This window comes from Apteryx rowi, unplaced genomic scaffold (assembly GCF_003343035.1).
Source record: "Apteryx rowi isolate R43461 unplaced genomic scaffold, aptRow1 scaffold_619, whole genome shotgun sequence".
NCBI classification, from domain to species: domain Eukaryota; kingdom Metazoa; phylum Chordata; class Aves; order Apterygiformes; family Apterygidae; genus Apteryx; species Apteryx rowi.
The window spans coordinates 324,172-395,969 of record NW_020450893.1 but is presented as its reverse complement, the minus strand read 5'-3'; the positions used below and the strand labels follow the sequence as shown (position 1 = coordinate 395,969).

The 71,798-nt window shown below is 40.8% G+C and overlaps 2 protein-coding genes across 4 annotated transcripts in view; one reads left to right on the top strand and one right to left on the bottom strand.

Moving 5' to 3' along the window:
* AHCY (adenosylhomocysteinase) overlaps nt 1-13,131 on the top strand; it is a 28,832-nt gene extending 15,701 nt beyond the window's left edge. For both annotated transcript variants that reach the window (XM_026083851.1, XM_026083853.1), the window contains 5 exons: nt 1,107-1,314; nt 2,176-2,263; nt 3,207-3,324; nt 8,895-9,089; nt 12,135-13,131. In XM_026083851.1, coding sequence (XP_025939636.1) covers nt 1,107-1,314; nt 2,176-2,263; nt 3,207-3,324; nt 8,895-9,089; nt 12,135-12,266 — 741 coding nt within the window. In that variant the 3' untranslated portion in view covers nt 12,267-13,131. The remainder of the gene's footprint in view (nt 1-1,106; nt 1,315-2,175; nt 2,264-3,206; nt 3,325-8,894; nt 9,090-12,134) is intronic.
* A 14,886-nt stretch (nt 13,132-28,017) lies between these two features.
* Nucleotides 28,018-64,728, bottom strand: ASIP (agouti signaling protein). 2 transcript variants are annotated; one of them, XM_026083850.1, is made up of 4 exons: nt 64,643-64,728; nt 34,761-34,964; nt 29,637-29,698; nt 28,018-28,213 (listed from the first exon to the last, which is right to left on the bottom strand). In XM_026083850.1, exons 2-4 carry the CDS (start codon nt 34,912-34,914, stop codon nt 28,037-28,039), a joined length of 393 nt encoding a protein of 130 aa, XP_025939635.1. In that variant the 5' UTR covers nt 34,915-34,964; nt 64,643-64,728; the 3' UTR covers nt 28,018-28,036. The 2 variants fall into 2 exon arrangements, with proteins under 2 accessions (XP_025939635.1, XP_025939634.1); XM_026083849.1 differs by lacking the exon at nt 64,643-64,728 and having other exon boundaries at nt 28,023-28,213; nt 34,761-34,966.
* Between the last annotated feature and the right edge of the window lie 7,070 nt (nt 64,729-71,798).

Genomic DNA, 71,798 nt, shown 5'->3' with positions numbered 1-71,798 from the left:
AATGGCAAGAGCGACTGGTGATTTAAGGCTGCAGAAAGCACAGCTGCAGGCTTTGAGACCAGAGTTTCCCTGTGGATGGCAAGTTCTTCACCCCTGCCTTGCAGAGCATAACATGACTTTGGTAGCCAGGTTTCTTCAATTCCTGGCTTCTGTAACATTTCAGGTAATCAAATCTGTTTATTCAGCCCATCCTTCTGGCCAAAACAAAGGGCTCAAGGAGAAAATGGTGAAGAGTGTCAAAAATCAACACAGCAAGATGTGTTTCTAAGTCTAGGAAGATGTTCAGGTGGAATACTGTTTGACCTCTGACTTAGCAGAAGAGTTTTGATTTGGAGGTCTGGCTGCTGGTAAGCTGATAAGTTAGTATTGCATTAGGAAGATGTTGAGGGATGGTGCATTAGGAGATGAAGTCCAGGGGTTCTTGGTTACAGTTTCTGGTATCATGAAGTGTTACTTAACTGACTTTTTCTAGGACTGGGCAGTGGTGAGGTGGGGCAGCATTAGTGTAACTGTTCCTAGGGGAAGAAACAACTTTGATCTTCATGGGCAGCAGTGTGCCTTGCTCCCAGTCTCTGACTGGTGTGGGCAGCTTGCTGCTTGTTGCTTCTGCGGGGTGTGTGTGTGTCTCGAAGATGTGAACCTGTGCTAACTGGCCAGATGTTCTTCTGGTGCTTTTTGACTACCTGTGGCACTTGATTCAGTTTGAGGAACATAAGCAGATGTTCACCAATTCTACTGGGGGAACTCAGACCTACCTCTGTATGCAACAATTGTTTGTGCTTTAAGTTGATAAATTCAGGTTACCTCTAGCAAGCATTTAACAAGTCCAAGCCCTGGCCAGTGGACACAACACACTTGTGAAATGCCTCTCACCAGGGGTGCACCGAAGCCTGTATCTGGTATAACTATATAGATTAAAAACAGATAAATAAAAACATCAAACCTGGTTCTCTTCTTCGCATCCCTCATTGTAATTATTTAGCTGACTGTCAGTCTCTTGGTTCATAGTACAAATCGTATAAGTATAAATCCATTTTGGTTCTCTAAGGGACTTCTGTTTATGAATGACTTTTGTCTGTTCTAAGTTGCTGCTTTTTCTTCCTCAGAGCAAATTTGATAACCTTTATGGTTGCCGAGAGTCCCTCATTGATGGCATCAAACGTGCCACAGATGTCATGATTGCTGGAAAAGTGGCAGTGGTGGCAGGTTATGGTGATGTGGGCAAAGGCTGTGCCCAGGCCCTGCGGAGCTTTGGAGCCAGAGTCATCATCACTGAAATTGATCCCATCAATGCACTGCAGGCAGCTATGGAAGGTGAGAACTAAAGGAGATGTGGAACTCTGTGCATCTCATGTGGGGGTCTCTGTGCAGAGCACTGAATGATACTCGGTCAAGACAGTTTCAATGCATTTTAGCCCTGTTCCTCTTGTGGAGCTAAAAGTGACTTTTCCAGTTCAACTCAGCTTGTGAGGAACTCTTGCCTTACAACTGTGCATTCCAGGAAGGAGTTTAGTTATAGTCCTTGAAGATATATTCCGAGTCAAGGATATAGAAACTATACAGTGGGAGAAGTACCTCATTTCATGATGCTGTAAACTTGGTTTTGAAGGGTTTGATTGCTTTCAAGTTGGGCAACTCTAACCTCTAGTTTGGGTTAAGACTTCACTAGAATATCTCCACAGTACAACACCTTCAGTAGATGTGTGTGGAGAGCGATGCCATGATTTCTGCCTTTTCAATGTGAAGCTGTGCTCAAGCCATGCTCTGGAAGCTGTGTTCCCACTCTTCTGTGGATCCCTCCTGTAGCAGTGCTTGTCAGTACCAGTTTATCACATTTCTATTCATACATAATGAGAACCTGCAAGTATTGTTGGTACATTTTTGTTTGCAAACTTGACCCCTTGAATCCAAGCTAAAAGCTGTGCCATATATTATACATATGAACATACAAACATTAAATGTATGGATCTTACTATTGGAAATAGGTGATGGATTGATACTTTGGGGCTGCCTTGGCATTTAGTGAGACGAGAGTATGCCCAGTACCCTGCTACCCTCCCTAAATCAAACAGTGGCACAGATTTTTTTGACTTTTCTATTCATAATACTGTAGTCCGTTTTTGAACAAGTGTTGGTGGTTGGACAGGGAAATACTTTTTTCCCTCTCTTTTTCAGGTTATGAAGTTACAACCATGGAGGAGGCCTGCAAAGAAGGCAATATTTTTGTTACCACCACCGGATGCACTGACATTGTTCAGGGCAGGTATGGCTTAGCCGCTTGCTTTAGTGAAAAAATTCCTGTGCAGTTAGATTTTTATACAGTCATAACCTGTCAGCAATATGGTGAGGGTTAACACATAGGTCTCATTTCTGGACATCTGCATTTAGCATTAACTTAATGAGAAATCAGGACTTTGGTCTTTCAGTTCTGTTGGATATTGCTGAGTTGCAATTGTTCCTGTCTTACAGCATCTAATGCTGGAGGAACAATAAAAGGTGTAGAGGGACAGGTAATTTTGGAGGATGGGAGCATTTGAACTGAATTCGATGTTAGGACAAATAAATGCGAGCAGAAGGTGGGGGAGGTAAGTAGAGGTTGAAAGTGATTCCATCTGTGAGTATATATAGCAGATGGAAACTAGCCTGCTCTCAATAAACTACCCTGCAGTTTTTTGTTATCACTTCTTAGATCTCAATTTATAGCCCCTCCACTCTACACACTCATTCCTGTTTTTGTCATTGTGATTGTACATGTTGAGTAGAAGGTTGAGTGGGAAGAGATAAGGCCATTAGACTCCAGAGATGTAAAACTGCTGGAAACTTTAAAAACATGGGGTAAGCTGTCCCTTCTGTGTAGGAAAGAACAGAATAACTGCAGATACTCCAGTTCTGACCAATTCAAAAAATTAATTTTACTTTCCATAATGAAAAAATATTTTCCCTCACACACTTATATCCTTAGGAAGAGCCCCTTCCTAGAAGCTTGAGTATTTTTTTTTTTTCACTGGGCTTTGCATCCACACACATCTCATGGTTGTGAGGCTAAAATGCAGTCAGTGAGCCCAAAGACTCTTCATTTCTCCTTGAGCAGAGCTATGGACCAGCACATCTCCTGGTGCTGAAAGAGTTGTGTGTGTGGGCGTTTTGTGCTTTTTTTTTTTCTCCATATGTGCATTAACTGTTAATATAACTTTTTTTTTTTGCAGGCACTTTGAGCAGATGAAGGATGATGCCATAGTGTGTAATATTGGCCATTTTGATGTGGAAGTTGATGCAAAGTGGCTGAATGAAAATGCAGTAGAGTCAGTGAATGTTAAGCCCCAGGTGAGACAGCACTTGCACGGGCTCTCCTGCTGGAAAGAAGAGAGCTAGTCAGCGTCTTGCCCCAGAAAGGGGGGGGGCCTTTCTCTTCAGATACTTATCTCTGTTTCTAGCTTGTTTGGAAGCTGGTCTTGCTCTAGGCTGATCAGAATGCAGATTGTGATCTGCTCTTCCCTGATTAAGCTAGAACAGTTGCACATAATTTTATTGCATTGATATTAAAGCAATCAGTTCCGGACAGTGCCCCTGAGTATAGCATGGTCTCTGGCAAGAGGTGCCTGGAGGGATACATCTCTTTGTCCATGTGTTCCTGCTTCCTTGACAAACATGAGTCTGCCTTCTTGGTGGTGGTCATGTAGACGATTAATTGCATAATGCTCATTCCTTACAGGAAGTGAGCTTTGATGTTTGGGGTGTGGGAGGAAAGGTATGGAAATGTGCTTTCTTTGATAGCCACCAGCTGAAAACAATGCCAAACTTATTTTTATAAAGCAAGCTAGATGGTGGATACAGAACAGGCCATTAGAGACTGTATAAAACTTCTTAAGAACAGAGACTGTAGGTTGCCATGATCTAAAAACTTCCTTGCAGGAAGCTGCTTGCTAATGTAGCTGTCTTACACTAAAAGAATCTCAGTCCTAACACAGAGTGCCAGTATTAGAATGAATCTGAAGATAATGTCTTCTGAGACTCTATCAAGGTTTGAAAAAAAATTCACGCCTCTTCAAAGCATTTTTTATTTGGAGATGGAAGCCTCAGTAAAGCTCAGATGAGCTCCGCCAAATTTGGAGTTCTCTTCCAGACTCGGTGGTTTCATTTTAGAAACCTGTGGAGACCATAAGTCTGTCAGTGGGCAGACAAGGAGGGATGTTTTATGCTTGCTTCTCTTGCATTCCCACCGTGTGCCTACTTCAAGCTACAGCTGTGGCCAGGCAGGAAAGTAGGGATCTAAAAATTTCAGCTTTTCAGCTGTGTTCTTAAACAGAGATACAGAACTAAACTAGACCAAAACTGTTTTGTAACACCAGCATTGAGAGAAAACATTGCTTAAGGCAAACAAGGCTCTGTCTGACTTGGCATAGAACAACTTCTAGTTAGCTTTTGAAGAGGGAGTGTGCTTGCTGATAGCATGATTCTGGGACAGGTGTGTGGCATTTTGTTTAGCACATCCAAGCATCTTTCTTAGATCTCAGTCTGCCCTTCCAATTTTCATAACTCCCCTCTGGCTTATTGGCCACCCACATCGAACTCTTAGTAAGCAGTTGTGAGAGTCTTTTCAATATCCTGTTTGCTTTTGGGGCACTGAACTTGAGTGTATAGCTTCGTATTTAATTGAGCCCAAATTCTAACTACGTTCAAGTCTGTTCTTGCCTGTGACCTTAGTGCAGAGCTGACTTTGCAGCTCTCATCTTAGGGGATGCTGCAGCTAGTTGCTTGTTTGGGGGTAGCTCAGGTTTCAAAACTGAATAGAATAGCACTTTACCCTTGGGCTGTTCTTGTACTCTTCCATACCCACCTACTGGCTACTGCTGGAGACAGGATGTACCTAGATGGAAATCTTATATGGCCATTCCTGTGACATTTGGAGGCTTCATTAAGGTGAGGGTGGCCTGTAGACTTGTATACTGCCAAACCTGATGAACTGGTCCCTGACTCAACGTTAGTACTTGGCTTTTGTTGACTTCTACAGAATCAGAAGAACTTTCAACTAGTTTGAATCTCAAGTTGGACTCAGTTTTGGGGGGGTTTTAATACTATATGTAGCTACACTGTGCTAATAATATGGCTTGAGTCCCCATTTTGTGTCTGTTTAGATTTCTTGTCCCTAAAGACTTCAGACTTTACCTTTTATGACAAGGTAATTAGTTGAGCAGGTGTTACATGAACAGGTACAGCAGTAAAAGCTTTATTTTCATTCTCTGTGCACCTTTACCAAGCCCAGTTCCTGTGGTGGCTGGATAGTTGAGCGGGACCAGTCTCATGCTCACTCTCAAAGCTTTCGGGGCAGGGGAGGAGGAGAAGCAGGATTGGGAGGCAAAACTTGAGTTCCTGAATAGAGAGTTGCAGCAGTTCCTTACATCTTCCAGGACATGGGTTAACTTTAGGTTTAGAAACAAGCTCCCCAAAAGTACTCTGCAGCTTCTTTGCCTTCACTGTGTGAGACAGTGTCCAACACTAATTTTTAGCACCATGTGCTCCCCACTTGCAAGTGGTGAGATGGCATAAGGATCATCCAATACCTGGGAAAGGCAGATGCCTCTGTGTGCCATGCTGACTCATCTGTTCCTTTCAAAGTACAGCTGAGTAGCAAGTAGGCTTATTCCTGAAAAGCTGGCAGTTTGTTTTGAATACAGGTCTGCATTGGATAAAGTCCCACTCAGCTGCATTCTGATATTAGAAAATGACTTGCAACACAAGCACAGCTGCAGAGGGGAAGGAAAGGTCAGAGTGGGATCTGTGAGCTCTGGCTCTCTTAAATGTATGATTTATTCTCGGGTGTGGAGGGGTGACACAAAGGAAGTGCAGAACAGACAAAGTCTGGAGTAAGTTAAATGCAAATAAGGAAAGGGAGGAGGCATTTGCAGAAGTCTGGAAATAAACTTAGCACTTGGATGACTTGAATTCTACTTCTCTAGCAATATCCTGAGTTTATAAATCAGCCTGATTATCCACCTGTGAATGAGGCTTGTTTTCCCAGTACTGACTTATGCCTCTGCTATTACTACTATTTTGCATTTCTCTCTATGGAAAAACATTTTGTGTTTCTCTGCATTACCCTGGGCGTTGAATCTGAGTCAGGCCAGCAAATTGTCAAAGCTCTGTGATTCCATGCACAAGCCAGTAGCTGTCCAGGTGTAAGTTGCATCAGTATATGCATATAATATTTTGACACCTAAGACACCCAATTCAGACCAATTAAGTGTGATACCTTGTAGCCATATTAATTGGTAAATATAATGTTTACTATTAAAAATGTATAAGAAACTTGGAATTGTATATTCTTCTGCCCATCTAGAAAGAGGTATATTTATGCAAGAAAATTAAGTGATTTGAGTGCTTTTTGCTTTAACATGACAAATTCCCAGTGTTCTAATAACTTGAAATTTCCTGGCTTTTTCCAAGAGTATCCTGCACTAAGTTAAAAGAACTTAGACTTGCTTTTATTGATACTGGCAAATATTCTGCCATTCATCATGGAATGCTATTGTAACAATTTTGCTGAGTCTGAATAAAATTGTGTTTTTTAGCCTGAATTGAAGATGCACAAGGTATAACATGATGAGTAGGAACTTGCAGGCCTCTCCCTGCTACTGCTACAGTTTCTTGAGACTGACTTGTGAACACTGCCATTTGCTGTAGGGTGCTGGCCAGCCAGTCCAGGTGCTGTCCCTCTTTCTTACTGTAATCCCACCTGAGCATATAGCCTGGCCGTCGGAGATGCTAATGTGTTCTTAATAAGGTAACTTGAATGTGCTTGGGGACAGATTCTTCTTTACAACAAAACTGTCTCTTCAGTTGCATAGGCATTGGCACCCCAGAGGAAACAATCTTAAATGGGAGTTGAGGCTTAAAAAAAGAAGTTCATCTGTGTGGCTGGCAGCCACATAACCATTTGGGAGGACTGTCTAGTTGGTTTAGAGTATTGTGGCTGCATCCAGTTCTGTTGAACTTGGCAGCTTCCCTACAGCTTGTGCTAGTAGCTTTCTCAAGTGTTCTGCTTATGGCTCCTTCCTTCTTGGTTTCATTACTTCTTCCCATAGTCCTCTGATACTGCATGTTATATTCTTTGGGAGGACTCAGCTCAGTCAGTGGTGGTCCATACTGAAGAGTCACCATCTGTAAGAAATGCTACAGCTGTGCAACAAAAAACATTCTTACTAATCCTCTCTGGCTGTCCTACTCTTGGAAAGGAGAAATTAAGAATTTTATTTAGGGCTTCTGTTTGAGGTGGCTGCTTTCTGTATAAGTCATGCTGGGGATGGGGGGAGCAATCTCTGGCATACAAATCCCAGAAATAGCTCTGGGATTGAAGCATAGCTGGGGAAGGCAGGTAGGGAAGGCATGCAATGGCACACCTTCTCTGAAGGTTTAATACCCATTGAACTGCTTTCTAAAAAAAATGGTTGCTCTTGGTTTCCTTACTGCATGTCTACTAAGAACCTGAATAGAGATGTTTTTGCAGAAGGTAGTACTGTTTGCAATTAAGACTGCAGATTCCATGTGGCTTTTAAACTAACCTACAGGCCAAAGCTTTAAGAACAAAGTCGAAAGTGATATGTTTTCTTTTGCTCCATTTGAATAAAATTTTGAGACTAAAAGTATAAATACAGTGTGGGGAGGAAGCCTCTTAAGTCTTTCACAGTACCTGTGCTGTGAAAACACAAGATAGATGAATTTGTCTAAAATATGATTAACCTTGTCAAAGTTGATCTTTGATCTTTTCAGAGGTTTAATCTATTAACTGCTTGGTATGACAGATGAGCAATGAATACCAGTGAATACTGAATATTCATGTAATTTATGGGCAATATTGGCATTTAGTTCTAAGCTTTAATATTCTAACCTCCTACAGATGTGAAGGCAGTGAAGAGAAGAACTAGGGAGAAGAGACTCTCCCTAGTCCCTGGCCCAGACAGCTGAGGCACATGTTAAGTGAAACAGTCTCCTGAATTGTTTGGGACTTGCTTGTATAGCTGAACACCAGTCATCTTGTCCTGTGTGCAGAATCCTGTTGTCCCTCGCATAGCTTGGAAATTGTTCTGAATGGAGGATTGATGTGTTCGGCTCTGGGAGTGAAGGAAGTTCACCAGAATCTAGGACAGTGGTGTTATACTGGTTCTTTACAGCTACAGATGTAACCTGACTTGCTCACTGGACAGGTGGAGGGAGCCTGCTTAGTTTTTTAGTCTGTTTAATCTTTGGACTTGTCTTGCCCTCAGCTGGACCTGGGCTCATCCAAGGTGGTGAGCTGTCAAACTGTAAGACTCCTCAGGATCAGGTTTCTAGAACAGTGCCAGAGAGCTTGCAGACGTATTGCCCAGGCACAGGCTGCTGTAGATAAGAGCTGAACTGTGCATGCTTTGACTGTAAATCAATGGCCTTACTGTAGCAGCAAGAGTTACAGGGGAGCAATTTCAGTAAGCTGAGGACTCTGGCTGTGGCCCCTATATTAGATGCAAATGCTGTTTCATGTAGATGTGTTCTGTTTTTTCTCCTCTCTCTCTGCACCAGTTCTTATAACTGCACGTATATGAATTACATGTTACTTTTGGCAGCATGTTCTCCACCACAACCATCTGAGATGACATGTATGCAGAAAAACTAGAAGAACTGGATAAGTGGTTGAACGAGAAGCATATGCTAAGATACATGTTGTATGAATTCTAGAACAGTTACAGATTTGATAGACACTGACTGGGAACTGAGTGAGGTATCTCTCAATTACAATCTAAGTCTATATTGCAAGCCTACTGCTGGATTGTTGGTGTGGAAAGGTTCTTTACCAAGTTTTGCATGAGTTAATGTTGTCTGTAACCTCACCTCTGACTGGTTTTGTCTTGTTTTCCACCCAGGTGGATCGGTATACACTGAGGAATGGCCGTCATATTATACTGTTAGCAGAAGGCAGACTTGTCAACTTGGGCTGTGCCATGGGTCACCCTAGCTTCGTTATGAGTAATTCCTTCACCAACCAGGTGTTGGCACAGATCGAGCTGTGGACCAATAGTGACAAATACTCTGTTGGAGTCCATTTCCTTCCAAAGAAGGTGAGTTAAGTAAGCCAAATTCAGATGGGATAAGGTAATTCAGTTTTGTTTGTGCTTGAATTCAGTGTTGTATTCATTGAGGGACAGAAGCTCCCTGAGACTTCAGTCACGCTGAACCTTTTGAGTCTGAAGTGGGCTGGTTCTTGTGGCTAGCATGTTGTGCAGAATTGGGACTTGCCTGTCACATGCAGTAGGAATGTTCAGTCCACTTTTTGGCTTGACTTGGGGGCTCCACCCTGAGGTGCTGGGAAGCCCTGTGCTGCCTCAGGATGGTCAGGGAGCTCCATTTGATGACTTCCCTTCTGCTGAAAGTCAGCATTCACAACAAGCTTTCACTTGCCCATCCAGCAGCAGTCTGGTGAGGCAGGGTTAAAGCTGGAGTGAAACTAGAAATCTTTCCCTCTTACTGTGGTTGAGAGAGTCTGGGGCCCATTTGCAACTGAGCAGAGCTTATCACAATCTGGTCCTAATAGCTTCACAAAACATTCATGACAGATTCCCTTGGGTTTCCCTTTAAACTTATCTTTGGATTCTTTGTTCTTGGAGAAATCTGGATCATGTCATAACTCTCAAATTCCTTTTATAAAACTAATCTGGTTTTAATTTTTCAAAACAAGCCTGAGAATTTGAGATAGACATTGAAAAAGTTGCTGGAGTTAAATCCCACTGCCTTTGAAATGCAACCAGGTGTGACATTAAATGTGAAAATGCTTTTCATTTGGGAAATAGAGTATGTATGTTTGGGCTTGTTTATGAAGTGTTTGCTGAAGGACTTCTAAGCTTCCAAAACCATCCATAAGTGATCAAGCGAGGCATACCAGAGATCTAATGTGGGAATTGATTATGTGTCAGAGAGCTTGTTGATCATCCTCTTCAGAAGAAATGTTTTATCATTAATCCTCTTGAGAAAGAGATAGTCCAATGTTGCTAATAAAACTTATAAATAACAATTTTTAGTAATCATATTTGAACTGAAAATGAGAAATAATGCCCAAATCAGTGACTTAAACTGAACTGCATTTGTTTGTTTAGCATATGGCAGTGATCTGTTTAGGAACACACATTGTGGCAAAATGCTCTTCTTTGCCCACAGTACTTCATAGAGGATTTCAAAGAATAAAGCTGTCTTCATGTCAGAACCAAGGGAAGATGAGTAGAATAGCTTTCTTTGATAATTTTTTGGCTAATGTTGTTGCCCGTTCTGTGTAGTAGCTTTGAGGTTCAAATGTAAAACTTGAACTACCAAGTACCTTGCATTATAGAATGTGTACATGTTTGTCGTAGCTAATCATCAAAACTGTATTCTAGTAATCAAAGAAAATGCTATGTGTTTTTCCCCAGAAAACTAACCAAACTGTTACATCTGTGTTCTTGGTAACGCACCTATCCTTTATGCTCAGCCATCTGATTTTGTGTGCACTAGGTGAGAATATCAGCTTACCTGACTTGCCGACAGCTTCTTTTGGAGCTGCCGGGGTAACCTGTCTTACAATTGCTGCAAGTGCACCAGTCAGCCAGATGTGCATTCAATTTTTAATCTCCCTCTTTTTTCTGGCAGGTTCTGCCAAGCTTAAATACTTGTTTCCCTTCTAAATCCTGTCTTCCCAGTTAGGCTTTCTTTCGCTAACTGCTGGTTCTTGCTTTTTTCCTCTGACTCTTTTATAGCATTCAATAGCTTTCATGGTTCACTGCTGTGTTCTTTGACTGCTTGATCTTTGTTTTTTAATCATTTGTCTTGTACCTCTTTGGGCATGCTGGTTCTGAATAGATTTTTAGCAGTTCCATATTAATTACTATCAGCTGGTAGAGCCCCAGTGAACTGCATTCTGCATAAATGTAACTTTTCATTTTATTAGCTGGTTTGTTGAAGTGGAATTATTTTAGAGTGGCTGCTTGTTACCACACTCCCTTTGAGTGGGAAATCTAGGACTAGACACTGCATCATTTAGCAGATGCTGGTTCACACAAGCTGCAGATCCCACCCTTACTTGTTTAGTTGATTTATTGCTCTTTGAATGTCTTACAGCCTTTCACATCTGTTTGATTAATATGGAGGGGATATCACCGTTTTTTTTCTGTGCTGCTGGAAATTTAGACTTATATCTGTTTCCTTAGCAATGATACTTGTATGTTGCAGGAATTAAGTGATGTTAAAGCTTGTCTTTATGCGGTATGTAACTCAGCAGCACTGATCCCTTCTTAGGGCTGTCCTTTCCACCTTGGAGTGTCTCTTATGGCTCTCCCTTCCCTTCTGACGTAGCAACTAGTTTCCCCTGTTACTGTCTGTTTTTGACTCTTGTACCTATCTGTTGTGGTTCTTAACTGTCTTGTAACTTCATGTACATGTTTTTCAATCCCTTAAGTTAGGTGGGTATTGTCTGACACCTCTGGGATAAAGAAAAGCCCATTTCGCTCAGAAAAAGGGAGTTATAAAATATGCTGATATAGTATTTCCCACTGCACACCTTGGCTTTATTCTTCATGAAGGCATGCTTATAGATTCTAGGATTCTTACTGAATTGGTGATTCCTGAATGAATTTTCTTAACACGTACCCTGAATATGGGATATCTAGAAACCAGATGTATTCTTTTCTGTCAGTGTTAGAACTTTTCTAAAATCTTATGCTAATAGTCTAGTATGCTGATGTTTTGTAGTGGAAACATGGTTGGGGCTTTACTGTTTTACCAAACTGGATATTCTTATCTCTGAATAGTTTGGTTTCTGTTCTTGTCAATGGATGTGAATGTGTAAATGAGATTGAAATGAACTTGATTATATTAATAAGCCTGAGCTTGATCTGACTCCCTGAAAAGCATGGGGCTTTTCCACCTGAATGCAGTTCAATGCTCAAGGTCTCTGCACTCAGACAGGTGATACTGGCAGGAGAAGAGCTTGCTTACTGCTCGTCCTGTGTCGGCCTGTTAAGTCCTTCCTGGGGCTGCTACTGAGTTTCAGATACTCCGTTCCCACCGTTGACTATGACTTTCCTGAATGATAGGACTTCATTCTGCTGATATTCTTGTCTCGATGCTTTGTTTTTCAGCTGGATGAAGCTGTGGCTGCTGCTCATCTGGATAAACTGTGTGTGAAGCTGACAAAGCTGAGTGAGAAGCAGGCCAAATACCTAGGCTTATCAAGAGATGGGCCATTCAAGCCAGACCACTACAGATACTGAGCAGGTGGCACTACCCAAAGAACAACATGCAGGGATACAATCTTCCAAAGCTCTTTTGTGTATGCTGGGATTCTGAGAACAAGCCCTTCTCCATCCTCCTCTCAGTACTGCAGAACTGATCCCTTTACCAAGAAAGTTTCAAGGTTTACTTCCCTAGTGAGAGGGGATCACTCCAACTCTTGGAATTAGAATCGGTTGCTTAGCTGATGTCATGGTGAACGCATCCTCTACACACTTATGGCTTCCATTGTCCCGATGAGAGCAGGACAGAAGAGGGTTTAAATTAAAATGCCTAGTCTTGTCAGACACATGGCTCAGCCTGTTTGAACAGGCAAAGAAATAAGGTGGGGAGCTGTCTCTACAGGGAGATCCTGTCTGCCATGGTCTGTTCAAATCAGATGAATTTTTTTTAGACTTGCAAAGCCAGGCTTCTCTCCACAAAGGAGCCCTAGCTGGAATGTATATTGTGAAGATGGGGAAGTAGCACAGAGTATTCCTGCAGGTTGTTTGCCCTCCTTCCTGTGGAATCAATTTAATCTCTTCAAAGATTAGGGTGGGAGTGTTTTTCTGGATTGCCTAGTCCAGCAGTTTCGATCAAAACCAAGAGCCTTCTGTGCTGGTTCCATAGCAATTCTAGAAGGGGTGGGGTTTTTTTATTTTTTATTTTTTTAGCAGCCTTCTAGTGTGTTATGAATGGCTGAGGAAACCACTGAGGGGATGGTTAGGTGTTGGGATCTTGTTTGATTCTCTGAAAACACCAGCAACACGCTTCTGCCCCAACTTGATTTTCTAAGTTGTCATGTCTGCAGTATCTTCTCTGTCAGTGTCTCAAAGTGCTTTAATTAAAGATTTGACTGTGGCCTGACTTGTTTTGTATGGTGAGATGCTTGGACTGATTTGCCATGGATCTATTTTGTTTTAAGTGTTCCTTAAGCTGTTGAAAATATTTCAGGTAGTTTCTCCAGGCAAAATTCAGTGCTGTAGCTAGCTGCCATCATACATTTGAGCTGGGAAAAGTTGCTGCTCAGATTACATAAACTTATTTGAAGGGCTGAATGTTGCAGAGAATCTCTGCTCCTCTGAAACGCACCACATCTCCGTATGCCTCGTGGAAAATCTCTCTTGCCGCTGCCCTCTACAGTCACATGTTCTAGAGCAGGCCACCTCTGTCTCTGGACATAAGAAAATGAGGTTTGGTATGACATTAAACAAAAACAATGGTTGAAATGCTCTGAGATACATCTTCAAGCATCAGGTGCAATGTTGTCAGTGAGGGATTAAGACAGATGGTGCAGAGTATGAACTGCTGGAGGAGGAGAAAAAGCAGATGAGTAAACAAGATGTTGCTGAGTAGGCAACTTTTTTCATTGTTTAATATTCTGCAAAGAAGCTGTTGCCAGTTGCTAAAGAGCATTAATTTTAACTGAGTTCAGATCACACAAACACAGCTACCCTAAATTATTCCATAGTCAGTAATGGGTTATAATTTAAATTTCCCTATTTATGCTGAGCTCTTTGCAATTTAGTGCCAAAATTTTGGCTGATAGCTGGGAACAAAACTGTTTAACATCCTTGCAGAGCCTCAGACCCAGAATCAAAGCCTTATTAATTCCTTCTATATTTATGGCATTCCATATCTCATGACATGTATAGCCAGATAAAGTTAGGAGAGCTGTTAAAGTCACCAACAAACTTTACATCAGAGCTAGCTGTTTAGACTCCTTCAGAGAGGAAAAAGGGGAATTTAACTGACTTGTCTTTGTCATAATTCATCTTTTTAAGAAAAAATAGGCACTTCTGAACTAGTTGCTGGCAATCCTTTCCTGGTCCATGCAGCTGTTGTACACATCTGAATGCAGATGATAGGCAGTGGTCACCTTATGTCTGACATAGCTGCATGTGGTAGAGAACAAAGATGATTTCAAAAAATCATTGTAGCAGGACAGATGCAATGGAAACACAGTGACTGGGTGCTGACCAATGTTGTTTGCTTATTCATACATTTCAAGTTGTGTGTCATGTTTAATAGAGTCACAGAATAATTTAGATTGAAAGGGACTTCTTGAGTTTGTGTTGTCCAACCTTCCCTGCTCCAAGCAGGGCTATCCTGGAGCTGATTGTGCTGGGTTTTGATCATCTTCAAGGACAGATTTCACTACCGTTTCTCTGGGTTCCAGTTCCAATGTTCAAGTGCCCCAATGGTGAATGATTTCCCCCCTCCCCCCCCCACCTAATTCAAGTTTCCCTTGTTGCAACTTGTGTCCATTGCCTCTTATCACAGAATAGTATCCAGATATTTGTCTTTTCCCAGACAGCAGGAATGTCTCTAATTTCCAGGACCTTTCAAAGAAGATGAATGATAGCCTTGCAATGGTATCAGCCAACTCCCTTAGCACCCAGGGCTGCATACTGTCTGGTTCCAAGGACTTGTGCATGTTTGTGTGGTTTAAGTACCCCCTAACTGTATCTTCTGCAGTGGGTAGTGCTATGTTCCCACAGGCTCTGCCTCCAGGCTCAAGGACCTGGGAGGCCAGAGGGCAGACCTGACCAGTGAAAACCGAGGAAAGACACTGAGTACCTTAGCCTTTTCTATGTCCTTTAGCACTAGGTCCCTTGCCCCATTGAGCAGTGGGCTCACATTTTCTATAGCCTTCCTTTTGCTGCTGATGTGCCTGCAGAGACCCCTCTTGTTGCCCTTCACATTCCTCATTAGTTCAACCGTAACTGAAGTCCAGGGTTGTAATTCTATTTGACTTGATCACTTCTATGGATCATGGTTTCATAGAATAATTTAGCTAGGAAGGGCCATCTGGAGGTCTGTGATCCACCCCTCTGCTCAAATGATGACCAGTTGGATTGAGTTGCCAATCAGCTTGTCCAGCTGAATTTTGGATATCGTCAGAGGTAAGAGATCCCACAACCTCCTTGGGCCTTTATCCCAATATTTGACTTCCCTCAAGGTGAAAAGGTTTTTCCTTACATCTAATTGGAATTTCCTGTGTTGCAACTTGTACCCATTGCCTCTTGTTTTATCTCTGTGCACGTCTGAGGAGAGTCCAGCTCCATCTTCTCTGCACACTGCCATTAGGTAGTTATAGGCAGCAATAAATCACCCTTCATCTTTTCCAGGCTGAACAGGCTCGGATCTCTCAGCCTCTCATTGTGCAACCTATGCTCCAGCCCCCCGACCATCTGTGTCAGTGTTTTCTTTATACTGGGGAGCCAAAACTGGATGCAGATGTCTTAAAGGTGCCAAGTAGGGAAGAATCCCTTCTCTTGACCTGCTGGATGCACTTTTATTGATACAGCCCAGATGCAGTTGGGCTGCTTTGCTGCATGGGCATTCAAGGACCTTAAACTTCAGTCTGGTCTCTGCAGGCAAGGCTGCCCTTCACATCTTTGACCAATTCTTCCTTGTTTGTGAGTAACAGGTCCAGCAGAACATCTCACCCGGCTGGTTCATCAACTGCCTATGTTGAGAAACTGTCCTTCATACTCTCCATAAATTCCTGGATTGCTTGTGCCCAACCCTATTGCCCTTCCAGCAGATATCAGGGTGGTTGAAGTACCCCAGGGTGCCAGTGTTTGTGATCAAGAGGCTTCCAGCTACCTAAAGGAGTCTTCAGCTGCTTCCTCTTCTGGATCAGGTGGTCTTTACCAGGTGCCCACTATGATATCACCTGTTATGTTCAGATTGCATACTGAAGCGTCTAATGCATTTATATTCATATATATATTTGGTTTTCCTCAGAAAGACTTGCAGTTTTGTGTTTCCTGGTTGTTGGAGCTCTAGAGAAGTCTGGTCAGTGCCAGGCTCAGGGGCTGCAGTTCCTGAGTTTCAGAAAATATTGCTAGTGAGAGATTCTGTAGGCAAGACTGTGCCTGGAAAGCCCAAACCAAGCTCCTGTTGATTAGCTGCTGTTCAAACTTCAACGGTTTAAAGCAGATGAAACTGAGATTACAGAGACAAGTCAGGGAAGTGTCCAGACATCAGCAGCTTGACCAAGTCTGAAACATTTTGTCAAGTTTGGTAAAGCAGCTGTGCCAGTATGCTAAAGCATTGCTGCAAGAGGAAAGACAACTAATGACTTCCTAGAACAGCATTTTCATTGATTGTATTCATGAAAATCTTAACCAGTTCTGCTTTGCTGCTAAAAATACAGTGGTTTCTGCAAGTTAACAGTGTGGGAATTTCACTTGGAACATGATTTGAGTTGATAAGTTTATATACAAAGCATTATATTTTAGTTCTGCTAGACTTTCTACTTTATTGCCTGAATAAGACCAGATCAAAACCTAATGAAATTTTCTTCCTCTTTCCCACACCCCACAGTGCAATTGTGGTTTAGTCTTGCTCTAGAAGGAAGAGCATGGCTGGTACCTGCCAGCAATATTGTTCGTGAATCAGCAGCGCTTGGCCTTGTTTCTTAATGCAATTTGATAATTCTGTTAATCTCTTATTGTGTACTGACTAGCCTTTTTTTAGGTACAGCTTAACAGCTTCTATTCCTTCAGGGCATCTTGTCCTTTCTTGCTATGATGTGAATATCATCTATATTTTGGCCAAACTGAGGTGTAGCCTTGATTTCTTTTTGAACTCTTCCTCAGGGACAGTTTTGAATAATCTTTACAGCAAAACATGCAGATTTCACTTCTGTTTCAGAAGCTTTCCAGAATGGATGGAAGACTTTGAAGCATGACCTTGGAGCAGCAGCTGGTTTCCTTATAAAAAAGACAAAATAAAAAAAAAGCCCTTAATTGTTGTTTCGTGTCCTGACTCCCTGCTAATTTCTCAACAGGTGTCTGATCCATAATAAAGGAAATCGCACAGCCTCATTGCTTGCTTGCTTTTTATTGGCAAGAGCCCAGCTGTTGTCACTAAGAGCTGCCCTAAATCATTTGCAACTTCTTTTTTTTAACAGCTTTCGAAGTTTATTTATTTATTTTTATCTAGATACTGTGAATTCACTCTTCAGTCTGGCCTGAAGTCAAGTATCATGATTTCCTGAATAGAGAGTATGTTAATTCCATGATGGTTCCCCTACAATGGTCTTAGCTAGAGCAAATGAATGAAGAAGAACGGCAGAGAGAACCCAGCATCTGTGTGCATGGAGGCTCACAGGCTCCCCCTCCCCGGTGCTGAAACCCCGAGCATCAGTTCATGCAGCAGCCCACATCTGGCACGCTGAGTCGGGTGACAGTGATGGACTTCAGCTTTTCTCCCTTTTTTGCCTCTGCACAGCAGATGTCACAGTCAGTGTGAAATGTGAGCCACAGACTATCTGGATCTGACTCACGCAGGAAAAAAAGGACAGGAGACAGATTACTGCGCTGTATTGCAAACCGATGATACAGAGACCTTGGCGTGGGCAGGGATGGGAGCATGAAGGGGGAACAAATGTGAGTTTCGTACTCAATTTGTGAAACTCAAGGTCCGGTGTATGTGCAAGCAGGCAGATTCATTTAACTGTGTGCTTGTGCACGTTCCCGCTGCGAGAGGTGCAGCGAGGAAGCTGGTACGGGGCAGCGTGCAGCACCGCTTGACTCCGCGGTGCTTCTGTCGGGCTCGCGTCCTCAGCGGGGCTGACCAAACGTGATGACTGTTAGAGCAGCCCTGTGTCCCAGTGTGTCGGCCGCTTGGCCCAGCCTGGGCTGCAGGCTCATTTTGCAAAGCAAGAATAAAAGGAGAAGTGAGATTTCCCAACCATGCTTAAATGAGGTCCAGTTTGGGTAAGTGTGCCGGGTATATAGGAGGGATGTGGAGAGCACAAGGAATAGGATCTAAAGCTGAATTCGGATGTTAAAGACAGCATGCCTTTTTTTTTTTTTTTTTTTTAATGAAATAGGAGTTGACTCAGATTAACAAATAGCCCCAAAAATAAACCAAACAATTAACCACTGGCTGAGATTTAGGAAATGCACAAGTCCAATGTAGTTACCAGTTGTTCCCCAAATCAGACATTCCTGGCTCTTAATTTAATGGATTTTTAAGTAGATCAGGAAAGAACAGTAATTAAGTAGTGCTAAAATAGGCCTAGTTACAACAGTGGGAGCAGTTCTTGTTTATAAGCTCTGTCCAATTTCAGTTTGTTCTTTAGCAAGGTCTTCGGTAGTTTCCAGTGGCGCACCATAGTTGGGAGCGTTGAGGTTGTCCTGGCTCAGTAAGGAGCACCATCTTCTTGGACGGTCTGCTCCCTGCAAAGTGCTAAGCCTGGGGTTTGTCTGCCTCGTTCTGTGCCATTGAACCTGAGGGTAAAAAGAAGTTAATGATGAAGGATCATACTTCTAGGCTTTAGACAGGTCTTTGATTTTGCTTGGAAGAGTAATGATCCCCCACTTTAGTTCCTCAAATGTCTTTCAGGTTCATTTTCAATGTTAATGTTTAGCTCATTGTTATCATTGAAAATACTATCGCCTCTCTTAAATATTGCGACTCTTTCCTCTGTTCCTCCTTCCACCATGGAGTGAGAAGCAGTGAGAACACAGGCCATCGTTTTTTGTCCATTTATCTCAACCAAATACATTAGTCTCCATGATTTTAAGAAAGAAACTAATTTGCAATACAGTCTTGCGAGGTCCTGCTCTTTACTTTTTTGGGTGGCTAGATGTTTTGTGAAATGCGCCTTGATGGAGGAGTGCAGATAGCCTTAGGAAACAGAGATCAGCACTAGCTGGGGGCAAAGAACGCATCAACGAAGGTTCCCCTGTTCACTGAGTGATTAATGACTGGCCCTGTTTTCATAGCAGTGGTTCCTCTTGAAGAGGAGCTGATGTTTCTCAAAAGCAAACTGTGGATTTTTAGCCTTTGGGGCTTTATTGTTAAGATAAATCAAATGTAGTAAATGTGCACTGTAACGCCTTTAGTTTTAGCAGCAGCAGTGTTTGCTGCTGGGTAACTTTGCACAGCTGTAACGGGCTTCAGTTGCAATTAAGTTCCCCCCCCCCCCCGAAATCACTAACCCAGCATGAGTGCTTATGGTTTGCAGGCCAAGCGAAAAAAACAAAATGAAAAAAAATCCACAAACATGACTGTAAAAAAAAAAAAAAAAAAAAAAGGCCTATGGCAAAGTACTTCCAGAAGTAATAGGATGGAACCAAAAGTGCCCGCTAAAGTTATGCAGCGACCTTTTGAACTGGATGGGCATTGACATCCATTCTGTTTGTCTGTCAAATTCCCTGAAATTCTATGGTAGAGCAATTAAAATCTTTAGGATACTTGGAAAGTCTATAGCAAAGTTTTTACTTTCTGTTACGTCCTGTAGAGTCCAGAGACAATTCTTAACAAACCTGTTATTTTTCTGTAGCACTCTGGTTTTAGTTTCATCAACTGGGAATTTATATCCATAAGGGAGCATTAAATGGGCATACATTCACGGGCATGTGGTCCCTTTCCCTGATAGGAGAGCAATATTTTAGAAGTAAATTGGACAGCATCTTAGTTGCACAGTTGCAGATGTTGGAAGCACCTTTAAATACTTAGTGATCAGGCTGACACCCAGAATCTGTTTTGAGCCTGGGATTATTGATGGTGTCTGCTTTGCATTGTTAACTTGATTTCTGCTCAGAACGAGCATGTGCTGTTCTTGTTTTTCCTCCCCTCCAAAATTGCTTCCTGTCTGTATATATACATGTATTTTTTAGTGACTGGATACAAACTCTTTCTGACCTTTTTGGTTGTGAAAGCCATTGCCTGAGATACTACCTAACCTGTCCCCGAGATGTCATTTTGTAGATGAAGAAGGACATCTCTGACCAAACCGCTGCCCTTAGAAAGGGCAGTAGTGATGGAGAGATGCTGTGAAGAAGCTGAAGAGGATAAAGGGAAGTAAACCATCTGGTATGCTCACTTCGTGCTGCAAATATTTGCTTCCCAAAGGGAGAATTTATTATTATGAATTGAATGACAGTTTTATAGCAAGGTCTTTTAAATGTTAAAGCCTTCTAGCTTAAAGCTGTCTGGCTCTGCCAGATATTTCTGAGGCTATTTAGAGTGAAGGACCCCTGGCTGTTGAAATATTTTAAATGCGTTTGCTCCCATTTCCATTCTTGAAGACTCAAGGAATTGCTGTCTTTCACCTATTGACTTCAAATATCTTTACCATTAGCCTTTAATGAGTCTGTATATATATTTTTAAGTGGCACACTCATTTCTAATGGAGCACAAGGAAAGTGAGACCATATATTCTAGCTATTACTGTTATAATTTGTAGAATACTGCTTACCTGCTTGAGGCAGCTGTGTCGAGGGAAGGGAAGGCCGTATGAGATCATGAATGACATTTTGCCTGAGGAAACTGCCCAAAATAGCAAGGGTATTGGAAGAACATTGCTATTAGCTAATCCCACTTAATGGCAGAGAGTGAGTAATGAAGGTATGACCCAAAGTTTATTAAAGTCAATAGAAGATTTCCACTGATGCAAAGGGGCCTGAATGGGATCACTAGGGAGGGTATGTTTTTGTCTTTTCCTGCCTTTATCTGTTTAAATGAATGCCACATGTGAATTGTGCTATGACACTATTACAGCCATTTTAGGGCTCCCATATTTCACGCCAGGATTTCATCATCTCAGAGGATTTCCTGGGTAGAAATACTTGTGCATATATCATGCAGCAATTGTAATATTTTTCATTTCATTGGGAAATCTTGCAGAAATGACCAAAGCCTCCCATTTTTGGGGGGAGAGGTAGGAGAGGGACTTAGCCATATGTTGGCCATGTTCAAGTTATTTGAGAGGTTTGCCAATAAAATCTCTGTATTACCTCTAAAAGTAATCTGCAGGCACCACAAAATTAAGAAAGGCATTTTGAGAGTGATTAATTGCTGTTTTAGATAGTCTAGTGCATCTCTCTAGGCTTCTGCTGCTGCTCCAGATGGGCGTAGTCTCCTGGAAGTCGTGTGTCACATCTCCCAGTCTTGTACAGGCATCTCTGATGCCCTAAAAAGTCTAAGATGATACCAGGCACTTATAATTATGCTACAGAACTGATCCTTTTGTGAATATTCATTGGAAAAATAAAAATACAGGGGCTGATTTTCATATCCCTCTTCCTAGGTCACTCAAATATAACTGTGGAAGAATCAGGAAATACCCTTTTCGGTTCTGGAGAATCGAATGATAGAAAAACCTAAACTAGCCCTGCATGCAGGACTGGCATTTGACTGTCTTGCTCCTCAGATCATGGTAGTTTGCTGGGGAAGGGGAAGAAAATTCCACCAAATCCTCTTGAGGTATAAAACTTCTATCACTATTGTTTAGTGTACTGGAAATAACTAATCAAGAACAGAGTGCTGCAAGCTTCTGCTGACTTCAGGATCCTCAACGTCTTGTTGAATCTGTAGAAATGGGGAGTATTCAGTATTTTAGAGGAGTTAGCAGCCGGACATCTCAGGGCCTCTAATCTAGAGCTCTTTGGAGCAGGTGTTTGTTGTTGTTGTGTTCACATATGGCATTAAGCATGATACCAGTACTGCTACTTATACAACAGTAATAGTGGTTACAAAAAAAATTTAAATACAGGGAAAGTGCTTTCTCTAGTTTGCTGGATTAGGGAACTTTTCTCATGAATAGTGCCATTGCTGAAGTTCTGGGATTTTACAACAGTTCCGGTAGCTAGCTATGTCTAGCTTCTATGAAGAACTACAGGATTTTTTTTTTTATGTCTCTTCTATTTGACAGGCTTAAGGAGCTGCTAAGAGGCTTAGGGAGAAAATATGTGTTGTGGCTCCACTGTGTATGTCCCAGTTTTGTGCTTTATCTACATTGACTGGAGCTGTTGATGCCATTGAAAAATAGCTAGTAAAGATTGGATATGGATGAAATGAAAATTAAGACAACGTAGAGTGGAGATCATACTAACAGAAGAGAGCGCTACGCACAGGTGGCCGAGATTCAGCGCTGCCCGCATATGTGGGCCCATCTGTAATGCCCCCTGGTTGCATTTCTATAGCTATGTCATGAATTTCTGAGTGTAGCCTTTAGCAGTCTGGGCGATTTCACAAACTCATTGACTCTGGTGGGGTGCCCACCAAATGTGGTGTGGGAGTTTGTCTCATCCCTATGGTTAGAGAAGCACACAGAGGCAGTGGTTAGGGCAGTTACTCTGTGTGCATCTGGCGCAAAGTTTGCAACTTTTCTTTAGCCGTGGAAGCCTTTCTGAGATAATTCCTGACCTTATAACTAAAAGGTTAGGTTGTATCAATGCATTGTGCATGAAGGTAATCCTAAATCCAGGGTGGGAGCAGCATCTTTCTTACTGGAGTCTGGAGGAGCGTTCTGACCCCAGGGCTCAGGTAAAGATCAAGTTACTGCATGATTTCCGAGCTGTGGTTCCTGTCCCTCTCCTCTTCCAGATTATTGTAAATGTGAGGTAATTCAGTTTCCTTTGGTTTAGGGGAGTGGCTGATGTGCTTGAGGACACGGCTGCCATTCGGAGTGACTTTGACAGGCTGGATAGATGGGCTGATGGGAACCTCATGAAGTTCAATGAAAGCAAGCGCACAGCTCTGCCCCTGGGAGGGAATAACCCCCTGCAGCAGGACATGCTGGGAGTGACTCCCTAGAAAGCAGCTTCGCAGAAAAAGACCTGGGTCCTGGTGGACAACAAGTTGAGCAGCAGTCTGCAACGTGCCCCTTTGCCAAAGAAGGATGACCACATCCTGGGCTGCATTATTAGGAATGCAACCAGCAGGGCGAGGGAAGGGATCCTTCCCTCCCTTGAGTACTGGTGAGACCCCTTCTGCAGTTCTGGCTCCAGTCTGGGGCTCCCCCATACAAGACAGACACAGAACATAGGAGGAGAGGCTGAGAGATGGGTCTGTTCAGTTTGGAGAAGAGAAGGTGAAAAGGGATCTTACTGCTGTTTGCAACTGCCTGATGGAAGAGTGTAGGAAAGACAGAGCCAGACTCTTCTCATAAACGTACAGGGATAGAAGAAGAGGCAACAGGCACAAGTTGAACAAGGGAAATTCCGATTAAATATAAAGAAAAAAAATTTTCACCATTCAGGTGGTCAAACACTGGACCAGGGGCACAGAGAAGTTGTGGGATCTCCCTCTTTGGAGGTATTTAAATTTCAGCTGGACAAGGCCCTGAGCAACCTTATCTAGTCTGATCCTGGTTTGAGCAGAGGGGTTGGACTAGAGGCCTCCAAAGGTCCCTTCCTATGCAAATTATTCTAGGATTCTAAATAAATTCTTCTTTTAAGGGATACAAATTTGTTTAATCTCATCAATATCACACAGGATGATGTTTTTGCACACCTTTGCCGATGGAAAGATAGTAGGCAAGGGAGCAATAATGCCAGAAGTACTTGTGCTTTCTACTGAATAGCTTGTCTTGGGTGGCAGCCAAAGAAGGAGATTTCATTTTCACTTCTCTTTTTAAACATTCTTTAGCTAAGAGTAAGCAGTGTTTTCTGGGAACCTCAGCAAATTTAAAACTGAAATCTAAATAATGGACCATGCCCCCAATTTTTATTCTCCGTAAGAGGAATAACTTGCTAGGAGGCAATTACCTCTGTTAAAGTTTTAAATGAACTACTGAATAAAAATCTAAGATTAAGTTTTTGTTTGGAAATATATAGCTGTTTGTTATGCACTTTCCGTTCTTGAAATTAAGTCTTTGTGACAGGTCTGCTCCAGATAATACAATGGCAAATGGGATTTTGAAATGCAGTGACTGTAGCAGGTCATTCCATGCCTTTTCTCCTCAGGTTGAGGATTTGATCTTGGAGATCATTGTGTGGAGACGGCTGTCCAGTAGGACTACAGTTCAAAGCTCAGAGGTAGGTAGAAAGAAATAGCAAGTGCTCATGTGCTTATGTTAGGGGAATTCTTTCAATGATTTTCAGCCTTGATTCTGCAACTCAGAGTCATGTTGATTAATATTTGCTCATGCAAGTCATCTCTTTGAGTTAAATAAGACATTGGATGTGAACAAGTGCTGTGTTGGTCTGTTTAACATGTTACAAAATCACTTCTGGCCATGGAATGGTCTAGTTCAGCTTAAAATGGTTTGATTAAAAATCTCATGATGGGATATTTTTTGCATTGTCTTTAGATGTTATTTAATATCAACACCCATACATAAAGTGACCCCAAGACTGTACTGTCCCATGAACAGTGTTTCACAGTGCTCCAAGGAGGAGGTTTTCTTTAGAAATAAGACTTAATTTTTGCGCCATAAAATAGAGCTCCCTCAGAACCAGCTTCAGGCATGGTGTATGCAAGTTCTTCCTTGGCCCTTGTATTTGCTCATACAAGTCTCCTGGTTCACTTTTATTCATTTCATTGTGAAGTTGGCCCTATCTCTGTGTCTCAGAGGGACTTTATTAAATCTTTCAGCAACCTTAGACAAAGCAGCATCACAAATGCTGTGGAGTCATCTGTAGAGCTTGGAAAAAGTTGTTCTGCCTTCCACCAAATTATTCCTTCTGTGAGAAGATCCTAAAGACTGACACGACAAGTTTTTTGTTTTCCTTCGTGGGTCTTCCAGATGGTTTCAAACATTAACCTGGGAGACTGTGAGGTGTTTGAAGCTGCTGTAGTTGTTAAGGTGTTAATTCTACTGGTTTGTGTTTATTAGGGTAAACTTGGATTTTATGGTCTTTGAGTTTGACAATAAGCAATCAGATTGGGACTTTGGATAGAAAATACAGTATCTGTTTTAAATTCACACAAGATATTTGGAAAAGCTAGTAGTGATTTATTTGTACTGAATTCTACTCAGCTGTAATCAGGGTAAAATGTCCATTAATCTCTAGGAACAGAAAGAGACTGTGTCTTGGAGTATTATTGGGTCTGCCACTGTGCTTGGATTCCAGAAAGATTTAATTGAAGACATTTTGACATGTGGCAACTGAAAGTTAAACACTCCATCTTTGCCATGCATACATTTTATCATCTGTGTGCTGATGACATCTCAGATAGATCCCCTAGGGAACTCTTACAACAAACTCTAACATAAATATCTGTTCAAACTAAATACAGGAAACAAATAGTAGGTGTACATGTTTTACTGATTTCTGTATCCTATCAATACCTCATGCAACGTGATCTATAGCTGGAAAAGTAAAGTCACTAAGGCTAACAACAATTTCAAAGTACTTGATTCTATATATTCTTCAGTGTGCTAGATGAATGGCAAAGAAAGCATAATCTCTTTCTAATCAATTGCAGTTACAAAAAAGGCTTATAATCAAATTTGTCAAAATGCACTATGTATAAATGCTATATTAGAAAATATGCGCTTAAAAACAAATCCGCTCATTCTCATAGGAAAGAACCTTGCCTTTTCTTTCACTGTGTAAATGGACCATCCTGTACTTCGCTAGTTCAGCTTCCATGTCTCAGGCCCCTCGTTGCGGCTGTCAGCGCTTTCCATTTCCTTAGCTGATGGCCACACGCTGGAGTGGGAGCTGCCGTGGAGAGAATAGCATGTGAGCTGTTCTGTTTAATTTCTAGCTCTGCTTCCTTTCTTTTCCTTTTCCTCCCCTCCTGCCCCCACTAAAATTCAATTTTTATGGCTATCTCACCATTCTGGTAAGAAAATGATTTCATTTCCACTTTAGAAGTTGGTGTGTGATTATTAATATGACTTTAATATCAACCAAGGACACTTTTTGATAGTCTTTGGAAACATTATTTTGAAAAACCTTGACAGCAACTTGCAGCTTTCCTTCGTTAAAGAAGGTGCTAAATTCTGTTCCATGGGACCATCATAATGCGTATCGTTCTTACTTGTGTTCCTCTTCTTTTTATCATAACTGAATGGCTTACAGATTCCTGAGCCAGGATTTCTGATTAAAAGAAACAGCTCTGTGCCTTTAAAAGAATCCAAGCTTGCATCATGTATGACAGCTGATACATTTTATAAAAGATGAGTGCAATGACATTCTGTCATTGTTTAGGCTTTCTCAGATGAATCTCTCTGTCAACTTTATATATCTCTATGAAGATGGACAGACATTTTTTGTCCACATCTGACCTATGTTTTGAGCTCTGGTCTTTGTAAAGATATTAAAAGAAAAAAAATACATATAATTTGAGCTACTTTACAAAGTATTTGTATCATCTGTGTTGTCTTTGCCTGCCTGGAACATTTTGTAGCCCTTAGCTGTGCTTAGCAATAAATCGGTAGAGAAATGTTCTCCCAATTAGACTTGCATAGAGCATTAGAAAATTGAAGGTTGTGTTCAGAAATTCATAATTAGAGACTATATGATTGTGAAAGCAGAAGGGCATTGGCAGGAACACCGGTGCAGTCATTTAGCAGGCAGGCAGAGTGAACACAGAAAGATACGGATTAAACACTGGGAGTGCAGATGACTCTCCTAGTGGCTGGCAGTAACAGTGGGAGGAAGGGAAAAGACTAAAATCAAGAAAGAACCACAGAAGAAAGAAGACTGTAAAGGAGTGGGGAGAGAGAAGAAGATTGTAGATACAGAAGAGATAAGATAAAAAGCAACAGAACTGGAATTTGGCAGATGAAGTCAATGTTGGAGACAGCTTCCAGATCTGCTCCTCCCTTCTCCTGCGACCTACCACATCTCTCCTTGTAGTTTGGCAAAGGAGCGATTTCCCACTATGCCATCATGGATAACTCAAGATTGAGACAACTCAAGATTGGATCTTCAAGAAAAAGAGAAAAATGTCTTGGTTCTAGACACTTGTATGCTGCTGCCTAGATCTTAATCCATACCTTCCCTAAATGCAGAGCTATTTCTGACCCTTCAAGGGTTGATGCAGCATTTGATTATTTTTTCTGCAGTTACTGCTTGCATGAAGCTTGCCAGCCAAATTCATGTTTAGGGTAGGTGCTGGGAATTGCCCATAGTGAGAATGTACATATGGACTCAAAGAAGGAAAGATTGATTGCTTGTAACAGTTTTCTTCAAATTGTACATGTGGGCTACACATTTGTGTTTTGCTGATATTTCCCTTCTTCCTCTAAGTCCTGGGTATGTGTTCCTGCTTTTGGTCTCTAAATGAAATGACATGCACCGTGTCTAGTGCAGCAAAGTGCCAGGGATTCCTCTCTTATGGATATGGCTGGGAAAAAATTCTGATTTTCAAGTCATGAGGCACAGATACATTCAGGTTAGAATATACATGCAGATTATACACCCTGGAGATCCTGGCTACTGGAAACCCTGGAGGTGGATGTACTGATACTGATGCTCAGGTGGGGGTAATTACAAAAATTGCCTTACTGCTTTGGGTCTGTTTTTCCAGGTAGAATAATTTATACAGATTCTGGTCCTAACTTCTGCTGAATGTGTGAGGAGGGAGTTAACCTCGAAACCTGCACTTTCAGCTTGGTACTTTGGTTCTGTCAGGAGCTCGTGCAGTGATGTCCTTGTGGGCAAACCCAAGCTTTGGTTCCTCACTGGATTAACCAGTACCATTTTAGTGTGGCCATTTGTATGCTATTGGTGCAGGTTTTGCAGTTCTGGTTAGACAATATTGCAGTCTGGTGAGTATTACCCTTCAGAAAAAAACAGCATTCTTCTTTAAATGCAGTTCTGCCAAAAATACTCGTTCGATGTCCCTCTCCCTGGTTGTGTACTCCCTTTAAAAACTATTCTGTTTATGATAACATTACCCCATGAAAAAAAAACCAAAAAAAACTATTGCTCGTTTAGTTTTAGGAGGGGCAAATCCAACCTACCAGCTTCAAAGCCCTAATTTGGTTGCAATACATGAGACAGTTTGAAATATACACTTGAGAAGCTAATGAAAGACAGGAGCCTTAATGTGTTCCTGGTTTGGCTTAGCACTTTGGGTTTAACAGTAGACACTGGCAGATGGTCTGAAAAATTCGGCATTTGCACAAGGCACAGTAGTTACAACACGAATTCAAGTGTGGTTTGCAGGTTTTGAAATTTGGCACACAGTCAGCTGCAGGTGTGGGCCTTGGTTTTGGAGATGTCTTCGGTTCAGCATTTTTCTAGAAGAAAGACATGAAAATTCATACTACCATAAAACCAGTATGAGTTAGAATAAAAAATAGATGCAAAGAAAATGAACTATGGGAATTTCTGGCTTGAGATCAGTAGGCAGTTGCTCGTAGTGAGACCTATATTAGTAGCAATATAGAGTGGTCATGATGGGACTGGAACATGGGAAATGCTGGCTTGAGGTCAACCTAACAAGGAAAATGACAGATGGCACGAATCTCGTATTTGGGGTAATTAGAAACATGAGTGGATAAAGCTTTGGAAAATACGGAATGACGCTGTACTAGCAATGAAAGGGACCCAATCTTTAGAGAAGACGACATTATTATAGGCAAACCAAAGTAATGAATTACTCTTGGATCCCAAAACTTTTCAAATGAAAGAATGAAACCTCCCTGCCAATCCATGGAGTTGGTATCCACTTTGTTTTATGAACTGCGAGGATGAGACAAAGAGAGGCCATGATTTTTCAATACCCTACCTCACATGGTTTGCTTGTCAGACTGCTTTCGGAATTAGGTAATCCTTTGTGTGTCAGATTTGTGCATGGGAATCTTTAATTACAGTCATGGGTAAGTGGGCTGAAAAAAATCTCCTAGCCAACCTGAGAAGGTTGAGAAAGGGGAGAAACTTTGGCTTGATCAGCATGTGCCTGGGGCTTGGGCCAGACCTCTGGAGCCCTGCAGGTGTTCCATTAACTTTTTAACTTTTTAGTTGTTCTCAGAAATTTCAGTTGTAAGCTACAAATTGTTTTGAGGTCTCTAAGTGCTTTAGGAGAAAATGCTTTGATAAAGCTTCACTGCAAGAACTTCCTGCTTTGAGCAGAAGGTGGAACTAGATGACCTACTGAGGTCCTTTCCAACCTGAATCTTCCTATGAATTCAGGAAGTGTTTCAAGGAAGATTGACCCCACAAGACACAAATTAAAAAGGAAAAGAAGGAACTCTAAATATTTCTGGTTGCAGCAATGACTGAGTTGGCTATAAATGGCTATCATGACTAAATAATAATAAAATGAAAATGCTGTTTTCTACCCTCTCAGATAGTCTTTAGAATATAAGAGTTCAGCCCATGCAATAGTTCATGTTTGACAGCTATGAGTAACATGTCAAATAGCAACAACAATAAACTTTAACTAATCTAAGGTCACTTAGTTTTCTTTCCATCACTAATGCTTTGCATCTTTTCCCTGCTTGAGCAGCGGATTTGGACTAGATGATCTCCAGAGGTCCCTTCCAACCTCAACCATGCTGTGATTCTGTGGTCTGTTTTTACAGTATTAAGAGCTTTAAAATGTATGCAAGTTATTTAAATCAGGAGAGGGCTGTGAAAACCTGTCAAATAAATGCACTGAGGAAAAGTATTAGAAATTAGCCGTTCTAACTGGACAATGTTTTCTGAACAGTCACCTACCTTGGATGATTTCTTGTTCTCTGCTTCTTTTCTGCTGACTTTCTGGGATCTTTTAGTTAGATCTTCAAAGAGAATAGCACAACATAATATTAAATCAGTTTTACAGCAAATGGCACTTAACTGAGAAGCTTAATACTACTTTTGTGCAAGGGAAGGCAGGTAACCTGCAGTGTCACCTTGCCAGAACAGAATGGGTTGTAATGAAGAAGGTCATCCCTAGGAGCCAGCCTCACTTAAAAATACTATGTCTGAACCTGCGTTGTCATTGTTGCTACTGCAAAACACAGAAGACCACTGACATGTATATTTTAGGAGGGTGTTTTTTACATGTTATTTGGTCAGGTGTGAATGATGAAATAAGATGCAGAGAAAATTCAGGGTCTCTGTGTAAAAGGATGAGGGTATTTGTGCACTTCAGTCACATGACAAAAATAGAAAAAAACCTTCAGAAATCCATTTTTACGTTCTGTAAAAGGTAGTGTTACCTGCAAAATTTTGGCATAAATTAACACATATTCTGTGGTTTTCACAAGCATGAAAAGCACTTGGCTAATTTTCATCCGTGCGATGCCACCTTTCATTCTTCAATTCTTTGTTCCTTTTCTACCTACCATCTTCTTTTACAAAATGTTACTTGCAGAGGTGTTTCATTTATGTGCCTGTAGTTTTGAAGGGTTTGTGAATACATGTGAATAAATTCTTGGATTTGGTAAATTTTAGCAGGTAAATTTCAGACTATGCCTGGGTTTTTTTGGGTTTTTTTTTGTTTTTTTTTGATTAAACCACTACTAGACTGAACGTCCTATATTATCACTTGAGGGATAGTAGTTTTATTATTGTATTAACTCTGTCATTACTGATTACTATATGTTAGCTCCACAACCAAGACTCATATTGGCATCTAACACAACAAAACTGTTTTATTAAAGTGTAAGACACTTCCCAGCTCACTAATCTATTAAGGTATTTTCTGTAACTCTGTTCTACCTGTGTGAGGTTTGTAATGAACGCTGAGCATATATACTGAATGTTTGATTGGGATAAAATGTTTTTATATGCCCGCAGATGAATGGTGGCTCCTTGTTTATTCCAGAACTTGCTCCTTGTATCTTTTTGAATACTTGATAATTGCTAGAATTTGCAGAATTTTAGAATAAAGAATACACCATTCTGGGCTGTTACAAGGATTTTCATTTATTATCCTTGTATCATTCTAGAGTTACAGTTGTGGATCTGTTTCTAGGAGACAGTGGGAGGATGAACTATATCTCAGGAGTGTAATGTTATTGTCACTCAATAAGAACATGGTTTAAAAGGGCATTGCGCTAACTAGGATTAACGGTTTAGATCTGGTTCCACCTGTTATGTTATGTAGGTGCAATTATGCTGTCCTTTGAAACCTTCTGGTGGTAACCAAGAGGCTTGTAAGCCATTTAATTCTACCGCAAGGATAGCACACGTATTTTCTATAGTACAGCTGCACTTGTTGAGATTGGCTCCATTGCTTTGCTTACAAAATTTTTTTGATGATATTTAGATAGAGGGGATATGATGTCATTAAACTGAGATTTAAACATTGCTTTGACATAAATGTGCTTTAATTATTCCATAGAACGTGATAAAGAAGAAAATGAAGCCCAGGAAGCAGATGAGAGGGAACCATAGAAATGCTTCTTTTGGTGGATGAGTACTGTCATTGCCTCTTCCATAGTTCCTCTGATTTAGGGAAAACACCAGGTTTCTCCCAACTGGCCACTAATCTCATACTCCTCATGTTCCACCTACCTTGCTTTCAACACCTGACCAATTAACCAGCTCTTTACAAATCTCATCTGTCAAAATATGGGAAAATGTAATATAGGCTTGCAAAAGTGTTGACAACACTCACCTCTAACACCTGTCGATACAACTGTGATCTGAAGTGTTATAAAAAGCATGTGTTAATTAGGTGATTGCATGTTTTTCTAGCTGACACTAGCAAATCCTCTGCTTATCTTTTAAGATGTGATTCAAATCCAGCCTTAGGGTTTATTGAATTTGGGCCAATCATATCACCCTTTGAAACCATGAGCGCTGTGGTTGATTGGCAGGTGTGTAATCAGCCAATTGCAGATGAGTTTTATTACTCTAGTTAGATAGGCTACAGGGACATTTAAAAATTAAGACATAAGTATTAGGTCCTCAGCTCTATTCTATGTGGCCAGCCTGAAGGAGCAGGACTTGTTATAGGAAAATGTGATTGAGAAAGGAAGCTGTACCCTAAATGTTTAAACCAGGGTGTTGACAGCTGACGTTTTTTTCTGTTAACTTACACAAAAATAGGTTGTATGTATAAGCCCAACAAATTGTAACTGATAAATCATAAAGAAACCAGCTGCTTAGATGTGTTAGGAGGAGAGAGGAGGCTGTGGTGGTTTAAACCCTCCCTTCATATTTGTTCTAAATTAACCATTTCTGTGGTGATGCAGTGGTGATGGGAGTGACCATCTTGTCCGCCCTTTGCCATGACACATTATTACAATAAAAATTACCACCTGTGGCTTCGTGCTCATCCCTGAGTGTTGCACAGGTTTTGCTAGGGCCGCAGGCGCTGGGAGCAGTGGCAGCTCGCCGGAGGATTGTGCCGATGGGCACTCGGGAAAGCTTAGCTGTGCCCCCGGCCGGCTGCTACCCCGTCCCTGTGCCTGCTCTTCCTGCTTTTATCGGCGTCTCCAGCTGCTTTGCCCCCGTTTGCATTTATCGCTCCCTTTCTGACCTGTTTCCGTCGTGCGCAGGACTGTCTCCGAGGCTCTGCTCTTTCCCCCAGCGACCTTCCCTCTCACACTCGTTTCGCTTCCCAGCGCAGTGAAACGCGTCGCTGCGTTTCCGCGTTCGGCCGCCGCCCGAGGCGCAGAGCCCAGCAAAAACGAGGGGGCAAGTTTGGGACTCCGGTTATGTTCACAACATGCTTGAGTGAGGCCGGTGACACTATTCCTCACTTGCTTACATGAAAACGATGAGATTTACCGGCATCCTCCTGTTCACAACGGGAGGCATTAGCAGAGCTGGAAGGTTTGACAAATCCCTTCTTCTAAAAAGCTGAACATGCTGCTTCGTCTGGCACAGCAAAACAGACAGCAGCGTGCGTCCTTTCTCCTGCACCTTCCTTCCCCAAGCAGCTGGAAGGTCACGGCGAGCGATTTGCAAATGCTCTTTGTAGGCTATGCATTACTCTACACTTTTGACTAATTTTTTATTTAGTTTACCAAGTTGTAATTCAATCATTTTAGTTAATAAATTGTAAAGATAATAATGTGGCCACTGGTTGTCTGGAAAGGTTTTGGATAGGTGCCAATTCAGCTCTGAGATAAACTATTCCAAAACTTATGTCAGATTCTACAAACTGGAAAAAATGGGAATGATTTGTACCAGTTTTCTTACTTCCTATTGTTTCAAGCTTCCTTTAGGTGCAGGGTAACGGGGGATCAGACTGGCCTCTTGTGCTGGAACGAATGGGCTGAAGAAAGGTCTTGGAATAGCTTTGCAGGTGCTTCTTGGCCCAAGAAAGCGAGTGCAGCCCTGGTTAACAGTGTCACAGTGGGTTTTGCATCTATTTTTTCCTTTTGGAATAGTTAGCTAGGACAGTGGTCTACAGAGAAGTATTATGACAAGATGCGTTAAGCTTTCATGTATTTTCTTTTATGTTATTCTTGCGTCTTATATGTCAAATGCTCCTTCTGTTTGTGTGCAAAAAGGATGTATGCAAAGAGGAGGATACATGGGTGCTCTGCTGATGGGGGAGAAGGTTTCTAGTGCAGGCAGCCAAACTGGGCCAGAGGAGGAGGACGGCGTTTGGGGAGGAATCACCCAATCTTCCAAAGCAAAAGGCCTTGACAGCGTTTGGGGGATTTTTGCCTACGTGGATGTCTGCTGGCAAAGGAATACAGCGCCACGTAGGCTGTTTGCCAAGTTCAAGGATTGTGCACCGTTTTGAGAAAAGGTAGAGAAATCAACAGAAGGGAATGTTTTTTGTATCTTTGATTTTAATTGGACTGAAAAAATGTATTGGAAACGTGAGGTGGAAGGCACCTAGGATCACAAGGACTGTGAAATGATACGGGTTGGGAGGAGGGAGAACAGCACAAGTTTAAAAAACTTGAAGTTAAAGAGAACAACCTTCAGGTCAGTCAGGGATTCGGTGGTTCAGATTTCACTGAAATGCATGTGTGGGGAAAGGAGCTAAGAAACTGCTGTTTCTCCTTAAAGAAACATTGTGCAGAGCAAAAGTGCAGAGAAAATAAAGGAAACAAAGAAAGAAACCAACTTGGTTTGAGCACAAGTTTTGAAAACTTGCGGAAAGCAGTTAAATGAGAGATGCTTTATTTTTTTGACTTTTTAAGGCTGTTGACACTGTTCTGAATGACATTCTGCAGCTAATCATCTCTAAATAGCCAAAAGCTTCCTGAAAGGGGTGACTGAAGAGAAAAGTTGGCTTAAATTACAATGGAAAAGCTAGAATAGACGCTAGGAAAAAAACTTTAGTGCAGAGAAGAGTTAAGCATTGCCCTAACAAGGTCCTTCACAATAGTACAGACAGGCATCTGTCAGGAATGGCAGGGGCATAGCAGGTCCTGTCCTGAATAAACAGATGACTTTGGGCCATCTCTTGCTGCTTTTCTTCCCCCGATTTAAGACTGTTTGGCATACATATGAAGTTGAGGTCATATTAATACCTTAAAGAACTGTCAATTTCTGTGCTGCAAGAGCAGATGCTAAAAGAACATGTTTATATCCACTTTTTTATTTGCATTAGATTTTTAAAGGAAGATTAATGCCCATATTAATGGAGAAACACTTCTATTGAATATAAAAAGACCTACAGCATGATAGGAGCTTCAGTGAAGAACTGTAAAGCTAAAGGAAATTTTCTGGTATTTTTTTTTTCTTTTTACCCCAAGCTATGGTTTGCCATAATGTCATTCTTGGATGCTATGGCTGAATTGCCACTGCACTTCTGCGTAGTAGCTAAGGCATTTATATGAAATTGTAATGCTGTAGTAAGCTATCAGAATACTCCATATTAATTTACAACCGTATCTTCTTCAAATTTTGTTAATTTGGTGCCTAGTGGCAAATTTTACTAACCTACTATGGAGATGGGTGGGAGATCTGGGAGATTCATTTTGTTGCTCTTTGGCAGGTTGCATTCTGTCTTCTCTTCAATTACCATATGAGAATTGGCAGCTCTGAGCAAACTGTAGCAGAGTAATAAGCTTAGGAAGAGGTTCTTACTTTCCATCCTGGGGAGAAAAAAATTCCATTGTCATGAAAACCAAAATCAGTCAAAACCTGTTTGTAGAAGAGAAATAGGGAGATGAATCTCAGAAATGATCTACTGTCATGTTGTGCAGTTTCACAGATGTATCTTTGACAATTCTTATGTTTCTACTATTTTGCTTCCAGTACCTCGTAGTGGGCTGGTCAGAATGACTTGAATGGAAAAATACTAGCTCAAATATAACTATTTTAGACCGGGTTTTTTTTCCTCTTTTTTTTTTCTCAAAAGGTTTATTTTCACCAAAATTGTAAATATGAGTTCTCCTCACTGAGTTTTACTGTGTTGTTTATTGCACAACCAAAGGGAGAGGAATTTCTGCTGTCACTTTTCACTAGCTTAATCACATCATCTTTTTTCCCCCAGAAATCACAGAATGTCTTGTTTTCAGATTTGTTCTATATAATCTGGGGGGGGGGGGGAGCTTTTCTCCATTTACAAATAAGTCATGAAGAAATGCCTTACTTTATTATATCCTGGATGTGGTGCTTTGATACCATGGTGAGTCATAGCCATAATTCATACAAGTCATAAAAGGTCTGGCGCTATAAAGCACTTTATGTGCTTTAGAGTTTAGTGTGTACTTAACTTTTAAGATCTAGCAAAGTCAGTGGGATTTGAGCATATTTATAGAGAAACCTGAGATCTGCTGAATCTGGCCATATACCTTGGAAGAAAGCCACTGGCCCTGGACAATCTCTGTGTGGCTCTGAGTGCAGCAGTACAGGGTACACAGAGCATTACTCCATTCTGGTCTCCTTTTCTTGTGGATTCCTAGCTCTGTTGAAGATTAAAGCAGATTTTATTTGTATTAGTTTATGTGTATTAGTCAGTGTATTTGTCAGTGAAAAGCTACCAGTAGTAGTAAAAAAGGGGAGTGAAACCAAATTTTTTGTGCAAATAATCTGGTTGTAATAAGTTAGTGACCAGGGAGTTAAGAGGAATTCTTCTATTCTCTAGAATCCTCTAGAAGAGGATTCTTCTAATGAAGAACCTCAATCTAATCACTGCTGCTAAACTGAGTCTATATTACACTTTCTTGTATGGCCTCTGCTGACCCATTCTCTCTTGTGAGATGCCCAAAATTATGCCTCTAATTCCAAATGCTTGGGCTGAGCTCTACAATGTATTTCAAGCTCTCTGTGGTGTATTTCAAAGGCAGTACTGAAATTGAGACCCAAGTTGCATCATAGACATGGCTGTGGATAGACATAGCCTTTGAATAATTTGATGAAAATTTTGTAATAGGAGTTGTCTACTTTTTCAAAATATGCAGTCAGTCTAATAAAAGATATTACTTAAAAATCTTGGCTTGCTTAACACTTAAATTTGCTTATTTTCATAGCGTCTTAGTGTGCAGGGCATAGCTACCACAGGCAGATGTAGACAGTTGGGCCCTAATTCTTTCCATGCTCCAAGCTGGAGTGGAGGAAGCAAGCTCTGAGCTGGAAGTTCGCACACAATGGTGTTCATCCTGTAATTTTTGCTTTTTTAAGCAACTTTTTAGCCTACGTGTGGGATATGCATATCTATGCATATCTAGTGTGCTGCCTTCCTAGAGTATAGGCATAGCTGGCACATAGTTATCTGTTGGAGACCATGTAGACATGCCCCCAAAATATTGTTTATATAAACTTCTTCCACGCCAAAATGTTATTTGTTATTTCCATTGTAGTTCCTTGCCTTTATTTCAGCAAAACTGTCAGTGAACACAATTGTGTCTGCACAAGTATGAATAAATTAATAAAATGTTACTGCCTGCATCTGTTCACTTCAAACAGAATGACATCTGAACGTGCTCTAGTGTTCAAATGCAAACCTAGCTGCATATGTCGATTCAAATTCTTGCGCGTGTGTTTTGTTTGCCGCAAGTAGTTTGGTGGTAGGAATTTTACAACCTTCAAGTGACTGTCTGAACCTGAAAAATGCATGTATTAGTTCTTACACATTTGATCTGAAAACTATACCAACTGGATAAAAAGATAACGCTCCTTAGAGCTGCATAAGCTGTTAGATATATGCTCTGCAGTTCCTGAAAAGGTGAAACAGGTGATTAGTAGAAAGTGGAGTTAGATGTAAAGATGAGAGAAAGATGGTTGTAGTCTTGGGATTCATCTTTTCCATCATCTCACAAAACCCTTGTTCAAGTATGGGGTTTTTTTCAGCATTAAGAGAGGTTTACTTTCTGTTTTTCCACATTATTTTTGTAATTTTCCTTCTAGGTCTCATCAGAGACTTAAAATCACTCAAACTATTTTCCTTAGCTTCAGCAAGCTTTACATCTGTTTTTCTGTGAGCACTTAGTTTTAAAAGAGTTTAGTTTCCTGTGATGCTCTTAGCAAAGGAGAATTATATTGCTGTAATAGATGATAGTATCTCTAGAGGGTGTTACCATTTATTATTTTTACTGAGGCTAGAATAAACTAGAAGAATTTAAATGCTTCTGCTACAATTTTGTTTTTTTGTTTACAGGGACTCAATCTTGCAAAGCACAATTCAACAAATTGTGTGAGTAAATAGTTAACATGTAGTAGTGCCTCCACCTGAGACAAATGGGAGCAGAACCAGTCACTAGCACTGCAGTGGAACCAGTAAGAGCCAAGAGAGACATTTTACTGGCTTGAAAAATGCTAAGTTAAAGAAATTAACAGCGAGAGCTGTTGTAGGGTTTATTTTGTGGAGAATTACAGTTTCCTAACAGTAGGTTTATTTGCAATTGACTGCACAGAATGCAAACCAAAGATTATATTTTTTCAAGGCTTTAGAGGGCATTGTCAAAATCTAAAAACACATAAATAAATATAAAACAACAGCTCTTACTCACTCTCAAACCGCAGAATAATTTAAATAAATCGACATACCCAAAGGCCCGCCACGTGAGGACCGTGACGTAGTTAGAGAAACACAAGAGGAAATGGGTTGGGGCAACAAACGTACCTTATTTGAGCATGCTATCTTGAACTAAAAGTCAACCTTTGGGGCATACTGTCAAGAAACTCAAAGTCTGTGACTTCCTTAATTAATATTAATCTACTCCTTCAACAGAGAAATCTTAGTATATGACTCAAGGAATTGCTTAACATAAGTTTGAAATTCCTCAGGTGGGAGGGAAAAAAAGCCAGTGGCCCAGTAGTGATTAAAAGAAACTGAAACTGAAAATATTACAATGAATTTGGGAAGGCAAGTTGTCTGCCCTTCTGAAGGAGTACCAGTACTTACGATTTCAAGAGAAGGAAACTGCTACTAGGTTGCTCTTTGCTCCAGCCAAGTTTCAGACACATCATTGACACTTTCACACATTACAAGGCTGAACATCAACAGGAAACTGGTGCCCATGAAGTCAGAGATCAGCTGGAGTTTACAGCTACCTAGCGATTAATGTTAATCCCAGACCTGACGTTCCTTTAGCGATGGGGGTGGCTATGGCTGACGCTGGGAAATACGATGCTAAGGCAGAAAATGTTATGGATGAAAATAAGAAATGTGGCTGATGTTAAAGGCTCATCACTAGAATCACACCTTTTCCACATAAAAATATTAACAAGTAATGCAGAGTTTCCCAAATGGGCTCTCCAAGGACTACAGTAAGCATCTGTGTGTATTCAGGAAATTATGGTGAAATGGCCGGACAGCAATGAATATGGAGGAGAGAATGTGGGAAGTAATTATAGTATGTGTTGTAAAACTCACAGTTAAGGAGAATAAATGCCAAATCTTCAAACGCAGCAAGAATAACAGCAAAAGGTTAACACAAGAGACATTACCCCGCCAAAAATTCTCATGGTGTAGAAACACTGTTAAAAGCAAGTACAGATGTTTCAGAGTTCAATTTTCAGAAGCAAAGGAGAGGGAGAGCAAATTATAGCAATGGACCAAAAGAAAGCAGGTTTCTATAGGTTCAGAAATGTTAAGTAAACTTCCACAAGATACAAATCCAAAGTGAAAAAAAAAAAAAAAAAAAAAAGGAGTTCAGGAAACCAAATTTGTGCTTAAAAAACTAGGATGAAACTGAATAAAATTATTAAGAACAAATGTGTCTGTCAGAAAAATTTTAAAAATGCTAGAAAAGTTGACAAATGTTCTGCATCCTTGTTAATTGTGAAAGAAAGATGTGAACTCTAAAGCATGCACAAATTTTAAATGAGAAAAGGAAATATATATATATTTTGTTTTACAGAGGCAAAATTTTAGTTAGAATTTTTGCTTAGAAAAGGTCTTTTACTGGGTATAGTAAGTAAATCAGACCAAGACAAAAAGTTGGAAAAACACAGAAGAAAAGAATATGGCATTTTTTTAATAATAAACTTGTACGTGTGTTTATATGTCAGTTTAACTACCTGTGTATATGTCTGTTAGCTTCTGTATGTGCTTATCTATCTACTTATAGTTTGTAGAATTAGAAGAAACCTCACAGCTACGATAGTACTGGAGTTTGTGAAAATGAACCGAGATACCTGTATTCATGCAGAAGATTCAGAAGTCGAATTGAATTGGGCTGTTTTTTGACTCCATTGGTAGGTAAGAAGCTAGATCGTCTGGTTCTTACGTGCATGTTGAAGAGCACAGATGATCACATCCAACAGTGATTAGCCATAACTAAATCTGGGCTGGATGTACTGGACAACAGAACCATTCCTTGCACTGAATCTTTGGCTTGCTATGGAGAAAATGTGGCTATTTGGACAGATTACCTGAACACGGAGAGCAAAATTTTTCATTTTGATTTTTTTACAAGTTGCAATATTTGAGGTTCTGGGCATTTGGCAGGATTTTTAACCCTATATCTCTTTAACCAGATGAAGAAAAACTGAGTGGAACTTTTTGAACTGCTGAGTCCAGTACACTGTTATGCCCCAAAATCACAGCATGTCTGGCTCTTCATAGGTTCAGACCTAGGTAAACCCCTCTGCCATCCCAGATGTAAAGCAGTTCCATATCTCCCTTCTTAATTTCCATATGGATATTAAATCTTTTAATTTTCAGCCTAAATTTATTCAGTCAGTATATGTTTATGGATCCAATGGTATCACTATCCTGCACTATTTATTTCTCTCCTCTTTCCTTTTTTGCTCAACTACTAGAGAAAACAACCATGCACCCCTCCATCTTTAATTTATTGCATGAGGTACTCTTTTAATCTCTGTGGTGCTATAGGTATTCTGTTCCCTGTATAAACTTTTACAAGTTGTTTGTCATTGAGCCATAGAGTTATTTAGGTAGGAAGAGACATGGAGGTTTGCAATTGAACCTGTTGCTCAAACCAGTGCCAATATAGATCAGGTTTATTGGGGTTTCAGTTGAGATCTGAATGTCTCCAAGGATGGAGATCCCACAACATCTTGTTTGATCACCTCTGTAATGAAAATTTTTTTCCCTACTCTTGAGCAGGAATTGCTTTTGTTGAAACTTATGCCTGCTGTCTCTTGTCCTTTCACTGTGAACCCTGAGACAAGTCTGGTTCCATCTTCTCTGCACCCTCCCATGAGGCACTTGCAGACAGCAGTAAGATTCCCCGTCACCTTCTCTTCTCCAAATTGAACAGACTCAGCTCTCTCAGCCTCCCTTCTGACGTCCTGTGCTCCAGCCCTGACCATCTTTGTGGCCTCCGCTGGACTTCTGCCAGTATGTCAGTGTCTGTCTTGTACTGGCAAGCCCCAGACTGGAGCCAGAACTGCAGAAGGGGTCTCACCAGTACTCAGTGGAGGGAAGGATCCCTTCCCTCACCCTGCTGGCTGCATTCCTGATAATGCAGCCCAGGATGTGGTCATCCTTCTTTGGCAAAGGGGCACGCTGCAGACTGCTGCTCAACTTCTTGTCCACAAGGACCCAGGTCTTTTTCTGCAAAGCTGCTTTCTAGGGAGTCACTCCCAGCATGTCCTGCTGCAGGGGGTTATTCCCTCCCAGGTGCATTTGCTTTCATTGAACTTCATGAGGTTCCCATCAGCCCATCTACCCAGCCTGTCATGGCTGCTTGAGTAACAGCTGTGCCCTTCAGCATATCAGCCACCCCCCCCAATTTGGAATGACCCGCAAACTTGCTGGGAGTGCACTCTATCCTATCAACCAGGTTTTTAATAAAGATGCTAGGCAATACTAGCCCCACGTTCGACCTCTGAGGGACAACACTAGTAACTGGCCACCAGCTGGACTTTGTATTACTGATCACCACCTTTTGAGCCTGTGCTCTAGCCAGTTTTCCATCTCCCTTACTGTCCTCTAATCCAGTCCATATTTCTCCAGTTTGGCTGTAAAGAGACTATAGGAGACTGTGTTGAAAGCCTTGCTGAAATCAAGGTGTACATTGAGCAATATGCAGCACTCTCCATTTATCCACACATCTAGTTATTCATACCTCCAATCACCTCAGCACTGAAAGCAGTCAGACTGGTCAGGCATGGTGTGCCCTTGCTAAATCCATGCTTGCTGTTCCTGGTTCCTTTTTGCCCTTAATGTTGCTGGAAATGGCTTCAAGGAATATTTGATTTGCTCTATGACCTTCCCAGGGACTGAGGTCAGGCTGACTGGCCTGCACTTCCCTGGGTCCTCCTCCTTGCCTTTTTTGAAGATAAATGTGATATTTTCCTTTTTCCACGCATGAGGAACCTCTTCCTATTGCCATGACCTTTCAAAGATGATAGATAGAAAACATGCCCGCAGCAACATCAACCAGCTCCTTCAGTGCCCTGGGATGCAACCCCTCTGGTCCCATGGACTTTTCTATGGCCAGCTGGTTTAAATGCCCTCTAACTGTATCTTCCTCTGCAGTGGTAGTACCATGTCCCTGGGCTCTGCCTCTGGGCTCAGGGACCTGAGAGGCCAAAGGGCAGATCTGACCAGTGAAAACAGGGGAAGGGAATACACTGAGTACCTCAACCTTTTATGTGTCCCTGCCCCACAGAGTCTTCGAGTCACTCTGGATATGTTCAAGGCCTCCCTTGGCAGCGTCATTGGTGACTGCATGGATGACCAGCAAGGGATAATAGTGCAAGTGCCCAGAGGAGCCTCTGCAGTGTCTTTGCAGTTTCCCAGATCTGGGCCCCCAGAAAGCAGCAAACCTCTGGAGACACCAAGTCAGGTTGATAGATAGGGGCCTCCACCTCCAGGAGGGTGTTTCCCAGTGACCATCACCCTCTGCTTCCTCTTGATGCAGACACTGGTCCAGCTCAGCTGACCCTTGTCCTCCCAGTTGCTACGCTGTCTGCTAACCTCCTGCAGCTCCTTCACTTGGTGATGCAGCACCTCCACCAGCATACCGCCTCCCAAAGCTGAGGCTCCTGCTGCCCCCAGCACCAGGTTGCGTGAGAGCCTCTTCACAGTGGCCCTGTGCACATGATGCTGAATGTCCTGCTTTCACTTTAACATTTGTAAGCCACATACCACATTCCTTTCCTCCCTAACTACTGAGAAACATCATAGCAAAAGTACTTCTGTGCCATCCTACTCACACAGCCTGCACATGGCAGAGATGAAATGGAGTACTTGGATCTCTGGATGCACTCATCCATCTCTTTCCTAGGACCGCAAGCTCAGCATGAAAGGCTTTTCCCTGTGGGGAGTATCCCATATCTCCTATCTGCTACTGACTGTAATTGCAAATCCTCAAAATATTTTAAGTTCTCTTTTCTTCAGAAAAGAAGTTAGCTGGAGACAACACTTCTTGGCTATTGCCAGCCCTACTGTTTGCACAGGCATTATCTCTGCAGAGTTTGGTTTTTGCTGCTTTGAATCACTTCCATTTATAACTACCTCAGCAATCTGAGTTCTGACTCAAGGATTCTGGAAGCCACAAAATGCTCTCTGGCAATGTTAATTCTGCTTTAGTAAAGTGTTTTGAAATTGAATCAGGAACTCGGGGAACTAGGAATTTTCCTTTAAGTGAATCCCACATACATAACTACAAAAATCATTGGACAAGCGCACATTTTACACAAACCATAGTAGTGCATTTATTCTAAGCTTGATTATGCATTTATGAGTCAATAATTTTTTTTTGTGTGTGTTTTGCACAGTATTTATTTTCTATTAGTCAAGGGCCGGGAAAAATACCATGATTTGATCGTCCTGTTTGTGTGCTTTTTGCTGCCTATCTGTGGTGTGTCCCTGTCAGAGAGGGCATGCAAGGCTAGGTCTGACCCCTTAGAGCAATTCTTATCTTCCATTTTAACTTAACTTCTGATTCCTTCTTAAAAAGCTGCCTGTGATCGCAGAGTAGAGCTTCCATGCTTGGAGACTCTGTTCCAGTCTGATGTTTTGTTCATTATTTCAGATTCAATCTTTACATTTTTGCTTGTTTAAAATAATGCAAAGCCCAACAGAAACACATGCAGCTGCAGTGCCTATATCTAAAAGCACCCTTTGTCTGGCTAAAAAAAAAAGTTTCATGTGCTATGCATGAAGATAGATGTGTCTATAGCTGACAAATAACTTAAATTTGTTTTAAGTGTGAAAAATAATGTATAAGTTCTTTTTTTTTTTTATCGTGTCCACTTCAAGAAATATAGTGAGACTATTTTTTTGGTTTCTAGTGCTTTTGCTTGTTGTTATCAGCTAAGTTTGTCCTCCATCCAACACATTCTCCCTTAGGCCTTCCAGAAGTTAGCCTGGTGTCAGAACTGCAGGTGCAGCTCAGTGGTGACATATCCGCAGCTCCCTGAGTTCACCAAGCTGCCCAACCTGCCGCCAGAAGGCCACGCGCACCTGCCCCTGCAAGACCCCCGTGGGCAGCTCGGTGCCGCGGCAGGACACCAAGCTTCTCGGTGCTGCGCCCAGGTGGCAGGAAGGGGCAGCAGGAACTCAACTTTCCCTTCTCACAGAAGGGGTTTAAAGGTGAGGCCTTCAAAAATGCTGCAGTTCTTAACTTTCTTTAAAACAAAAGATGACATGAATTCCTAGGATTGGTATTTTCACAGGATGTCAGTGTGTTACATCCAAATTTCTGCTTCTTTTCTTCTTTAAATTGAGAACTAAGCTATAAAATACTACTGAGCAAAGTCAAAGCGACATGGGAGAGCTTCTCTCAGTTCATTCTCATTCTTTTCATACTTCCTTCCAGACTCTTACCTCCTTTCTTTTGTGGGTTTTTGTTTCATGCCCAACATGGGGGCCCAGCACGAGGGGCAGTTCCTGTTCTGTTTCTTTTCTATATCATAACCACATTCAGTTAACTAAAATGAACTGTATATGCTGTACAGAGATGGGTGAGTGCACTGGAGAGACTTCTGTAGTGTTTGATACTGTATTTAAAGTTCCTGTGCAATTTTAGCTTTAAAATTATATTGAGGTAATTGAAATCACTCTACCTTCCTTGCTCCCCTACTCCTTTTATTTCTATTTTCTGTTTTTCCATTCTACCTTTTGTTTCCTTTCATTTTCAGTGATCCACTGTGTCCTGTTTCTTTTGATATGGACTTTCCTTTAGGCAAACATGTCTCACTTTTCGTGCATTTAGTCCTTTTTTCTTTTGTACTCTTTCATTGTCTCCCTACCTTGTTCTCCTCGTCCTCAGCTGGATAATCCTGAGGAAAGGAGCAGTGAAATGTGATGAGGTGCAGCTCTGCAGAGGCCGGGTTCAAACACTGAAGCTTGAGAGCAAAAATTTTCCTAAGTTAACAGCTTCAGGATTTCAAATGTTAGAAGGGAAAGAAGCGGGTGTATTGATCACAGCATGACCAAGAGTGACAATGCGATGCAGCTGTGAAAAAAGCAAATGCAATTCTAGGATGTATCAAAAGAAGTATTCGTAACGGAAATATGAAAGTGTTTAATATCATTGTACGCAGGGTCTTCATTTGGAGTATTGTGTCCAATTCTAGTCACCCATGTGGAGGAAAAATGCATTTAAATTAGAATGGATGCCAGCAAAGCATATTAAAATGATTACTAAATGTCACTGCCTGAGATACCACGTGATCTAGCAGATGTCTTCCATAATATTGTCCTATATACCCAATTTCTTTATTCTCCACCTGATACCACTTAAACAGAAAGTCGTGCTGGTCTCCATTCCCTCATATATGTTGATGACAAATGTGAGAAAAATTTATTTACACTTGTGCTAAGTCTGAGAATTATTCAGGCAGAATGATACTCTTCCAAGCTTAGAAACAATGCTCTAGGGGTCAAATATTCTTCATTTTTTTCAGGATGCCTGGATACTAATACATTGCTATTATTTCTATCTAACTGCACAATTTTAAAAGCATCTTACTAAATTATATAATTCCCTGATTTCCTTGATTGAATTGACCTGTTTTACTGTATTTTAAGTAAAAATAAAATTTGATGCAATGAAAAGTTTTTCAAACTTCCCTCATACTTGCCTCAAAAGGAACACAGTTCTTAAAGTATGAGATATGTTCCACCTCTCTAGCAAATTTGGTTGTATTGACTTTGAGCATTATTCTTGTTGTATTTAATATCGCCTGTTCCTTCATAAAACAAAAAAGTATATCTCTGTTATAATTTTATGACACTTTCTTTTCACAGTTTTTATATTAGCATTTCATAAATTGTCAGAAAAACAAGCAATTATTTCTAGAAGATGATTTGAATAGATAATACTTTCTAAGAAAAAATTACTGTACGTATGTTCATATGACAAAATAGTGTATTCTGTAATTAATCTTTTTTTTAATTTGGGAAAGAGAAAATGATCATCATTGTGGAAATATTTTCTTTTACTATCCTGGATAATAAATTTATGTTATCTTATTTGAATTTGCGTTTATTTTTGGGTAGCATTCATGTACACATATATTCCAAGGATCCATGCAACCATTTCTGAAACTTTTTCCAACGTAGAATAGTACTAAAGAGAATGTATTACAGAAGTACAACATAGTATTCTTAAAACCATTTGTTTAAAAAGTACCAGTTGTATTTAGAATTTGACTCAGTTTTGAGATTCCTCAATAGTATTTTTATCATATCATTTTTAACCTTCTTTGTGACTGAACACAGGATGTGTCAGAGAAAGCAGCTCTTTATGTTGGAGAATTTCTAGGATGGATTTTGATTGGCTGCTGTATACTGAATTTTGCTGTGTGATTCATTAAATTATGGCAACACATTTTATCATCTACCACTTTTTCTGTGTATTACTTACCTCTAATTTCTGCTGGAAATTCATCTGTTGGATTTAAGCGAATTGAAAATCCCCAAGAAATTAAAAGAACACACAAAATTATTGATGAAACAAATTTGCTTTACAGAATTTCTGGGGGGAGTGGGTTTGTACTGTTTTCTTCAGTGCAAATATCTTATTTAAAGATCCTTTTACTACTCCTTAATTCCAATTTAGTGCAGAGGAAGCATCATAAACTCTCTAACCTCAACTTGAACATGCATATAAAGTTACAAAAGTGGTATCAATACACCAGTGATGGCATCAAGCTCCTCTACAGTTTATTCCTGTTAAGAGTAGTCATAATTTAATCAATGGAAGAAAGTAGACTCTTTCCTTTATCTGTCTGATAACTATACATGGAGATACAATTGCGAAAGTCACATGAACTAAGTCAACCTTCCTTATGACCTCAAGCTGCTTGGCAAACTCTTTATGGCAGTTAGGACCCAAGACTCACTGGGCTTCAGAGATCAGTTACATTAGGATTAAAAATGAAGAGTCGTATTAGAAGAGAAACTTGTCTATCACAGTTCCCATACTTCACTATAGGTTACACTGCTTGTGGTCCTCCCTGCTACTGGCTATTCAGAAGCTGTTACGCGTCGCCTGTGTCTGTTCAGATACCGTTTGTTCAGGACGGATACGACAACAGAGTAGGATGAAATCGCAGGAGGAAAGGCTGAGATGAGACATAAGGAAAGTCTTTCCAATGCTAGGGATCGTGAAGCACCGGAATAGCTTGCCTCAAGATTATTATGCAGTCTCCAAGGTCAGAGATATTTAGGAATGAATTAGACAAGCATCTGTCAGTCTGATCTGCTACGCCACTTCTTCTATTTAATATTAACACAAATAAAACACACGAAACAGAAAAAACTACACCCTCTTAGAAAGTACCCAGTTTGAACACACGTGTAAAACAAAGGGATGGGGCCCTGTTTCACTTTTTGTACAGATGTTATATGCCACAATTGAGGATGCAGTGATTTTTAAAACTAAAACAGACTGTTAGAGACATTTACGCAGAACTAACATTGAAAGCAGCAACTCTGGATGACGATAATTGTTGTACCAAAGTGAAAAAGGCAAGGGGAACTAATAACTTTTGTGCTTAATTTTAGCAATCAGTGTGAATGATGTAGTTCTTATACACTATTTACGGATGCTGCCAGTAACAAGCTTATTGTCCTTGCTACTGTTTGCTTATGTTGGATTTAGAAGTGACTACTGAGCCGATGATTTAGAAGAGCTCTTGAGAAGGTAGCCAGAAGCCAGTATGTTGGGACCAGATAAACAATGTCCTGCTAAATATCTAGGAGACAACACAGAGTTGTTATGAAGCCTACAGACTTACAAAACCAAACAGACCCATTGGGATCATATGGTCAGACTGCATCTAAGACAGGCCATAGAACCACCCTGAAGCACAGTGGATAATTGCTAATTAAACCAGGTGTTAAGGATTCTGACAATTTGTTAGTCTGAACTGGTCTTATTGCAGTTTCTAGGATTTGAATCCTAAACCTTTCTCTTCAGTGTTGAAAACTCCTTTGTTTTCAAATTTCTTTTCCTCCTGAGAGGTACTGGAATGAGCAGGCAACTTCCTGATATTCTCCTGGTGCAGCTAACAGGTTGAGCCCCTGGAATTTGTGCTTATAAGTTAAGTTTCTGCCAACTCTTCTTTTCAGTTCTCTATTTTTTCATTAGAATCAGAGATAGTATTCCTTTAGTGACCTTGACAACTCCATTCCAGTTATTTTTAATAAAGTTCTGTATTACCTGTTCCAAGGATTTTCTAGAATCTGTGTCAAGCCAACATGCATATAATATCTTGTCCACATATTCATGTCAATTATTAGCAATTACCTAGCTATTCCATGACTGAAAATAAGCTTCCCACCCAGCTTCATCAGCTTAAAAGTTAGCACCTAGTTTCAGCTAGTTACCTAGCCCTCCTTTCTAGCACCAGGCAGAGAGAGGTCCTGCCAGAAGTGACTTATTCCACCAGCATTAGCATAGGTAGAACCTGTGGATGGGTGGGTGGACAGGTGGACAGATCTGTCCATTGATTGCTTCCTGCCCTGAGGCCACACAGAGAGGAAGGATGTCTCCCCAAAATGCTGGACCATCGTTTCATTTATGAGAAACTGACTGCTCATTGGCCAATGCATTAAATGCTTTATGGCAAGTTATTTAGACCAGTTGAGTTAAAACAAGGTTAGCATGCTTCCTGAATGATTGGTGGAAGGTAAAGTGTTTTTAATATTTGGCTTTTACTCTAATATTGAATGGAATCGTGTTTGGAAACTTGCCTTTTCTGTGTTGTTAACTTCTGGTTTAAATCCAAGTCATGGTCTATCACATAATAAATGCATAGCATTACTAGGAAACCCTGTTTCTGTTGTGCTCTATGAGCTCCATTTTGAATTTAATCTGCCTACTACAGATTATCATTTTGCTTCATGGTTTTTAAAAAGTTATAGTCCCGTTTATTTTCATTAACATCAACTCTTTCTTACATTTTTATGTCTTTAAAAGTATTTTAGAGCAGCATTGTCCTGATTCTAAGGCTGTTTAAAGCTTGGGGGTAGATTTTTTTTTTTTTTTTTTTTTTAATAATATGTTTAATCTGTACAGTTCTGGGGTTTAGGGCATTTAGTAATTGTTCCCTGAGGTTTCTGAGCTGTCACTTGTTTTCTGCACGTTTAACTCTTTCTCTCAGCTTGTTTGAGAGAACTATGACTTAATTCTTTTCAGGTCATGGAACAGGATTTAGGAGGGCAGGCATGCTTTCAGAAGATGGGAAATAGGCAAAGTATCTATCTTTGGCAAATATGAAAAAGAGGAAACTGTGAAATTAAAAAGCTGGTTGCTTTAAGTTCATTTCTCAGAAAAATAGTTATAAAATAATCACTTCCTTATGTTCTCAGTACTTATAAATCGCTTTGATTAGTGGACATTACTTACTTGACAAGTCCCTCTACTTTTTTCCTATGTATGACTCGGCAACAGGCCTTACAGACATGGCTATGTGAGAGTTCTTATTTGTCATCTAAGATGCAACTTTTAGGATATGAGTTATGAAATATTTGATCTGTGACTGGCTGAAGCTGATAGAGGATTAGCTTCAGAAACTCCTTGGGCAAAAACAATTATGATGGTGGCAAACTGATAAATCAGAGTAACAGTCAAATTATATCTGATGGTTTAAAAAAAAAAAAAAAAGCTCTCTGGATTTCCTGCTGATCGACTTTAAGAAGCTCACTTGAAAGTCAAAGAACAGAGGTTTCATAGTGAAGCTAATGGGACAGGAAGAAGTGCTCAGAGGACCATGTGATACCTATTTGCATTGGGTGGGAAGCAGAGTGAGTAATAGGAGATGTGTTGTCCATAGAGGTCCCCGCTGTGTAGTGCATGTGGGGAGGATGGGGCACAGCTGTGTTGATCAGGCTTGGTGACCAGTCCAGGATGTTATATCTACGACTGCCGGGATCCCGAGGGTACCAGTGTGCTTTGCAGCCTCTTCCCTGCTGCTTGCGGTTTGGCTGCCGGCGCTTGAGGCCAGCTCTGATATGGCGCAGCCGTACCCTGGGACCAGGCTGCTGCGAAGGAGCTGGGGATGCTTCATCAGGGCTTGTGGCCTCGCTCAGGAGCTGCGTGGAAGCTCAGGCCCTTCGTCTCTGCAGGAGCTACGCTGCGGCCAGGCCTGGATGACCCCAGCCCACCAACTGACTTCACCTTGGACCTGCCTTGTCACTGCGGGCTTGTTCATGATCACCCAGCTGTGGCTGTCCCTGGTCACTGTCACTGGACCTGCTCTGCTCTTCTTGCTTGGTGGGACTGCACCATGCTGGGCATAGCCCTGTCTGTCCCGGTGGAGTAGCCCAATTCCACTGCTCCCAGGCAGAGGGAGACTGCAAGAGGGCTGGAGTTTTTCCTTAGCTGCTGGGAGAAGGACCTGGAAAGGGGAAGCTAGAAGAGGCTATGACTAAAGGACTAAATTTCAAATAGTGATAAATGTCTTTTGTTTTCCATTTGTAAAAAATTGTAAATATAACAGTTTGCTCCTTACGCGGATCCTTAACCTCATAAACTAGAGGGTTTTGACTCATGTTAATTGTTGCCTGCTAATAAGCATAATTTCTGCTTGAAGGTGCCACTTGACATTGATGTCACATATTGACTTGCCATAGCTGAGAAAGTGACCGGTGCTGAATGGAGGGGATGGAAGTGTGTTTCTGGTACGGTCAGCGATCTCTACAGGGAGATGAGAAAGGGACGTTTCTAGATGTGCCTGCTGCAAGTGCACGTGGTGTAACTCTGTGTCCAGGCAAAGTTGTGTGATCGTGCTTGTGGCACGGACAAATAATGGCAGCTGTAGCCATTAAAGTTGGCAGCTTAATGCATATCCATTTGTTATTTTTTTATGTCCTTTCAGCTATGAGGAAATAAAATATAATACTCATAGCGTTGTTCTTGTGGAGGTGGAGAACCTGGCATCAGCAACTCTGATATAGTCTACCATATGGAAGAAAGACATTGGAGCAGTCTTCGCTATATACACAAGTTCAATGAGAGATCTGGGCTATCTCTTTGAAGTGCTGCAAGGCACAGCTTTCTTCATGGAGGAAGGGAAATGCATGTGTGGCCCAGAAATGGTAAAAAAAGATGGGACAAATGGCTGAAAGATTTGTATTAATTGATAAACTACCTATAGGAAAACAGTATGCATTTTAAGAATTAAAAAACTATGCTCAGGCATCTAAGAAAAATGAAGATCATAAAATCAAGGTCGTAAAGATCAGGATGGAAAATTCTCTTTCTGGAAAGCAGGGACTGAAAAGAGTTTGGGAATTGCAGTAGGAATCGGCTCCCAGTACAACACTGCTGCCAAAAGAGCTAATGCAGTTCTTGAGTAAGTAAATAGGACTGGCTTCAATAGGAGGAAGAATATTTATTTGACGTTGATATGACTATTACTGGAAGACACTTCAAGAAGAACACTGAGTGGAGAGGGTTTGGATGAAACATAAACTCGATCAAAGGAATGGAGAAATATGTCTTAGAAGCATTACTTAAGCTCAACCCATTTAATATCAAAGAGAAAACTGTAGAGTGCCTCAGTCACAGAACATACTGGGGACGGCCAGGAGGGAAGTGACAAAGATTTTATTTATTTATTTATTTATTTATTTTTGATCTAAATGATAAAGGTGTAATGAGTTGAAGTTGCCAGAAGTGGAAGCTAGTGCTAATAAATTTCTGAGATCTCGAATAAGCTGGTTGATTAATTGCTCTGAAGTGTAATTATTACCCAAGGGTTGAAATGGGTTTCCTAATACAACAAATTAAAATAATGCATATTTTTATTAAGAAAGGCAAGTTCTAAGTGAAGTGGTAATTACATCATGGCTTGCGTTATGTGGTAACTGAGGATTAGACTTTTGGTTTTATTTATGATTCCCCAAGTCTCTGAATTTGTACCAGGATTGGGGTAGCCCATTTCAGCTGGGACATACTAGGGGCACACGTCTCAGGAGGGATCTTGGAGACAAAACTATTGCTTTCACATTTATTTCATATTTCAGGTTTCCTACCAACTTTACTCAAGTCTCCAGTTAGTTATATAGAAGTGTATTGTTTCAATAGTTTTATTTATTTTTTAATGCCAAGATCTCTGAAACCCCATTAACTGCAGGAAAATCAATCATATTTACCTCAACGGTGTCAGGCTTTCAGAACTGGACATACTGAAGCAGTGTATTCCAAACCCTTAGAAAACATACCAAAACACTCAGAAAACAAGCTCAATTCAGCGTGCAAATGATAAAAAGCTGGAGTAAATTTCTAAATAATAAATACAGATAGACGATATTTATGATATACTCCTCCTCCTATACACTGTATTCCCGATAAACACATCTATTACACTTTTGGATTCTACTTTTGGCTGCTGTCTTACTGTATTTCCCTTCTTGGCATTATATATTGTAATAGAAATTATTTTAGTTAAGTTTTGTAAGGCTTTAAGGAAGGGCTGTAGGAATAGCCCCACCACCTCTGTTGCCATTCTAGTTCTTTCTTTTTTTTCTATCAAATATATTTTTATTTCTTCCGCTTCCCAAACTTGCAGTGTAATCTTGCATCTATGAATCTATGTTGCATTTATATAAAGTACATGGGTTCTGCTGAAAATCTGCTTTTACGCGTCTGGGTGGGACTGGGTTCCCGGGTTGCTGACTGCTCATTTGTTCATTCTCTTAGTAGTTCTCAAAACGACTATGTTTCAAACTCTTTCCCTTGCCCCATCCTCCCTTCAAACACGCTGTATTGCTTTCAGATGATCTGCCTGAAGTTACTTCTCTGCCACCTTGTGCAGAGAGGGGCTAGGAAATAAGCCTTTGTAGATGCGGTGCGGTTTGGGCTCGCAAAGGTGTCTGCACGGATTCATCAAACTGACGGTTATAATTGACTACAGGAGCGAGCGTGATCTGGTCAGCGCGGCACTCTGTTATCTTATTTATCCCATGTTATGACTGATGATTCACTGCGGCTTATTGGGCATGCTTCCTCGCAGTGGGGTTTGTCACCTTTATTCTTTCTAATTCTTATTTTATTTTATTTTATTTTTTAAGCAAACGTACCCTTGCCAGCAGCGAATGCATATTGTTAGCAGCTGCAGCCTGCAGACGGGTCTGCCCCGAAGGCTGGACCTGCCCCGTCAGCAGCTGCTCGCTGGCCCTGCGAGTTGCTCGTTTGAAAGCGCAGGTATAGGAAGCGCCTCCGTTACGGGCACCTTTGAAATACTTGGAGGGGGGAAAAAACAAAAATAAATAAAAAAAACACTAATAAACTCTACATTGCAGGAAGAATAAAAATAGGTTTAAAGGTATATACCCAACCCAGACATTTTTCGCTAGGATAGTTTAACTATGTTTTCATTTTGTGCCTAAGTATTTGGCTAAACAGCTAAACTGCTTGTTAAATAGATTTGACCCACTTAATTAAATGCTGTTATTGTTGTTAGTGTAGCAGCATCCTAAAGGCCCTTAGAGGAGAAGGAGGGATTTTTTTTTTCATGGTATGAGTATTTAAAAGTGTCAGAGAAGTGGATGAAAAAGCTCTAGTGAGTCCCGCAAGAGCAGAGCACTGTTTAGCGCTGCGTTTCACTTCCTGATACCTGAAGTTGAATAGATATAATTCAAATTAATTTAAATTTTAAAATCGCCCAGGTCAAAATCAATTGAAAAGAAGTAGTGTGAGTTTGAAAAAATAAATAAATAAAATCATATTGTATTTAATTGGATTTTTTTGCATTAAACTTGCTGTTTTCAATGTTTTTAAAACTGTAAAAAGTGTTACGCAATAGTTTTTCCTATGCAAATATATATGTGACACAAGCATGTACGTTTAATTAAGGAGGTTTAGCTATCTAGTCAAGATTCTTAGTAGGTCTTTATTCTGTAAAATACTGGGGGCTAATTTGTGCGTGTGGCACTACTTCTGAGTCTGCTCGTGCATCATAGACTGAGAGAAAAACTCAGGAGAAAACCTGCACTGAAGTCTGGCAAAATTCTTTTTATTCAGTTTTTAGAGCGAATAATTTCTCTCCATGGTCAAGCAAAATAAAGTGTCGTTCCCCTCCCCCCCCCCAACATCCCCCCAGTTGTCTTTCGTATCTGTGATCATTTGTGGGTTTTGGTGGTGGTTTGTTTTTTGGTGCTTGGACTAGGACATTCCTGAAAGCTTTCTTAGGCTACTTCAATATAGAAAAAATAATTTTACGTAAAGTGGGAGATGCATAGGGAAGGACACTTTATTTCTTTTAGAACGTGACTCGAGGTTTGGTTTCCAAACATCTAGGAGTCTTAAAGCAGCCTAAAACGGAGACTGGAGAGACGTTAGTACAACTGTCCAAATATCATGCACATAAATAATAATTAAAAAAGTCAGAGACTCTATAGTCAAATCACATCTCTAAAGACCCCTTCCTTCTCGGTCAAAAGTGTTTCTGGTTTTAAGAACGTGGGCCCCAAACTATGAAAATGCCAGAGAAAGAAATCAAGTAATTTTTGAACATTGCGAAGTGTTGCTTGCTTGTATCGTGTGGCTGACTATCAAAACAGCTTGGCAGTAAGAGTCATGTATAATATACAAAGAGAAATAAAACAGAAAAAAGACAGAAAACATCAAGAAATGCATCCAGTTAAGGCTATAACAAACTTAATAAAATGAGTGCATAAACTGAAATCAGTATAAAATGTTTGATGCGTAAAAATACTGTTATCGCAAATGGAAATTATAAATTCTCTACATTCCTTACTGTGTTAAATAGTTAACACTATCGTTGCTTGCTTAATTTATCTAAAACTATGATGTTATAAATACTAATGGGGGATTAGACACTTGGAGATGTTTAGTATGAAATGCCTTTCTTTGTGACATACTTTCAAGAGCATTTACAGGGCAAACTGAAAAAAAATTAGTATCCGAAGTTGGGAGAGAAGCATTGTGACTCCCAAAATAAAGAGAATATAAAGCCTTAAAACCATTCAGCAGTTACAAAAGATACAGGCAGACAAAGATGTTATTTTAAAATTATATAGTAAGCTTATCTACCTCATTTGGAAAAAGAAAAAACAAAGAATAAAATCCCTGCTAACCAATTCAAGCAGTGGAAAAATACAGTCTAGAAAATGTAGTTTGTTAGCATTAAAAATGCACAATGCAATTGTGTACAGAGATAATGAAAAAGATAACATTTAAAATAATCAAATTTAGGAAAACCTTAGATACAAGTAGACTGAGCTAAAAAAAGAAAAACTTGCAACAAGAAGCTAAGAGCCAGATACGTGTCACAGGGAACTGAAGCACTCCTAAATCATGGGCTACGGAAAAAAGAAAGTGCTTAAAATCAAACACATAAACCTGGAGCAACTAAACGCAAAGGTAGAATATCAAAGTAAAGAGAGTTTTAAAACTTTATTGCTTCCCAGACCATTAAGATAAACTTGCCGCATGAGCCAGAGGATAAAGGATGACGAGGACCCTTGGCGCCACGTAACACTAAAACGCGATCTTTAAGCCCGAGTTAATACAGTGGAAATAAAACGCCCTGCAGAAGAGGTTAAACATTTTGGTCCTACCGAAACAGCAAGCTGTTGTTCTATTCATCAGGTTCTAAGGAAAATCAAAGCAGCTGGTCTGCCTCGTTCGGTTGATCCGCAGAGAACGTAGGCGAAGCTTTCGGAGCTGTTTGCAGTGCCCTCTGAGCACGGAGCAGCCTGCTTTTAAATATCACCTCCTCCCGCAAGCCCCGCAGAAGCGCTTACTGCATCTTAGCTGGCAAAACAATAACCGGGACGGGCGGTGCATGCTTCTCTTTTCTAATTTCTGCTCTTTCTCGGGCCTTTTTTTTTGTTGTTGTTTTTAAAGCTGTTGTTCTCAATGTATCCGGTGGAAAGTTGACCCTCAGCCCCTCCTTTTTCTCCCCATTTGAAAACCCCAGGGAAAGTCCCGACCCGGCGTTCTTCAGGCTGAGGAAGCTTCGGCTGAGGGCAGCAGAGACGGGGCAGCCAGCTCCTCCGGCAGGCAGGTAGAAAACGGTACCTGTCGGGGGAGCGGCTGAAGAGACCCGCCGACAAAATCCGTCACGGTCTCTAGTCCCTATTTAGGGCCCGTTTCTGTGCGTGGAGTCTCCCTCCCTGGAAAGAGCAGAGTACGTGTCGGGCGGGTGCACCATCGGATGCTCCGCGTTGCCCAAGCGTGATGACGGTGGGAGTTTTCCCATTAACTCCCCTCCCATGAGACGATTATATGGTGTAACAACACAGAGGAGAAAAGCTGCTTTTTTTTTAAAAAAAGCTAGATAACTACACATACAAAACCAGACTTTATCAAAATATGGACACGATTATTTGAGACTTTTTAAAAGTCCCTTTAAAATTTCAAGAGTTTAACTGTACATTTCAACAGTATATTGCTAAACAATAATATACAACGTTTTGCTGGCTATTTTGCAGCCATGTGTGTGTCACGTATGCCATGAGTGTTTTTTGGTTTTTTTTTAATATATACCTACTTGGTTAAGTTCTGTAAAATGGAATATATAGAAATAAATAATCATTAAATTTCTTAGCCTCTGACAAGACTGCCCAGGTTTGCGGACTGATGAGCCAAAAGTTTCAGATAGGAATAAATGACAACGTTTCAATCGATTTTGGAAGCAGAAGGCTCAAACTTCATTTGACAGCCTCAGGAGTGCAGTAGCTGTAAGAAAAAGGTGACTGAAAAACATAAAGGCTGCTATGGGGTATGGAAAAAATTTGTACCTCTTCGCCTTTCTCTGGGCAAGTAACAAGTCATTTATAAAGACAGTGTTTCAGTCATCTCTCAAGATTGCATAACGTAGCATTATTTTTGGATTGAAAAAAATATATCATATATATATTTCTTTTTTCCTTGATATGCCTGGCAAAACATAGAAGATTAGGAGAGAAAGAAGATAGTCAGATAACACAAGCTGAGGAAGTATGTTTACAAAATTGCAAATGTTTACAGAAAACGTGGGGAGATGGGCATTTCTGGTTTGGAGTTGGAATAATTCCATACAACCCATATATTGGAAAACTTTTAAAAAGCAAAATTTAAAAAGCAATTTTATTTTTGATTTGTTTCTTTTTACTACTTTGATTTAAGACACTACAGCTTGTGAAGCTGAGTTTTTTGTGTGCTTGCCTGGAATGCTGCATACTTTTTTTTAGGTCATATTTGGCAAGTCTTTTTGCTTCATATATTTAATCACAGGGGGGGTTTTTTGAAAAGGAACTAAGAAATTCCAGTCCATACCTTTCTAGCAAATTATCTCAGTTCTTTGTTGACTGCAGCTATTTATTTGCTTGGTTTAAAATGCTGTGCTCTGAGATTTGCCCAAATATCTGTCATGGCTGATTTCCTGAAATTTCTGTTATTAGCGGTATTGGATGTATATTTCATAACTGTAAAAAAGGAAATAGTAGGCTCATTTTTGCTCCATTACGTACCAAATTTCCCCATTTTGTACTGAGGATTTTACCTTTCCACTGTTGCAGCTTCAGCTCTCCTCTTTCAAAAAACCAGGACAATCGATCTGTCAGAGTAGCGCGATTTAAAAAGGGTTTGGCACAAATATAAAAGGTAAAATTCTGAGGCGGGGGGAAAAAAAGCACATAAATATATGCTTTATTTTAAGCATGTAGGTAACGTTTTAGTGAGATTATTCAGAGACTTAAAAGTGACAGTGGGCTTGTATATTTTCCTGATTTCAGGTCATCTCTTTGGGGAGAGACAGAAGTCTAAAGCAGTTCTACTTAAGTCATAATGAAACTATTCCAGCTTCACACAGGGACGATTACGGATGGAGAATAAGATTTGACCAAAAATCTCCTTTTCACAGGAGCTTTATAAACATATAATATCACTATGAAAATACCATCTTTTCAGCATGTTAAGGAGTATTTCTTCTTGCAGTAAACTGATAGCCCCAGTAAAGACTTCGAGCATTTAAATTAAATCCCACTGGGGAAAAAAGGGCTGTTAACATCTTTTTGCTTCAGACCGAGTAACTTTAGAAACCAAAGAAACCCTTCTGCATCCAAGATGTCTCTTGTGGAAGAAAATTTGGTGAAATGTGTTTTCCTACTCTTTGCCCTGATATTTTCACAGTAAAAAAAAAGTGCCTTTAAAGAAGTAGTAATTAAGACTTTAGCATTTACAGCATAAACACAACAAAAGATGCAACTATGCCTTGCATTTGTAATGCTTCTTTAATGCTCTCTACTGAGGAAATTATGTGCTGTTGTTAGTACGGGAGTAACTGTGAAAAAATGCGATCAGGAGAGTTGTTACTGCGAAAGCAGCCATTTGCGGCCGAGCCTTGGTGCTCTGCAAGCCAGCAGGAATGGCCAAGGATTCGGCCGGCTGAAAAACAGATAATTAGTTATTTGCCCACCTTTCAGAAAACCTGTGTCCCATGACACGATTTGTACTTTGGAAGACTGGAATACTTAGGGCGATCATACAAGTATATGGCCCTTTTACTTGTAATCCTTTGAATATCTAACTAATATCCCCGAATTTCATGGGGAACGTATGTAGATAGTTATGTATGTTTTGTGACAGCAATTTAGGCAGTTCAGTCCTGTTTAAATGTTGCACAGCTCCATTTTTACAGGCAGAAACGCATCAAATACTGAAGGGTTTTCGGAAACCGTGATGTTTGGGTTCCTACATTAAGCGAAATTGTATTGTACAGTAAGCGGAGGTTCTATTCTGACTCAAGGAAATATGCTGTGCTTGATCCTCTGAGATTTTCCGAAAAGCATTCGGGGAGTTAGCATTGTCTGGGAGCTTTTAGGGATTCCCCACCAGCAAAGTTTCTGCACTTGGGGGGAAAAACGTGTCGAGCGCCCAGAATTGAGATCAAAAACCCGTTGTTTTCTGTGGGTTACCTGAACGGGTCTGAGAAGCTAGAAGAGGGACCAGATTGACGCGAACACAAGGCGCAAAAATAGTGTAGTGGGGTTAAGAGGAGCTCATAGAAGAAACCCAGAACAGTGAGAGGGAGACAGGCTGACATGAACATAACGTATTTCCGAGGATTTTGAAAGAACCGACAGATGTTTCTCTCGCGTTGCCCTGCTCATTTTGCTTCACTTCTGTTGGGTGATGAAGACAAAATGACACACTTGGCAGTAGAACTGACTGAATTTTAGGGGTTGGATGGGTTTCAGTTGTTAAAATTGACATTTATTGCAGGAAAAATTTTAATTGCAACCAAATTTTTCAATGTTTTTTCAGTTGAGAGGATTTCAATTAAAAAAAATAAAACGGGGCTGATATCTGCAGGGGAGTTACAGCATCCGTATGTTCCGTTCTATTGAAAATGTTGATCTTGTTTTTCCATTTCAAAACTTTCAGTTCAAAAGGTTCTGATTTTAATTTTTTTTTCCCATTTGGAATGAAAAATAACTTTGATAAATAGGTTTTCCCTTAAGGGAATTTTTAGACGTGGCTGTTATCCAAATAAGGACCAAATTCTGCTCTCAGCTTCTATTCTAGCCTTGAGGCACTCAGTTTGGATCTTGTTATATTGTAGACAATTATGGGACGTAATTAATTTTCTCTTTAAAAAAAAAAAAAAGAAAGAAAAAGAAAAAGAAATGCCAGGCATTTTTTCTGCAGAGTTTTGAAATAAAACTCAGCTGACACTCTGGAGAGTGGTTTAGATTGTCAGAGATGATGCAGGAAGGCTGGGCTGCATTCACAGTACCAGCCATTGGTGCCTTGAGAAAAATTTGGCATGCACGTGCATTTGTGTCTCTCTTTTTTCTTCTCTGTTTAATCTCAGTCAGCGTTTCATTTTCTCATTCTTTGGCTCATATTTTCTATTGTTGTAAGTTTCCAAAAAATAAATACATTTATTTCTTGCATTTCCTTTTCTTTCCTTCATTTCTTCCTGCTTCCTGCGGTTGGCACACGTTGGCTTTTCTTCACCTCCTTCTGTACTATTACTCAAATGTATTTTTCTATGATACTTATTTTTCCACGCTTCTTTTTCTATTCCATTGTTTCCCTTTCCTCTTTTTCACGGCATGTTTTAAGGCTCTCTGTGTGCCTTTGCTTTGTCCACCTTAATTTTTTTTATTATTATTATCCATACTTTTTGCCCTCTATCAGTTCTCTCCCATCTTCTCATCCTCTCAATATCCTCATAATTTCTTCTGGCTCCCTCACTCTACCCTCCATCACTGTTTCTTATCCCCTGACACATCAGTTGCAAGACACCAACCCTTTCCTGCCTAACTCGTGCTCTGCCCTGCACCTGGTACTCTCTTTACATACACACCTTTCTGCAGATGTTATTAGTTGCATTAGGACTGGGCCAGACAAGAGAAGGAGTTTTTCTCCTGCTCCCCCAAGGGTCTGGAAACACATGCTGTCTGTTTGCCATTTCAAACAGGAATCTGTGTGCATTCATCATCTGCACTATTCGTTGGATTGGCCATAGCTAGTTACACATCATATTTTTAACCACCCCATACTAACTTAGAACAGGAATTGAGGTCTTTCATGGCTATGAGACCAGACTCCTCTCAGCAACATCTCTTTGACTTATGAAGTTCTGCTTGTAAGAGAGAAGGCAGTTTGGTCCATCCATGTGTTGTCACATTTATATGACACAAGAATGTAACCCTCGCCCCCACCAGTTGCACACATTTTTGTCAGGAAACCGTTGTTATTCTGCAAGGTGTGGTGAAACAGTGGCCATATCTTTGCAACTTGGCTAAAGTGTTTTTTTTGTTGTTTTTTTTTGTTTGTTTGTTTTTTAACATTTGAATGAGAAAGTTGGAAGCCCAGCATAAACAAATGTTGCTGTTATCTACAAGGCTCTCACTGATTTTTAGTAGGAAGATTCTCTGATAGGTGATCTGAAGACATTGGCTGGCAGGACAATTTGGTGAGAGTATTACAGAATTGACATGAGCAGGGCTAGCTAGAATACCTGCTTGCTTCAAAGAGGATAAAGAACATTTGTCTTTGCCCCCAAATGTGCAGCGATACAGTGTAAGGATGGAAAAACTTGTCTGGGAAAAATCAGATTTCCTTACCTTGAGACTTTTATAAACTTTCTGAACCCATTTAAGTTAAAGACATGCCTAAACAGGATACCTATTTTCTGATAGGTATCCTTATATTTTTTCAGATACAGTGAGATCTGGGGATGCAAATATGAAGTAGTTGACAGCTAACAAAAACACACACTCTCTTAATAGGAGGAACACCACAGTAGAAATTTGTGACTTTTGTACCTAGTATTTTGCAATGGCAACAGGTTATTACCAAACAAGCAGCCTTTATTCATGCACAACAAAATGGTTAAAAAATAATTAAAAATAGAATAATGAAGCACCTGAAACACCATGATAGGCCTAGGTCCAAACAATAGCCATTCTGCAAAGGAGTTAATTCATGGCAGATTGTATCATGTCTTTTTAAGTGGCATTCCTCATTTTGTTAAATATGTGGTCCTGATCTCTGCTGAAAACAGACCACCTGATTAAATGGATTTTATGTCTGATCCAGTTCTTGTTTTCATATGTGAATAGATGAACCAGGAATCTCGGAAGTACCATTAATTACACACCTAGCTTTGCAATGAATCAGTGGAAACCAGTTCAGTATTCTGTTATTCCAGTGGTGCAACAATGCATCTCCTGCCACTAGTTCTGTGGAGTTGCATTGACATGAAATTAGAGTTTGTCCGGTAATAAACCATGGAGAAGACAGGCATATTCGGAGAGATTCAGAGAAACCTTACCTTTTGGAGGAGGGACACACATGAAATGATGCTTGCAAAAGCAATTGATCTGATTTATGATTTTTGAGTAAAATATTGTAAATAGTTGCAGTGCATTTTGGTAAAATAATACTACATCAGTTCAGAAGAATGCCTTATACTTAGGCTTAGGAGGTCTGGTATTTAATAGTTTATCCTCAAATCTGGGAAATCAAAGAAATACTATTTCACTGGAAACAGTCAAAAGGAGTAAAATCCGCGTACAGGTACAGTACTAGGTTTACTGCTGTGTTCATGCACCAAAAAAACCACTAATGTATGTAACACTGTCCAGCTGGTACCTTAGACTGATGCCATGGTTGTTATTATCACATCTTCTCTCATTCCTTTTCATTACTATGAAGTTTATAAAGTGGGTTGACTTTTAACCTCTCAATGACTGGAAGTCTTTCAGCCAGCTCTGACCTTATTTCTTTACCTGTTGCCCTAACTTTCAAAACCTCCTCCCCTGACTTTGTGGCTGCTATCAGATACCTTTTTGCTTTGCAATTTGCACTCCTTAATCCTCAGCAAACAGAAATATGTAGTGTGTGTTGATCATATAAATATTGAAAATGGGAAGACATTTGGATTGGAATGCCATTAGGCAAAGTATTGATTCAAGAATTTGAAAGTGCCGTATTTTGTTATGTTTATTAAATTATGGTCAGTATCCATCAACAGCTAATCCTGACCGTTTTTGTTTCATATCTAATCGGAAGGCAGTTTAACTAAAGGCTAAATATTTAAATGTGTATTATAAACTTATGTTGTGTGCTTCTGCTTTCAGTGAAATTGGTGGTAAAGCTTTAGTAGATGTGTCCTCAGTTAATATTTTTCACTTGCACAAAGAATGGAGAGTATGTATAATATTCATGACAGAGCAGCTATAGTAAAATGGGTTGACGTGGGCATCTGAGATAATGCAGAGAAGAAAGGCAATAGTTTTAAAACAAAACTTAAAACCGACAGATATACACTGATCATTGCCCGTGATATTTTCTGGATATGTTGCTTATTGCATCTGTTTCAGGTCTGATTGTGCTTGTGATAGTTCCCTGGAAATCCTTTTGACTTCAGCAGGTCTGCCTGTATGTAAAGTTTCATATATGGATTTCCAGGCTGGAATCTTTAAATTGTAAATGTTTGGGGAGAAGGGATTTTTATGACACTTTGCAGTACCTGCCATATTTCTAATCACTGCATAATTGATACATGGTGAATCATTATGCCCCTCTGATTTCAAATATATGCACTACATACATTGTATATAAAAGCTGAAATTTGGGAAGTGCTTCAATATATAACATTGAAGTCCTATATTACATTTTTGCATTTTAAATTACAAGCTCTACTGATCATCACAACCCAACTCCATTAAAGGAAAACTAGTATTTTAATTAAATATCTAATTTTTGCATTGTACATTCATAGATTTATTTTTATTCATGTTACAGTCATAACACTCATTACATCTGAGAAATTTGATGCACTTTGAGGGTTATTCTTGAGCATTAAAACAGGCTGTACCACTGGCATCTTGGAACCTCCTAAACTGATTTTAGTTGCTCTACTACATCTACTTTCTAACTAAACACAGAATAGACATTTAAGTACCCTGTAATATTCAATTAATGTTCCCTCATTACTGTCTCTTGCCTTTAACATTTCCTACTGGACAATTCTCAGTATTGCTACTGTATTTTTTCAGAGTGAATCCAGTAGATTTTTTCCAACTCTTTTTGAAGAAAAAAGAAACCTTCACTATCGCATCTTCTTCATTTTTTTCTGTTAAAGCTTAAAGTTACTTTAAATGCCGATTGCTAATCTAACCGCCCCGCTTGCTGTCCTCCTTCAACAAATGGAAGGAACATTATTGGGAACTTGCTAGAATTAATCTTAAAGTGTAAAACTGTTTTAGCTTTTGTCACAGATCCACAAAACCGCACACATATGAAATCAAGCATCGCATTTAAAGACCTATTCATTAAATTCTTCAAATATTCAGAACTCTGACCTTGTTGATTTCTATACAAGAAAGGCAATGGGCATCTGGTCCTTGTTAGTGCCATCAATGTGACTACAGGTTTCAAAATTTTATGCGCATCGTAAAAACATCTTGTATGAATCTGAACATATACACTATATAACATTTATAAGTAAGAGTTGCTGGTGCAAAATATTTAGGAAATGGCTAAGAAAAAAATCTAACATTTCATGAAACCAGTCCTAAAACAGAAAACAAGGTTTTAATTCCTCACTATGAAGAAAATTTCTTTTTGTTCTATAATATGAAGAGTTTCAGAGGCCAGTACGAGACAAAACTCTGAAGACATTAAAAGTACAGTATAGAGCAAAAGATCTTTAGAAATCTTAACTGTCCAGTTTCTGAAGGAAAGCTGGTATTTGAAAAGCAGAGAGAAAACACTGTCCTACCCATAAAGAAGAGTCTGAAATGGATGTTTTAATTTAACTAAAATTTATTCTCTCCATTTTAACATACTCATTTTTTATTTCACAAAACTGGTGAATAGTGGTTATCCTTCATGTTTCAACTGACTAGCAGAATTACTTTTAAAGTAGATGATATATATATATACACACACACACGAGTATTTAAACCATGAATTTCTCCGGTCCTTGTATTTTCTTTTTGACTTGCTAAACAGCTCTGTATCATATCTAGAGTTCTGGCTGGAACCATATCTTTTTTTAAATATTTAGTTGTAATTTATTTATAGGTTATTCAGAAATTTGAATTTTATTTTTATATTGTATTTCTAAAAGTAAAACATTCACTCACATAACAAAATATTTACTCACCCCAGGCATGTAGCTGAGGAGAATGTTGCTCTTCAGCCAGATTTGGAAGTCATAGCTGACGGGCTGTACATTGACTGGCAGTTCTGGCTTTTTTCCTTGCAATAAATTTCACTGCAAGTCAAGTGAAACTAATCCTGCTAAATCCTTTAATTTTTCTGGAGCTTCATAGGTAGTTAATGTTTTATGGCCTTTCTATAAATATATTTTTTCTTAAAAATAAACTGACAAAAAAAGGAGATAACTGCTGTAGCATTAAGGCATCTTGGCGTAGTAGTATCTCCCTAAGGGCAACAAGGACAGCAGGATATACTCAATCCATTTTGTTCAGCTACATTAAAAATGAACCTCCAAACATATTTGCCACGTACCTTTCCTACAGGTCTTCGATTGTATGTTTAATGTTCTGCTTCTGCTTGCTTCGCATGTAAATCAGAAGTTAACGTTCAATCAGTGAATTAAAGATGTGAGAGGTCTTGCTTATATTGAATATCCAAGACGCGCTGGCAGGGGCGGTACTTCAAAAAGGGCTATTTTTCTTTCCTCCCTTTCAAATACAAATGGCAAACGGGACTACTGCTGTCAATTCACACGGTCCTCTGTACTGACACATTGTTTATACATCTGCTTCAGGTAGGCAAGATGTAGGAGACCCAATATGCAATTCTAGAGGAGTAATCAACTGGTGCAGAATAATTAGAATTTAGTTTTACTGTGTTCAGTTATGTTTCTACAGCTGTGATCTGTTGGTTACTTGTCTTGTACCTTTGGTGTCGGCAGCTATTAAAAGTTGAAAGGAAAGGCCTAAAGACTATACTTTCTGTCCTCTTGACAGCAGGTTACTTCTGTAGACCCATCAGAGAGGGAAGTGTATTGGTTGGGTAACTTCTTTTTGGAGGCATGAGTGGGCAGAACATTTTGTCCAAGGTGGCGCAACTTGACTGGAACTAGTAGAATGATGAGCTGTGGCTCTAGCTGCTTGACACCCCCTTAGCAGACAAATAAGATGAAGGCAAAATAGGTTTTCCAAAAAAAAAAAAAAGTGAGTTTCACTAACCAAATGTTTTTCCCTCCTCCTAGGGCATAATGAGGTCTCATAGCCTCCACAGCCAGAATATTTCTTTTTCACTTCGGTAATGGTGGACAACAGCACTGGAACCTTTGAGCATCCTGACACTAAAATTAGGCCACTGAGTGCTGGGATGCTGTCAAATTTGTGGGGGGAAAAAAGGTCAGTGAAGCTTTGGGGGACTGCAGACAGGGCAAATGCCTCTCCCTGACTTCTTTGCTTGGTTGCCTTGCTAGGAGGTTCTGATTTAGCCCTGGGAGGTTTCACCCAAGGATAAAGGCAGTTTGTAGTACACTGTGCAGCTGAGGGCCTGGGGCTACTTCTCTTTCGCTGCCTTCTACAGTTTGGAAACCTCATCTTTCCCCCAACAAAACAGTATTTCCTCCCCTCCCACTCCCAGGATCCTCACTGATCCCATATGTGCAGCAGCTCTGCTCCAGCAGTTTGCTCATAGAAACATAGAAATGCCAATGACTAGCACAAGAGGAAAGGGAATGCAGCCCAGTTCCAGCTCCTCTTTTCCCACTTCTGAAGTAGGGAAGAACAGCACTGGTAGCACTGCCGTAGCCTGGACACACAGAGGGGATGGGGCTGGGACACAGCAGGGTTAAATATTGCAGAAGAGGGTCTGACTGGGCCATGCAGGGCAGCGGATTGAGGCACAAAGCTGCTCTCATGAATGCTGCGGTTGTATCAGCATCTGGTATTACGTGACTATAATGTGGATTTAGAATGATGTTACTGCTGTAGTGTTGGTACATCACCCACCCCTACACCTAAAGCATTGCGTGCCTTGTGCTAGGCAGCAGCTGTGTCCTGATTCACTGCTGTGCCTAGGCATCGCTGACCACGGGGTTCAAGGACAGAAGTCTCTTGTGTGCTTGGGAGTATGAGGAAGACCCCACGGCTTTTTGTAGAGTCTGACTCGCAGGGCATTTAGCTTGTACAAGCCATACTCATACAAACACAGAGTCAAACCTCCACGTGTAGGATTGCATCATAGGTGCTGTGCTGCTTTTTTTCTTCTCTTTTCATCTCCTTCTCCTCTCTCATCGCCCTACAGTACATGAATCAAGGATTGTGATAAGAGGCTGTTCTTCCCAGCTAGGAAACAGATCTAGTATTGATGAGAAACAAAGGGATGATGGTAGGAAAAGGGGAGGAAGAGGCTTGGAGCTATGGCATCCAAGCCAGTTCCCTAATTTCTGCTGGCTGGGGATGACAGATTTTGGTGCAGCAAGGCCTGCTTGACAGGCGCTCCTTCTGCCTCTGTGCGAAATGGGGCCCAGAGCAGATTCTTCTCTAGTATTTCCCTTTCTGCTGCTCTTGTGTGGGGGGGTATTTATTTGAATGGAAAATTTTATTACAAAATTACTAAACGTGAAAAAGCCTTGGGCAGTCTTAAAATCCTTCTCCTCAGTTTTACTGCATGGAAAACTTCGATTTCTCTCTCTCTCTCTCTCTCTCTCTCTCTCTCTTTTTTTTTTCTGCTCAAGGCATGATAGCAGCACTGGGCTGAAAGCACTGCACATGGAGAGCTGTGCTTTTTCACAGTTCAGAATGTACTGCACACAGACTGTGAAAGCATGTCACTCATTGCAAAGTAATGGTGCCTGAAACTATACATGTAAGCAACCTTTGCACTCAAGGTTTCCCAAAGAGGAAATAAGAAAACAGAACAAGTCCTCAAAGCCGATAAATGCTTGAAAATTAGGACCTTAAAAAAGATGGTGTACAGTTGTAGAGAAGAGTGATATAATCCAGAACATAATCTTGGGCATTATTTCAATGAGAAGAACTTTCTTGTTTTATCTGTTAAGTTTTGGGACTGTATGGAGTCTTGCAGATATAATCTTCAATAACTGGAAGTGAAGCTTTCTGTAGATGCCATTATTCTTTATTATCTAATTATGAAAGTGTTCTGGGACAACCTTTGTTGTAAGCTGTCAAGATCGAGAACTAAAATCAGTTACTACTGGATTCCACTTTAACTGAGTTTTAATTTGGAAGTGAAACCACGTAAAATGTTTATATTTCATTTTTAAGGAGAACCATACAATCTGTCTGTTTCTTTTCTGTATTTTCCTCAGTTTTTTGCTCTTGGTTTATCTGCTTTGCATCAAGCTGAACCTGGCCCAACATATGGCTAGCATATAGCCCTGCCAGAACCAGCTGGAGGCTCCTCAAAGTTACCTGAAACTTCTGATTGTTTCAGCTTCCCATGAAAGTGATTACACAGGGAATTTCCCCTAGGGAATTTGGTTGTATATTGACCAATGAATCCTCTTAACTTGTGTATTAGAAAAAAATTAAGCTGAGAAGGGTACAGACATGTTTTTGGTAACTGAGGCTATTTTCAGCAAAACCTCATTTCTTTTCTAGAACTGTTTAAGTACTGACTGTATAAGACACCATATTTCTCCTCCTCTCCACAGGCTATATATTCTTTTACTCTATCCTTTCACACAACATAATTATTTTATTTTATTTTCCTGTTAGCCTAGGAGTAAAAATATTAAATATTGAGTGAAAATACTTAATATTGAGGACCAGATCTTCAGGTATTAATGTTAATAGGTGCAAGTGGAGTTGTGTCATTTTAAACCAGCTGTAGATTCGACCTAAAGTTTTTTGTAGTTGATGTAGAAGCTTCTAGTAATACCTATTGGGAAAAGCCTCCTTGTGAATGGGTGCAGAGGACCAACTTTGAAACAAGAAAAGATGGCTTCTTTCTTTCAGGATGGCCTAGTTTACTCCAAAGTGCCTTCAAAATCCACAAGAATACTCCTGCCTTTATGCTTGCTTAAAAACTAAAAAGTAAAATCTTTATAGTTAGAACACTGCCTATCCTTTTCAAATACTGATGCTTCTGGTAGGATTTACCATCTTTGCCTAGTTTTCTTTTTAATTAAAGTAGGATCACTAAAATTGTGATAAAAAAAAATCCAGATAAAACATATATCACAAGTCTTGCGAAGAATTATGCATTCAGCAAAAGCAGTATATTGCAAGGAAACTTCAGTGCCTTGTCATCAAATGTTTACAGCAATTCATTTTTAGGACTGGATATAGCTCCTGTTGAGAATGCATATATTTCTTCCCAAGGCTGTAAAAAGAAAATCTTTTTCTCTGAACCATTTCTGCTTTCACAAGCCTGTGAAAACAAGGTATGTTCAATAGTTCAGTTGCCTGAAGCTAGATGTGGACAATGTCTCGTTCAAAGCGTTTCTTACAAGGTGGAAGGACACCAGCTGGGCAAAGATACAAATGCAGTCCTTAAAACCAAGACAGTTGCCTAGTATATGTGCATTTGTCAAATACATAAATACGTTCTGGAGCACTTAGTCAGCAGCTAACACAGTGTATTATAGGGTATTGTATATAAAGAAAGGCTAATGCTCTGTGCAGGGCACCAGGGTAGCTTCTAATGTCTTTCTGCAGCTCCATCGTCCAACCATCTTTCCTAGCACTGGTGAGTGCTTCCTATGGGTGAGTGCTGCCGCATGGTTATTTGCCAGGTGAAACACGGCCCAGAAGTGTCCCTGGCCCCGGCGGAGGCCAGGCCAACAGGTCTCTAGGAGTATTTCAGCCCCCCTTACGGGTTCTTGGCGTTCCACCATCAGGAGAGTTAACGTGGTTGTTTAAGGCACAGATCTGGGTTGGAGACACGCGGTTATCCAATTCATTACAGTTTTGAGAAGCTAGGTACAAATTCCTGTAGTTCCATAAGGACTGACAGCAAATTAAATAACTGGTTTATAGGAAAATCTGATATAAAGGAACCTAAACTATCCTTGTTTTCATCAGCTTGAGGAAGACATAGATGTTAGATGAGCAGGTGGACATGAAAGCAGATGACCTGCAGTTCCAATCTTTTTCTGTAAGTAGGTGCCATCAAGCAATTGGTAGATGCATACTGTCCACTCCAGCAGGAGACTGCTGTGGCTAGTTTGGGCGGCAATACTGCCAAGAGGATGAAATGATTGCATCTTGGGAAGCCATAATACGTGAAGTGTTGCAAAACTGTTGTGTAGCTGTGTAAATACTACAGGCAGACGGGGTTACGCAGCCCTGTGACCTCTGCCTCACCTTGTAAAACGCCCTGCACGGAGTGGGGCAAAACAGGCTTAGTGCCTACAGCTCCTCCTCTTTTTTTATTTACCATATTCTCCCTTACTTTATCCAGGGGATAGTGAGTTATTTTTAACTTTCCAATCATGTAGCAATTCTGCTTGTAGCAGTTTCCTCTCGTTAACAGAATATCCCATTCCTCTAGTTTATGAAATGCCATTTTAGTGTTACAGTGCAAGCAGCTGGGAAAAGTTTTTCTGAAATCGCATGTCACGTCAGTTTTAAAACACTGGGATCAATTCACTGGGTCGGGACCCCGAGGGCACCCGCAGGCCTTAGCGGCCCTGGGCGGCCTGCGCAGGGCCCCCCCGCACACCCCTGCCCGGGACCCCATGTCGGCTCCGGCCCCGGCACCAGGCCTGGCCTGGGCTGTGGTGCCCGTGTGCCAGCCCCGTTCCTGGCTGTCCCCCGAGACACTCAGCCTGTCCCCGTTCCCATCTGTCCCCCGAGAGACGCAGGCCTGGCCCTGTCCCCAGCTGCCCCCCACAGACCTCAGGCCTATGCTGCCCCCAGGCCTGTCCTGACCCACTGACTGGACTCGCTGTCCCCGGCCTGCTGAGCAGCCGCCCTGTCCCTGTCCCCGGCCCTGTCCCGGCCCGCAGCCACCCTGGCAAGGCCCCAGGCACGGCAGGTATGTGGGGCAGGACTGGGGCGACCCTGTCGCTGTTCCCGCCCTGGCCCCACTCGAGGCTGCGCCCCCGGCTCGTCCTCCCCCACGGAGCAGCCCTGCTGCTCCCGGACCCAACAACACGAAGGGCGCGTATGTGCTGCGTAGGTCTAGAAATGGCTAAGACACGGAAGAAGTGGAAATGGAAGCGATACAGGCCGGGGGAGCCGCGAGGCTGCTGAGCTGGCACGGCGCCGTGGCAGTGCTCCGCGCGTGGTGAGGACATGCCGGCCCCAGCGCAGGCGTTCCTGCATCACGTGGCGCGGATGCGCCCGAAGGGTTGCAGCCGCCTCGCCTCTCGCCTCTGCTGGGCGGTGTGCGGGCACGTGTCGCGGCTACAGCCGCCGTGAAGTGCCTGCCTGTCTATTTGCCATCTTTTAAACTCTAAACTCTTCTAAACCTCTAAAATTTGCCAACTTTTCTAAAAAGCAGAGGTCTACTGTAAAGTGCGTTGTCCGTTTTTAGCTAAACATACTCTTCTTTGCCTCCCTGCCTTAAAAAATAACAGGACGTATTCCAGCAAGGGCTCTTCAAAAGGGAATTGCTTCTCTGTCAGCTATGAAGTCAAACTGTGTTTAATGAAAAATGTTATGTATGAGCAACATATGTATGCTTTGTTTTCCTGCGTGTGGAAAAGCGTTAGCCAGTGCCAAGTCGTCAGGCTGGCGGTAGGGTTGCTGGCAGGCCCTGCCTCAGGGCGCCGCTTGGGATGGGGAAGGACAATGGTCTCGCCCAGCCTGCGCGTTCCAGCTTGAGCGCTCAAACCACTGAGCTATGAAGTACATTGTTTCCCTTCTGTAAATGAGCAGATGCTATAAAATTCAGATGATAGATTTCGCTGAACTGAGCTTTCTCTCAGTTTTGCTGAGTGGGTGAATTAACGCTACTGTTCTCTTCTTTTTGTTTAGGACCAGATGCCTGTATGCAGATCCAGAAAGTCCTGGACAGAAATCTGGGAGTAACTCAGAGAAGTCATGAGCTTCAAGTGAGAAGAGGTGGTTTTGCATGGGTCCCACTGCACCCAATATGGGGCGGTCTGACTAGAGCTGCTGCTCCCACTCCAGCTGGGCTGCCTGATGCCTTGGGCATGTTGGTCTGACTGCACTGCACCACAAACCCATTCCTTAGCAATAAGCAACATCTTGATTTTACCATACATGAGTGGTACACGCACAGCCATTTGCCTGGACTGCAGGTAGTCCAACTGGAAATGCTGCTACCGTGTTGAATGGATTGCCAGTTTTAGGAAATCTATGATAATGCCCTAATTCCTACAATGCCCGTCCCTTTTTCCACCTGAACTCATATTGCAGTGGAAAAACAGGACATATGACTTGATAGATCTGAAAAAACAAGCTTCTCAACAGAAGTTTCACTGGAACTAGTATTTTCACAGAAAAACTCTGATGTTATCTAAGCAGTGTTTAATAGCAAAAATTTGAGTACAGTGAATCTATTTGAAATGCTATGTCTATTATATGCCTCTAAAATGCTGTATGCAATTTTATGGTGCACTTTGCCTTATCTACATCGGGTTTGACAGACTGAATTAATTTTGGTGGTCTCTTCCTTCTCAGAGGATGCACATATTTTATCTGCTCTTCTGACTATGACAGACTGTTCATGTCAGTGTTTAGTATTATACTGTATTCAACCTGTT

Excerpts from the sequence above, each read along its gene's own strand:
- ASIP (XM_026083850.1), bottom strand. The coding sequence starts at position 34,914 with ATGGAAAGTAAGAACCTCTTCCTAAGCTTATTACTCTGCTACAGTTTG. Across the intron at positions 29,699-34,760 it reads CCCACCCATCTCCATAGTAG|ATCTAACTAAAAGATCCCAG; the intron begins GTTAGTAAAATT and ends TTCTCTTTGAAG. Across the intron at positions 28,214-29,636 it reads AGAACAAGAAATCATCCAAG|AAAAATGCTGAACCGAAGAC; the intron begins GTAGGTGACTGT and ends TCTTTCTTCTAG.